General features: G+C 46.9%; 2 protein-coding genes and 1 pseudogene across 3 annotated transcripts; 1 reads left to right on the top strand and 2 right to left on the bottom strand.

Moving 5' to 3' along the window:
- Window positions 1-12,238: 12,238 nt before the first annotated feature.
- LOC308045455 (cis-aconitate decarboxylase-like) lies at window positions 12,239-16,674 on the top strand (annotated as a pseudogene). The gene is made up of 5 exons: window positions 12,239-12,401; window positions 14,047-14,234; window positions 14,408-14,500; window positions 14,795-15,000; window positions 15,756-16,674. The product of its transcript is annotated as a cis-aconitate decarboxylase-like (transcript).
- A 4,382-nt stretch (window positions 16,675-21,056) lies between these two features.
- Window positions 21,057-22,739, bottom strand: GLOD5 (glyoxalase domain containing 5; the record flags this gene model as incomplete). Its single annotated transcript, XM_080352740.1, is given in 4 exon segments — window positions 21,057-21,131; window positions 21,135-21,209; window positions 21,423-21,578; window positions 22,599-22,739. Coding segments are annotated over 4 exon segments (447 nt in total).
- A 4,906-nt stretch (window positions 22,740-27,645) lies between these two features.
- Window positions 27,646-56,930, bottom strand: LOC308045531 (exocyst complex component 1-like; the record flags this gene model as incomplete). The annotated part of the gene is made up of 18 exons (XM_080352849.1): window positions 27,646-27,801; window positions 27,917-28,111; window positions 29,038-29,237; window positions 30,420-30,603; window positions 31,427-31,667; window positions 32,244-32,314; window positions 32,639-32,749; window positions 34,000-34,112; window positions 40,714-40,807; window positions 41,449-41,598; window positions 42,712-42,821; window positions 43,693-43,825; window positions 44,989-45,216; window positions 49,457-49,650; window positions 50,139-50,298; window positions 53,567-53,698; window positions 55,298-55,425; window positions 56,807-56,930. 18 exons carry the CDS (start codon window positions 56,928-56,930, stop codon window positions 27,646-27,648), a joined length of 2,724 nt encoding a protein of 907 aa, XP_080208975.1.
- Window positions 56,931-71,375: the final 14,445 nt, after the last annotated feature.

Below are 71,375 nucleotides of genomic sequence, written 5' to 3'. Positions count from 1 at the left end.
ACAGGATAATGGAAGGAGAACCTAACACCCTGGAAACCAACATTTACATTACCACTTCTTCAGTTCTTCAGTGCTTTGAAATAAGCTTGCTGTAAAATGAACAGTGATATGGAGGGAAAATAAAAAGAATGCACAAAGCAGTGTCATTTCAGTCCTCAACTGACATCAGTTTCAGCAGGGCCAAATGACTAAGGATCTGGGCATGTATTTACATTCTGTTTATATTATCTCATCGACAGGGAAGGTTAGCATTGGCACCAAAGCAGGACAGAAAAGACTGCCTTTGTTGCTGATGTTCACGCTAAGTGCCAGCTGAGATAGTCTGTTATGCTTATTTCTCCAGGCTAGCCAGGAAATTGCCTCATGGAGAACAGATGAGACCAGGCTGCAAAAGTTGTATTGAAGGTGCAAACTTTGAGTCTGACTCCAGCCCTGAATGTCTCCAAAAGTCTGGGGAAATTTATACCTGGGATTCTGATTCAGCACTTCATAAGACCGAGGACAAATATGGATTTGGACCCACTTGCGACAAGTGTTGGGGCCATACCTGTTTGGGTTTGTGCTTTGCACCCCAGTGAAGCAGGATGGAGCCATCAAATTCCCAGTGCCCGATGCCCAGAGCAGAAGGTGCTCTACCACACATTGCCCAGCTCAGAAAGTGGTCCATGACATTTTGGTGTGGCTGCTTGTAAACTCTATCCATGGTCAAACCCTGAGGCTTAGGACAACTTGTAACAAGGGGTTCCCGTTCCTGCTTCGGTACATAGCTCATCTGTAGGACATACACAGGATCCAAGTAACAAGACAACAGCTTTGTGTTCACACCTTGATTCTGTAGACCTTCTCGATGGCTTGAGGGTGTTTGCAGGAGGCTGCCAAAGCATAAACAGTGTCTGTTGGGACGCCACACACTGCCCCTGTGTTCAGCAAGTCAGCGATGGTCCTCAGCCCACTCGTACAGTGAGACCTGGGGCAGACGCAGGGTGGAGGATCTTCAGTGTCCTTCTGAGATCTCTCAGCCTGGCAATAATCAGGAGGCAACAAATCAATTACAGTGTGAATAAGCAAACATAGGAAACACAGGGTAGGATTCAGACCGCCGAAAGGCACGTATCTCACTGTGCTGTGATAGTCAAAGGGCAGAGCCAGCACTTCTAGGGACACTTCACTTTGAGTGAATTACAAGGAAGAAGTGATTAGTTCTGTCCCAGTAATAAAGACAAAGAGACTAGCTCAGGTGCAGACATTGGAACTGCTGATGCATACAATTACAGTAGATTATTCCCACCCAGCACAGTGACCGCTTCCTGGAGAAATAACTATTCTCCAAAATGACCTAAGGAAGCTGCAAGGGAATCTTAAATCCAGAGGAACTTGAGAAAGATCAAGTTTCAAGTGTTTCCTCATGAGTCTCCAGGGTTAGAAATGCTGATTTAATGAAAATATTTCTCTGCAGCAGGAATTAGAGCTGTCAGATCAATCAGCACAGTTGGGTGGAACTGCCTTGGTCAGACATACAAGACGGTAGAAAAAGTTTAAAGTTAACAGGTACATTGATGTCTTGCTGTCCACTTTGGGAAGCTTTTAACTTCCCTGTCCCCAAGGTTATGGCCTTTAAAAGTTCAGTCTGTCAGCAGTTATTGTATTGGAGATGGCTAATTGCACAGGACCATGGAGATCGGCACCTTGGAGTGAGGTGGGAGCTTTGTAAATGTCCTTGCTCCTTCTCCAAGATTCCATAGATGTTATTCATCATGGAAGAGAGCTCGTTTTCTGCTTATAGCTCCCAACAGAAATGCTGTGATGGGGATTTCAAATTGCACTAAGGGGCTCAAAGGAAGGACGTTAGATGGAAATTTGTACTCCTCTAGGGAAGACTTAAGACCCCAGGATTTCCCCCCTGACCAGGAAAGCTACACCATCATATAAAAATCTCTTACTGTGAACAAAGGGGGTCCCATCATCATGAGATCCTTCCCAAACATGCTGTTTGCAAATGATGCTGTTGCTCCATAGAAGCAGATGATGCTAAAGATGCTTAGCATCACAACTGGAAAAAACAAACAAAAAACAGAGATTCAAAGGCAGAAAGGGTGATAACAAAGGAGCTTTTTTCTTGCATGTCTCATTACTTCTCAGTATTGCAAACTTACTTCAGTCTTTCCCACCATACAACATTTGCAATCCAGTATATTTGTGGGTCTGAAAATTCAAGGTATTTCCAGGTTTGCCTACCTGTGCATCATTTGCCATATGGCTTTTCTTTTTTTTTTTCATTTATTTTTCCCTGGTGGAAAAGCTTTTACAAACCACCTTACTAAAAACTCTATGCAATTACAAATAAAATTTTTACTTGCTGCAAAGCCAAAGCTTCAACAGAACTACAGCCATGCACACTGGTTGCACGTTTAATTCACCGCAAACCTTAGCTCGCTGAACAACTACTAGAAAGCAGGACTATACAGAACCTCAGGGCATTGTCTTGATCCAGCAGTATCTAGTCACATCTAAATGTTTATTAGAAAGCTCAAGGACCTGGGGATGGAAGAAAGAAAGGTTTCCTTCTCCAGTCATGGAGCTGAAAGGCCCAGCAACTGTAGCTCACACACACACCAGTCTTCTATGGAAAGGTGACACACTCATCTGTTTGCTTTTTCCCAGATACAGATTGTGCAGAACATTGCTCCCCAAACATGGACCCCCTCACTGTCTTCTATGGGTGAAGGTTTGAGGTCTGAGTTCACCTAAAACTCACTTTCAAACGGCAAAGGGAGGTTGTCCAGCGTAAAGAGCAGGAAACAAATGTTCAAGAGCTCCATTACAAGGGTCATGCAGAGAAGCACCACGTTAAAAGCGGAAGCTGTGAAAAGAAACGGAAAGAAGAGGGACTCACATCAGAGAACGGCCCATTAAAATGTATGTGAAACAGCAGAAGAATTCCTAAAACAACAATCTTATTTGATTAAACTGAGCAGTCCACGGTCTGACTTCCCTGTTGATGGAGGAACAGAGAGGTACGGCTATGGTTTGTTCAGCCCTCAGCTTTCAAGAGAGAAGCTGCCAAACCTTTAATCTGCCAGTACACTGTGCTCACATGGAAAACACTCCTTGAGCAGCCAAGAAGATTCTGATTTACAGCAGCTGGGCTGGAGGGTGACTGTGGATACATGCCAGTGTCCCAGTCAGTCTAACACTTTCACCTTATTTGAACCTTTTATTTTCTTTGAAATGTTCTTCCATCCCCTTATGACTGTTTCTTCTAAGCCCAGCTCAGCTTCTGTTACTGGCTGTGGGCAAAACATTTCAGTTCTTGCTTAATCTTGACAGAGCGAGCTGAGACAGCCTCACTTGTGCATCTCCACCACAGAGCGACCACAGATCCGATTAATAATCTGACCCCAAATACCCCTCAATAAACAATCATGAATGGTGCTGAGACTTACCGAGAATAATTAAAAAAGCATTGAGCACCAAAAAGGCAATAGAACCAGCAGTGAATCCTTCACTGTTCCCTGGAGCAATGTCTATCAAGTGGCCTGAAATAGAACCAGCAGATTTGGTTGTGAGCAAACCATTAAGTGCAGTGTAACAGAAGAATGAGACATCTGCGGTTGAAATGGCTATGATTCAAATTAATTGATGTTGGCCACTATAAAGAAAATCTACCACAATGAAACTCATTGCATCTGCAATGCAAAGTATTCGAAGCATTAGCTGAAGAACTAGTGATGGTTATCCAAAAAAAGCTGATGATTTTACCTCCAGCTTGTAATAAACAGGATCTGGCTGAAAACATTAATAGCTTCTTGCTGTTAAAGCAACAGCTTTAACTTCCCCCACAGGTGCTCATTTTAATAGGACCTGGCATGGAGGCTGTATGAGCATGCTGCCCACCTGGAGCTAAATAAGGCTTTTTAAAGCCCAGGCTCATCATTCTTGGATCTTCTTTCATGGCTATGACCGAGATGACTTGCTCTAGGCTTCTGAAGGATAAATCCAGAACCTGGAGTATTCCACTGCCTAAAAAGCATCTCCTGGACTGTTATTCTAAGGCAACAGCCCAGAGACAGCCTAAGTGCTGTCTCACAATAGTTTAGCAGAGAAATTTTGACCTCTGTTGGGACCAAAGACATGACTTAGACTCCTGTAGCCGTGAGAGTACCAAGTGACTGCAGCAGTGGCAATCAATTACACGAGTACAAAGCTGTTTGGCTATTATCTTTTTACAAGGAGGGATACTGGTAAACCTGGTATCATTGAATCTCCTGGGAGAGGGAATTATGTTGGAGAAAGCAATCTGAAATTTCCTATATCTATTTTTTTTTTTTTTGAGTAAGCAAAATAATAATCTTGACCTTACATTACCTGCAAACCGTAGCCAGGTCCATGCTCCCCAAAAGGCAGCATAGCAGAATGGAAGAATGCACCCAAACCTTTTCCCACCTTGGACCTGGATCCTGCAGATGTACAGCTGCATTATGGCTCCTGGGATGAGCACGGAGGGTATGGAGAGCTGTCTGCTGGGGTCACCGAGAGTCCCCTGGATGGCAGAGACTGCAGCCAGACCATTGCAGACGTAGAACAAGGCATCTGGCACTTCAGCCCTGGTGCCGCTTGGGAAATTCTTAGACCTCATGAGAAAGATTTTGGCAGCCATCAGGGTGGTTTGAAGAGCTGAGCTGGACATAGCCTGGACACCAACTGGAATTAAAACCTTCTCCCCAATGGAATTGATAAGGCTGGCAAAAGTGGCGTACATTGAGAGAGCAGTGCAAAGGCTGCAGGCAACCCCGAGGAACAGGTGAGCACCTGGCATGGGTATCTGATGGATGGAGGCGGTGGTGAGGATGATGAATGAGGCATTTTGCAGCATCTCCAGGGTATCTTTGTGGGTTGACATCAGAAAGAGCATACAGGCAATTCCCAGGAAGAACCACCCACCAAACATTTCCAGCCTACTTTCTTGAGCCATGGATGGCCCAAGGAAGGTGGTGAGTGTGAATTCTTCCCAAGACATCACCAGCCAGTAGAGGCTGTGGACACCAAACTTGGTAGTGTAGTAGACATCACTTCTCAGGTAGCTGTAGAAGCTGGACAGCAGCTGGCAGCTGGAGATGATCGATATCCACACTGCTCCAACACAGAAGTTCTTTATGTACCCAAAGAAGTAAAAGGCAAATAAAAAGGAAGAGACAGTATTGCAGATGTTGCCTAGGGCCATTGGCTCAGCATACTTTGTATTCTTCTTCTTTTCTTCCCCAAGAGCCTTGGAAGAGCTCTTCTGTGCTGACCCCAGTAGCAAGACATTGAAGAGAGGATGCCCAAAGCCTGGAAGGACGTACCGTTGTGTGATGCCCTTGAACAGGAGAGCCACTGCTCCATACAACCCGCACATGACAATGACAAGTTCAATGACACCTGACACTACCAGAGCCCACTGACCAAACAAGGCAACTGCTTCAAACACCAGGGCAAGTGCGATGGCCCCAAATATGAAGGGCATGATGTAGTTCACTGTGGCTGAGCAGAAGGAGAGGATAAAAGAAATGGAAATATAGGCCACCAGTCCAGCCACCGCACTTTGGCTGGCAGAGAGTTGGGCCATGCCAGTGGGCAGGAGGTGGCTGGCGTTCCCTGAGGTCAGGGTTACGTTCTGCCAGGAGGGGTAAGCGGCTGCAATGATGCGTGTAGCCCCGTAGCTACTCCACAGAGCAGAGAAGGTGAGAAAGGCTGCGCCTCCAAGGTGGTCATACTTCCGGAAGGCAAGAAATCCTGCCAGGAGCTGGACAAAGCCTCCAATCAGAATGAGGTGGACACCTGAGAGACACATGAAGACATCAGGTAGGAATGGTAACACAAAAGGGTTGCAGGAAGCAGTGCTGTGTCTCCAGGCTCTGGGCAACACCCCACCACAGGTCCCACAGCCTGCTTGTGGCCAACCCCACATCCTCTGTCTTTCCCTCTCTTGCCACTTGAATAAGAAATTTCTGTGCTGAGCCCTGGGGCATGGACATTGAGCCCTGTGGTATGTTCAGTGTGGTGGGCAGGTCCAGGAGCGGTTTGGATTTATGAAGGTGGCACATGGAATGGTTGAAGCAGATTCCTGGCAGAGTTGATGGGGAAAAAGGAGCAGCCATCTTATGGAGCACGCAGACCATTGGAGAAAGCCCACACCTGTCCCACCAGTTTTGCCCATTGGCCCGTGGGGATGACCCTCAAAGAGTTCATCCTGCCCAATGCTCTCAGGGGAAATTCACCTCCAACCAGTGTCCCCCATGAGCAGCATCACCCACCTGCGAGGATGTCCTCTGCTCCCTGTGGCCTGAGGCCGGTGTGCACCACAGTGAAGTTCTGCAGGCAAAGGAGGAAGGCGCTGACCACGTTCGCGAGGAGCCCCAGCACCGCTGGCTCGCTGTAGAAGACGGCGGCAAAACCCGCCGTGCTCGCCATGGCCCTTGCAGACAAAACAAGAGTGTCGGCGGTCACCCCCAAAACCTCACCGTCGTCGGTGTCTAGACCAGTGCTTCTTTGGGTTGGGCGCTCGGCCAGCCTTCAGAGCCGTGTCCCCGCTCCAAGGAGGGAGAAACTGGTGACAGGCTCAGGTGTTTCCATAGTGCCTCCCCGTTCGTTGCTCCAGACAAAGGCTCGATTCAAAGCAGAACTTTAGGTGCCTACTTTCCGGAGTCCTATCCAGAAAAAACACACACAACCTATTTAGGCTACAAAGATTTCTGGCAAAAACATGTTTAGGTGCCCCAAAGCGCTGCAGGTGGTGGTGATGGTTCCTGCCCCCTCTTCTCCAAGCTGCTGGAGATGGAGAGGAATGAATAGCTTAACACAAATGAACAAACATTCAGACGAAACCCACAAGGTATTTTGAGCCATTCCAGGACATTTCTTATCCACTGTTACAGACAAACAGGCAGGCACGACGCACACATACACAGTCTCCCTTCCAGATGGAATTTTCCAGCCCCATCCCTTTCTTTAAACTCTAATGACTAAATAGTCTATTTTCAAACCCTTCATATTTCTACCATTAACTCGTCTATTTGCAGGCAGCCCCCACATTTCCATTCCTCTGCACTCCTGGGTACCATGAGCTGGAGTTTGCTCTCTGGAGGTTTTTGTTAGGAAACAAAGATGAAAATAAAACAGCAATGTTCTTGTTATTTTGGTATTTTTAGAACATTTTATGACCTAAAGGAGCTGAAACAGGAGAAAGTGATGTATTCTGTTCTCAGCCATTCCAAAAAGCCTTTTGGAAAGAAAGGAAAGCATGTGGCACTACTATTGATAGGAGAGTGAAGGGAAAGGGAAGGAGCACCACCCATAGAAGAAATAGTTTTGGGAATACTAATGAACTTAAATCCCAGTGTCTATTCTTAAACACACAGTATTCCTGGGCAGACATATACATTTTACAAACATCAGTCGCCTACGGATTCTTTCATTGCATTGAAAACCTCATGTTTTCCTTCTCTCCATTTATTCTAAAGGATGTAATTTTCACACAAAAAAAACACAAAAAACAAAAAACAAAAAAAAAATCAAACCAAACCAAAACAAACCAAAAAAAACAACAACAAAGAAGGAAAGATAAGTTGACTCCAAACAGCTCTGAACTGATTCAGCAACTTAAACTCTCATGAAATGTGGAAAGGGCAAAAACTTTCAAGTGAACCTAGGGAGACAATGAATTAATTGAATTATTTGCTTGTGCTAAACATCAGATTTTTTTGGTTCAGAGAGATGCACCAAATCATAGTTCTGCAGGAAGAACACTCCTTTTTAACATCAAGCATCTGTATAAACTACTGAATTGAAGGAGGCCCTAGGAAAGGATGCACCCTTAGAAACAGCTCAGATATAAATAAGTGGCTTGGTTTAAATGGTTATACTTGGAGGCAGACCGCAACATTAAGTTCCTCCAGATGTTTTGCTCTGAAATAGCTCAGGCAGTGGCTTTCTAGGCATGCTGCAACAAGCACCTGTTTTGAGTCGGTCTCCGGAGGAGGATGAGATGGGTTTTTGGAGGAAGATGGTCTGGCCAGGTAACTACTTGGCTCACAGAAGTGGTTTTCAATTTGCCAAGGCTCACTTTGTTCGTGGTTCCTTCATAACTAACTGCGCTAGTGGTTTTAGAGTCTGCAACATACAGCTTGGTTTTGTGAAGGATTAAGATACACAATTAATAGGGATGTTTCTCTCTCCTTGTTGTGCAGTCCTTTGTAGGACACCTGAGGAGGGGCGAAAACAAATAGCAGAATATGCTATTTGGGCTATGGAGTTGTAAGGAGAAAGACATGGAAAAGGAGGAGGATGAAGGAGCTTGCCTTGGGAGGAGAAGGTTTTAGGGTTAGAAACAGCTGCAGACCTACCCACTGCTCACACCTATCCACAGCATCGCGTCACGCACTGCACACACAGACTCATGGTCCCCGTCCTAAGACCATTTCAGCATTTGTGCTTTGCCTACTGCCTCTTTTTCATGTGACACAAGGACACACAATCCTCTCCCGTTATTGTCTCAGGTGTAGCAGCACTAGTAATGCCCTGTGCTGCACCAAGACCTGCAGAAATGAAGGTCTGAGTGGAAACACTCAGGGATGTTTTCTGTTCAAAGTATGCCCAAGCCTTCTTTGTCCCAAGGATAAACCCACTCATGGCTGTTGTCACTATCTGTTTTGTACAGCTGTTGCCTCTGGCACTTTGTAGGGACTTATTTCTCTGCGTGCACTATGGAAAACTGATAACATGACACCTCTGCCCCCCACTCTGTGTAACACAGCAAGGAGGGGTCTCCTTCCAAGTCTTTCCTTTGCACTGAGTTGTGCAAGCTGGGCATCTTCAGCTGGGACTGATGCCAAGTAGCTTTTTCAGTAGAGATTCTGCAGGCAGTGCAGGGCCACTGTCCAGGAAACCGCGAGGATGGAGACATCCCCACAGTGAGGAGGCAGCTGGGGTGCTGCCAGGCCTTTCGGAGAGCTGGCTCTACCGAACAGGGCAGCCTGGGGTGATCTCTCCCTTGCACAAATCCCGCAGGCAGTGGGGGTAAAGCCAAAGCCACCCCCTCACACACCCAACATCCTGCGTCTTCTTTCCCTTTCCCCTTTGCCCCTGACATTCTTCAGCCTGGGGTTTGCAGCAATGGCTTGTGAGGTCCTCCCTCCAGCCTGGCTCTTCTCCCCTCAGCATGACCTCTGAGCCATGCACACGTGGCCAGCATGCCAGCCGGGCTGCACCCTCCGAAAACCCTTTCCTGTACATGTTGCCTTGTTCACAATAACTTCCCTTCACCCCTTCCAGAAAAGGTCTTTCCCCTCTGCATCCCCTTTCCATCTTGCTGTTATACCTGGGCTTTGCAGACCTCACTGTGCACATCAGCTTGGCACTGACACCTGCTGCCTGCACTTCTTTACCTTGACTATTATCAGTGGGAATATGCTGGTGCATGGACATTGTCTCCACAAGAGGGTGGAGTAAGGCTTAGCATGCCATAGGACACATATAAATACCAAAACATTAAACTTGCAGACACTTATTCCCCAGTGCCATTTTGTGATTATTTTTCCATCCCACCTTATTAATGATAACAAATGTTTATATCGTTCCGAGCAAATACTGTGTTTCTCAAGGTAAACACGTTAAGAGAATTAAATGCAATTCTTTTTGGATAAGCATACAGCAAGATTAACAGTGCACAACAACACTACACAGCTGGAATAAATATCACAACTCTGACTTTGGTGAAAAGCACCACAAAGTTGCCTGAGATGCATTGTCGTGTTCACAGTGATCAAGGGTCTGCCCAGTAGTTAGCAGAAAATTCAGTCTGGTTTTTAATGCAGGATGTATCACACCAGGCTGTTATTCTGTACAAAATAACATGCAGCATGTTAAATGTCCCCAGGTTTCACTATCGGACAAAGCAAAGAGCCATGGCATTCCCCCAGAGTCCAAACACTCATTTGGGAATGAAGGGTCCCAACATCTCTTGGAAGCCACAGAGTTCACATCTACACTAACATTTCAATGAACCGGCAGCACATGGCAGGCAGCATCGCAGAGCTGAATATTTAGAAGAAGGAGAGATATGAAAAGATCCAGCCAAATTACAAAACACTGAATGTATTCAAGATAAGCATCAAAGAAAGATGTCAATGCCAGACTTGTCCCTCTGCAGCTTGGATTACCTGGTTTGGTGACACTTCAGCTCAATGGGAAGATGCTCTTGTCCCTCTCATTTCCTGGTAAGTACCAGTTTTATAGTCGTCCTCTGTAGGAGGAGCCTAGGGCCAGTTGCTTCACACATTGGCACCTGTAGCATTTTGGAGACAGGAATTTCCTTGAACTTTGTCAGTTATTGTCCTAAATCTTTTTTTATTTCCTGAAACCAAGGGGGGGTTCCCTTCTGTTGAGCAGAGAAAAGCCACCCCTCCTCATCTATTCCCCCCACCCTCTCAGTCCCCGGAGGCTGATGTCATCGCACTTGAAATTCAGTTGCAAAAAAAACCAAAAAGCAAATTGCCTTTCAGAAGCATATATAAACCCTGACACCAAAGCACCTTTCAGACACCTCTTCCATCCCTCGAATCAAGCCGTGCAGAGCTGGGGATTAAGCAGAGGTAGCAGCCGCCAGCATGGTCTACTTAACCTTACAGGTAACTACTATTTCATGCACAAACCCTATCCATCTCTGATCTTTCCTTTTTCACTTTAAGGAGGTAATGTTGTTTGCCGGGCGGTTCCTCAACTGGTTCATAATTATCATGGCATTAAATGGGAACCTGCCCCAATACTAACAAAATCAGATGGTTTTCACAGACACCTTATTCATAGTTACTAACCTCTTCCTTCCATTCCTGCTCCTTTGATGTGTCCCAAACCTGTTTTGCACAGTGCCATGGCAGGGGGGTTGTTGTTGTTGGGATGTGCTGGGTGTTTTTTTTCCTCCTCGTGTCCACTCCGAGCTGGTCCTGCTCGCAGCCATAAGAGGATTTCATGGTAGGTCTGAAAAGGCTGCACTGCCCCTTCTCCTGCATTGCTTTACTTCCCTGGCTATTCTTGGCACCTCTGCTGGACTGAGCTTTGGAAAATAAGTTTTTTCTCTCCTTTAAATATGTAGTTAGTTTTATCCGCTTGTTTGATCTCTGAGTGCCTTACAATGCCATGTTATAGGCACAACCAGTAAAACTGCTCTGAAAAAGTTCAAGCAGCTTAGGTGACAAATGCTCTTTCTCTGTCTTTACTCTAGAAATACCAGAAGTTCTTGGCAAGCTCCCGGCAAGTTCACAAAACTGCTGCTCATGGTTTGTATCTCTCTGCAGAACAGCATTCCCTGTGCTTTTTTCAAAGAGCATCCCAAAATAATAATGTAATTACTTTAAAAAAAAAGTGCTGGGCATTGAGATAAACAGCTCAAATTCTTGGGAAACAAAGCAAGCTTGGGGGGTCTTGTGACGATTATTGCCCTCGGCTGCTAAAGAACAAGGAAAAACTAACAGGTGGTAAAAATGTTGACTGTTAGTCCTGCACTGATTTAGAACCAGCCTTTCCAAATTCTTACACTTTGACCATAAATGTAAGATATTTAAGTTGTAGTTGTCATCGGATTGCTCAGATTCTTAACTCCTCTGTTTGTCATTCTTTATTACATCTGATCTTGCTTGAAGGGATTCACGGATAACTCTCTATGTCTCACAGCCAGTGTGTTGTCTTCACCAGGGCTGCATGTCTACAGCTTCTCTGCTTCAGACAAATTAAGCAGAACTTTCGCTGTGCAGCCTCTTGGTCTATTATAAGTTTGTCTATTAACTGATTTTAGAATGTGTGATTAACACAATAAGTAAAATGGCTGTTACTTAATGAGTACTTGAGAACAAGAGAAATAATAATAATCCACACAGATTTATTTGCTCTTGGACAAGCTTATTAGACTGGGTATTTTTTTTTTTTTAATCAAGTTACGCAGCACAGCTGCCGTACCAGGACAAAAACACCGATGTGATAAATGTCTTTAAATAAAGGGTTTAAAAAAAATTACTTTCTACTGAAGTGACAAAGAGCGTTTGATAACGGGAAGGAAGCAATCAAAACTTTATGGCTGTAATGTGATTCGAGCAGATTTTCCTCCAGACTCTCCGGTCTTGTTTGGCTTCACTGTTTCCTTCTCCTTGAGGGCGTTGCTGCTTTCGTTTGTCATAGACTGAAGATGCTCTCAGAGAACACAGGGAGGATGTGGATTTTTGTCAGTAGAAGGTTTCTGCTGAGTGTTACAGATTCCTATAGCAATATATTTCACAGAGCCGCTGCAAGGGGTGAATTTTGTTTCAGTGAGTCACAGCAGTGATGACATTCTCAGCTGTTTTTACAAGTGGTTTTAGACTCCTAGGCTCTAGGTGAGCCCAAATACATTTGCAAGCAAACTGTGAGTCAGTAGGCATGACATTTAAGAATGAATACAAGCTAGTGAAATTAGGGAACGGTCGTTTTTTTTAATTGGGATATTTCCTGTTTAAAAAATGAAGTGTCATATGTACCCGCTGATTTTGATGATGTTTCCTGTAAGCCTGAAGCAAAATACTTTTATTTTCTTGCTTCACTCATCTTGACTTTTTCATGTGATTAGTTTCCTTTAGACATTAATTCCATCTTTTACCTGTGTGGTTGTGCATATGTACGCCTCACATACACATGTAAGAGTATACATATATATATATATGGATTCACTATCATGCAGATGTTAGCTATGTGGCATTTGATAGTTTTTCTACTTTCACGTGCACTCTCAAAATTATATCATAAATTATAAGGGGGTCATAATAATTATAATTAAATGAATTATACATCAATCAAAACAAAGCAATTTGTCACTAAAAAGTACAATGGCCTCAAATTGGACATTTCCCACAGAATTTTGACAACTCAAAGATTTGGAAATGGTGACTTCCACAACCAAAAGCACCACTAGTTTGTGCTATCTGCTCAGCTCTATCTTACAGTTCATAAATACAGGCATGGATTTTGCCTTGGGAAGCTCCATGTCTTTCAGAGACAGGAAAAATTTTCCTTCAAACATCAAGCTCAGGAGATCTTCTGGTTTAATCCTCTTCTGAAATGTAGACTGGATCCTTTGAAATCCTGAGCTCAACTATGAAAGAACACACAAAGGCGGGATTTTTTTGGTTTCGTTTTGGTTTGGTTTGGTTTTTTTTTGAGTGCAAAGGGCTTAAGAGCTTTGCTGGTTGAATCAAGACACCTCAGTGCCTTTTAGGACCAGACTTCTGGATAAACCCAGACTTTGCGTCTAGTCCTGCTTGCTGAAAAATAATAGAAGCTATAAGAAGTTTGTTTTTTATGCGATCCACTCCCAACAGGGCAACACTGGTAACGTAGCAGGACATCCACTCTGCCCTTTCTCCAAATAAAGGGACATAATTTGTATCAACACCCCAAAAGATGGTTGCTTGAAGCCCAGGGTGAGAGGACATGCTAAGCCCTGAAACTGCTTTACTTTAACCTTCTTGAAGCCACCCCAGAGGCGCACAGAGCAGTCCTTGCAGGGCAGGAGACTGGGTGTGTTGTGGACCCTTGAAAACCCATGGAAAGGGACAGGATTCACACCAGCCTGCTCAACTTGTGCTCCTTGTGCTGGTGATGAAGGTGAAATGACACCTTTCCTCAGAGAAGATGCCAGTCCCCTCGCTAGGAGCATCTCTCCACTGTCTATAGAGGGAGCCTGGAGCAATGGTGCTCCTCTCTTAGACTTGGCCAAGTGCCTGAAGCCACAGCAGGTGACTCTGGGCCCAAATGTCATTCTCAGGGAAGGGCTCAAAGCCTGGGACAGCACAGGGAGGCTGTATATCACCTCCCAAATCTGTAGGGCTGGATGTAGCCACAAGGGACATGCTGGGCGTATCTTGCACTCTCCAGCTGCCTTTGTCCTTCAATAAATTCAGTGAGACCAGAAAGTGAAGACTTGTGAGATGTCAGCACATGGCCCACATGTGTCTTTACCCCCTCCCCTCTCTCTTGGTGCTGCAGTGGTCGCCAGGAGCGCTCCGGAGGAGACCGTGACCAGCAGCTTTGCCTCCTTCATCCATGCAGTTCGGCCCGAGCACTTGTCCAAGACTGTCCGTCACAGGAGCAAGAGGATGATCCTTGACAGCATTGGGGTTGGCCTCGTGGGCAGCACGACGCATGTGTTTGATATTGCTCTGCAGTACTGCCGGGTAGGAACAGCCCCGTATTTCATGTAGTTATGTGGTCTCCACCCTGACACCACCACCAAGCTCTTATTTTATGGCTGACGCAGGACTTTTGCCTCGCAGTACAGGGGTGTTGTGGCACCACACAGTCCCTGCTTCACTCGGCATCCTCACCTGGGTTTCCCTCCCTTTCGCAGGAGCTGTATTCTTCAGTTGCCGTGAGCTCTGTCTATGGCAAGCCAGGTGTAAAGCTCTCTCCAACACTGGCTGCATTCGCCAATGGAGTTGCGGTAAGGCAAGCTCTTCCAGGAGAAGCTCTGCTTTGTAATGCCTTCTAAGATACTAGTTAGTATTACAGGAAGCAGACTGGTGCCTGGGAGGGGTAATGAGGGACAAGAAGTCATGGGCTCCTCTGCAGCCTTGCACATTGCTTTTAGAGGGACCAAACGGCCACCATGGGGACCACTGGGTGACTGGGTGGATGTTATTACAGAGGCAGCCTCAGCAATATCAGCAAGGACCCCCAGCCCTCTCAGCTCCCAGCCCCCCACATCCGCATGTCTTTATCTCCATTTCCCCATCAGACTCACTCCATGGACTTTGATGATACCTGGCATCCTGCTACTCACCCATCAGGGGCTGTCCTGCCAGCCCTTCTGGCAACTTCCCAGATGCTACCTCCAAGTACCAAACCCAATGGCATGGATTTTCTGCTGGCATTTAATGTGGGCCTGGAAGTACAAGGAAGGCTCATGCATTTCTCCACCGAGACTCACAACATTCCCAAAAGGTAAACCTCCTTTTCTTCACTGAATAGGAAGAGGGGCAGTCTGTTAACAGGCTTACTCAGGGTTTCAAAATGTTGGTTTAACTTTGGCTGAACTCAGAATCAGGGTAAAACCCTGCTGAGAGACAAAGGCCAGTTCTGCCAAGGCTGATGAGGTACCACTTAACTGTTTTGCATTTGGTGACCTTCAGTGATCTTGCCTCAAAAATAACCATCAAGAGGACTACCACTGAGTCTACAGTTTTGCCATCTAAAATAAACAGGGCAGGGGCATAGAACGGGCAGTGATCCACAGCCATACAGACAGCTGAAGTGTGGGCATAGTAGCCAGCACAACTTCTGCCTGCGCCAACTGCTGTTCACCAGGCAGTGCCCTGGTCTGGTCCAGGAGATGGCATCAACCGGAAACTGTTACCCTTGGATGTGTTGTGTGAGGCCACCTTATTTGTCTGGGGGCAGAAAATTTGGCTTTATGGAAACAAGTCTTGCTGCCTACTCTTAGAGAAAAAATAGAATTGATTTCTGGACTTGTTGAGCTCACTCTGTTTTCTCAAATTAAGTTTCAAAGAGACACTTAGTTTTTAGATGGCTAAATTTTGAGTTAGATGAATCCCACCTGCACCAGAGCCGTGAGGGATTTCCCCTGGCTGACTTGGCAGTTCATTTCCAGGCTCACTGGCAGGTCTGATAGGTGAGGTGCATGGGTGCTCCCTTTCCCAAGCAGACAGGGATGCTCATATCTGCAATTTTCCCTTCAGGTTCCACCCTCCCTCAGTGGTTGGCACCATGGGCAGTGCTGCGGCCACTGCAAAACTGCTCTCTCTCAGCATGGCCCAGTGCACACATGCTTTGGGCATTGCTGCATCGCTTGCAGGGGCACCTATGGCAAACGCTGCCACCCAAGCCAAGCCATTGCATATTGGAAATGCCACCCGCCTGGGCCTCGAAGCAGCACTGCTGGCTGCCCGAGGGATGGAGGCTAACCCCTTAATTCTGGATGACATCCCTGGTTGCTCTGGATTCAGTGCTTTCTATGGTGTCTATCAGCCCACACCACTGTCCACACCAAACGACCACCATGAGTTCCTCTTGGAGAAGCAGGATATTGCCTTCAAGCGCTTCCCAGCCCACCTGGGAATGCACTGGGTGGTGGATGCCGCCTTGTCTGTCCGGAACCTCTTCATCAACTATGCAGGGTCCTTCTCTCCTTCTTTGATCCGCACCATTGTGCTGAAGATCCCAGTGTCAAAGTACATCAACCGGCCTTTCCCCAGCTCTGAACACCAGGCCAGACATTCCTTCCAGTTTAATGCCTGTACAGCCCTGTTGGATGGTGAAGTGGGTCTCAGCTCCTTCTCAGAGAGCAGCATTCACCGGCAGGAGCTGAGGGAGCTGCTGGACAAAGTGGTGGTGGAGCACCCTGAAGATAATGTGGCCAACTTTGACAAGATGTACGGGGAGGTGGCACTGCTCCTGCACAGTGGGGATGTCCTGACAGGCAAATGTGACACTTTCTATGGGCACTGGAGGAAGCCTCTGAGTAAAGAATCGCTCCTGAAGAAGTTTCGATCCAATGCTTCTCATGTGCTTCCAGAAGAAAAAATAGAAACCATCATCACTATGGTGGACAACCTGGAGAAACTGTCAGATAGTTCCCAGCTGGCCAGCAGCCTGTGAGGGAACAGCAAGTTGTTTTTTGATAAGGGACTTGTCCCAGTGAAACTCTGATTTCTTTCTTCATTGGTGCTTTAACTATTGATTTCCAGTGCGAAGAAACTTTCCACCCCTTGAAGTCAAAGTAGACGCCTTAATATCAAAAGAGCCCACGAGGCAGGAGGTGCGTCTGTGTCAGTAATTAGCACACAGATACACAAAATACACAGATACACAAAATACACAAATACAAAAAAAATGCCATGGAAATCTGTGAGAATCCTGGGGTACCACCTGGAAGCCAGTTCCCCAGAAGGTACTGGGTTTGGATATTTTTCAAAGCTGCATTTGAAGTTATTTCTGTACAGAATGCCTGACTGCTGAGTCTGGGATGAAGAGGAAGTTCAGCTGCAAAATGTGTGCTTTTCTTACTGCTCTTCTGGGCACTTTTCAGATCACGGTTAGTTAGTCATGCTGGCCAGATGAAAAATCTATCAGTTACTGTAAACAACCCTGCCTGCAAGACTCTCAGGCAGAGGTGTTTGTTTTGTTTTGGTTTGGGTTGGGTTGGGTTTTTTTTCCAGTAAAAGCCTCCCATTTCACTTGGGAAGTGTTGGTCACTTCTCCGTGTACAAGGGATGGTTCAAGCACCCTTAAAACCTGTATAGCTTTTCTAATGAAAGGCAATTGATAGGTGAGGAACCCCACAGGAGTCCTACACCTACACCCTGTGCCTCCTTCGAGGTGAACCCTGCCCATCCCAGGGCTGTGCCACATCATCCCTCCTGGCTTTGCGCAGGTCACCCAGGCACCTCTTCAGAGCTGGCTCAACGGAGGTGTTCTCTATAGTCCATGTGGAGACAGGCACCTCTGGATGGTGACTTGGGCACTTACATGCTGTGACTCACATCAATTCCTATTTCTTTCCCCTGAGAGGAGGGAAAGCTTACCGAGACTCAATTCTTAACTCATCTTTCCAACTGGCATGAAATCGGTACTTTTGCTCCTGAGTAGCCATTCACTGAAAGGCTTTCTTACCTTGAGTCTGTTCTGAAAAATGAGATGGAGAACTATGCAATATTCCTTTGCACATTATACAAATGCTGTGATTGCTGATCCAAATGATTGTTTCCAATAGGATCATGATATAGGTATAGAATCTATTGCAGAAGTCAGGGGTGGCTTCTGCAAGGGGGACCAAGGTGGTACTAGACAGGCGAGAAGGAATGTGGGCTGGTTCCTTTTTAGCTTGCTGGTAGTGGTCTATGCAGAGAACTTCCCAGCCAGAGCAAAGCCGTTTGCCCACCTGTTAATCCACTTGCTCCTACTGTCTAGTGTATTCACACTGAATCTTTCTCAATAAAGAACTGAAATAAATTCATTTTCTGCATAAAGATTTAATGCTACATTATGTAGACCTTCAGGTTTTGAGTTTTAATCTGAACATATGCAATACAGAGGCTCTTCCAATAGATGGGGAACCCTGCAGTGGCTAGTACAGGGCCAGCTAGGAGGTTGGCCTGTGGCCAGTGATTTCTCTGGGATAATATATTTACATTGAGCTCTGCAGTTTGTTTGTCATGGTGAGAACATTTTGTCCCTGAGATCTGGAAATCCTCATTCATGTCTTGGTTGTCCCATCAGTTGCAATCTTGATGCCTTTCAGCAGATGACATGTAAAATTAAGAAGGGAAAGCACAGGAAGGCTGGTAGGGTCCAACTTTTATTTGGCCCCTTATCAGTTGAAGCAGTAAGTGGCTTTTCCAGAACATCTAAGAGCTGAAGGCATACCTGAGATTTTTTTCATTCATGGCATTTCCTCTAAAAGCCTAGGACCCTGAAAATACCTCCAGTATCCCAGCCCAGGAAAATGTCTTAACAGTTATTTCCAGTTTCAAACAGCAAATGTTTCATATCCTTAAGTAATTAGGAGGCCCAAACCACTGGCAAGGGAAACAAGGCCTTACAAGACCCAAGGAAAAAAATGGCCTGTGAAAACTGTCGATCAGCTTGTGTGACACTGAGGGTATTCAGCGACTAATATGGTGCCACCGAAGTCCCTAATTTCTGCTCTCAGGCTGAGTAAGAAAAGAGCCACTGTCCTTCTTTCTACAGCTGTTCCAAGATAAATGACACTTAAAATTAAGAAAAGGAAAGCTTTCTCCACAAACATATTTACAGTAGCAAGCCCAGTGACTGAATGCACACTTGCAGTGAAGAGGCAAGCAGGATCTATGTCAGCAATCCATCAACAACTACAACCCACGCCAGAAATTAATAGGGCTCCGCTGGAACCAGCTCCTGGCCAGGGAGAAGCCGTGGGCAGCAGAGAGCGGGAAAAGCTGAGGCAGGGCTGGCAGGAGCAGGAGGCTGCCGTCAGCCTTCTAAACTCCTGGGCATTGACCCTCTCCCGTGGGCAGGACCCACCCGTGGTGCTCTGTAGTGGGTCTGGATGGAACCGCGGGCCCTCAGCACCATGGAGAGCAGCCGCGGCCGGGCCGGGGGTCCCTGCCAGGGGTTCCTTTCCTGGGGGTCCCTCGCGAGGGAGTTCTCCCAGGGAGTCCTTTCCTGGTTTTCCTTCCCTGGGGGCCCTTCCTGGGGGTCCTTCTTCGGAGTTCCCTCCCTGGGGGTCCCTTCTGGGGGTTCCTTTCCTGGGGTTCTCTCCCTGGAGGTCCTTCCCTGGGGTCCCTCACGGGGGACCCTCCCTGGGGTTCCTTCCCTGGGGTTCCTTTCTTGGGCGTCCCTCCATGGAGGTCCCTTCAGGGGGTTCATTCCCTAGAGTCCCTCCTGGGGTTCCCTCCCTGGGGTTCCTTCACAGGTGGTTCCTTCCCTGGAGTTCTCTTCCTGGGGTTCCCTCCCTGGAGCTCCTTCCCCGGAGTCCCTCTCGAGGGTTCCTTTCCTCGGGGTCCCCCCTGAGGGGGCTCTCCTCGGGGATCCTTTCCTGGGGTTCCTTCCCTGGGGTCCCTCCTGGGGGTTCCTTCCCTGGGGTTACTTTCCTGGGGTCCCTCCCTGGGGGTCCTGTCTGGGGTTCCTTCCCGGGGCGTCCTGTCCAGGGTTCCTTCCCTGGGGTCCCTCCCTGGAGGTCCCTTCTTGGTGTTCCTTTCCTGGAGGTCCTTCTCTGAGGTCCCTCCCTGGATGTCCTTCCCTTGGGTTCCCTCCCTGGGCATCCCCTCCCTGGGGTCTGTTCACAAGACAAAGGCTATGAAGTTCTGTGACTGTGTCCCATGGCAGCTCTTGTCTTTAAGTTCCAACAATTGGTTCAACTCAAGCTGAAAGGAGGTTTCACCCCTCAGCCACCCCAGGCACAAGCTTTTATTATAGTCTGAAGTGGTGAATTTTTTAGGGCTTCGCATTTTTCCACAACACAGAAAATTTTGGATTTTCCACGAAACAGCAGCAGAAAAAAAAAGATAGCACAATTTACAGATTATTTCAATTTTAGAGAGGATTTTTACTGTAGAGGTCAGAAAAGTCCTCTCTGCCATCCAGCGCTATTTCCGTCGTGATGACGTTGCTACCTCAGTGTGGCCAGCTGGGGAACTGCTCTCCTTAAAATACCCAAGTCCTTCTTTATTGTTTTATGCTTTTTAAATAACTGAAGGGTTGCTTTTTAAGCTATTAAAGCAAGAAGAAAACTTAGGAGCATCTCACAAGTAACTGGGTGCAATCGGTTGGAGTCAGAGTGGACTCTGCTGCTGTAGATGCCCACTCCTCCAGGTGGGGATGAGTCCTGCCTCCCTCCATGCCATGCAGGACATCTCTGCTTTTTCCCATCCCGGTTGACAGGAACCTTATAACTATTTATGCAGAGCTGAGCATGAGGCACAGAGCTCCAGCCTCAGGAGCACTTTTTTTGTCAGACACTGAGGCCAAGTTTCCAGGTGGGAACTGAATTTCAACAGTCACAGCTGGATTTAAACCGCTGGCTTGGTGTGAGAGCCACTGGTGCCGGCCATCCTGACTCAGGCCAAGCAGCCAGACAGAGAATGGAGACAGAAATTTTCAGGTGTGTAAAAGTGACTTTTAAGAAAAGAGGAATGACAAGTTCTTTGTGTTCATGGAGGACAATGTAAAAATGAGAGGCTTCAACTGCAGCAAAAGGGGTGGCAGACATTAGGAAAAATGTCCCCAAAAAAAAGAGTAGTGGAGCAGCAGCAGGACAGATTTTCCAAGAAGGTCATGAAGTCTCCATTGATGGTGATTTATAAAAGTAGGATTCACATCCAGGGATGAGAGCTGAGCAGGCTGCCTTGGGAAAGCTCTCAGGGTTCATGCAGCCCTACTTTTATGGCTGGGATTTAAGACTTGTCCTAGGTTTGCAAAATAAAAGCTTGAACCTGAAATGGGCCATTGAAAGCCTGACTTCTGCATCCTTTATCCTGTGGGAACATGGAGTATGGTTGTGGTTAGGGTTCCCCTCTGTCGACTGCAGTCACGTCTGTGCTGTACCTAGAAACCTCGATCAGATTCTCATTGGGATCTCAGAAGCAGATTGACATTATTGGACACATGGCATCACTTCTGGCCATGGGACCTTCTTCAATGATCACCCCACAGGCCTGGGAAGACACATAAGGGCAGGGTTTTAATGCTTGTGGTAGACTTATCAGAGCGTTGTGCACTCTTCCCCATCAGGCTTGAGAACATGAGCTGTTGGATTAGAAAATTCTGACATTCCCCAAGACACAGACTCTAAAAGTGTCACTTGGGAGGCTCTGGCTTCATGCCTTCTCAGGTCACACTGCCCTGTGCACACTCTACACCTTCCACACCTTCAGATGATTCAACAGCTTGTCCAGGGGCACCTGTGTGATAGGGCAGATGTCTGCAGAGCCAGGGACTGAGCACCAAGCCTTGGTTTCAAACTCCTTCCCAGCCTCACGTAGGTTAAACTTCTGATTGCCAAAATGTAAAGCTTTGCAATTTCCCTGTCCCCAAAGAAAAGAACCAAAGTGCAATGAGACTTAAAGGGTTGAAAGTCTTCAGCACCCACTCACCTGTGTAGTCCTAAAAGTCCTGGGGACCTGCCTGTAGTCCTGCAAACTCTGGGCTCTTGCTGTGGCAACCCAAAGACAAGAACTGGCCACTCCAAGTGTCCCATGACATCCCTGGGAATGTGGAATGACCCAAGAAAGTCCTACAACCACATGCAGCGATTTCCAAACCATAATGGATATAAGTTTTTAGTTTGGGGCATTCTCCATCCTGCCTGTAGGGCAGCCACACAAATAATGCAGAGGGTGACACTGCAGTGGGAACAAATATGAGGCGATGGGAAGAGGGTGAGGAAGGAGGTTTTGGCATCTCTTTTCTTTGCAGACTCTCAAGGAGATTTCTACAGGTTCGTATGGCAGCTGAGACCCCATGGATATGCAGGACACTCATTTGCCATCCGTGCCTGTCTGAAGAACAAACTGAGGCTCACTGTAGCCTTGGGATATGAGTGCAACTGCTTTTAAGAGACTTGATGTGGCAGGAGAGAAGGACATAAGCTTGGAAGATAAAAAGGTGCCGTGTGTACACCCAGAACAGGACAAGTGGCCTGAAGCTTAGGCTGGAAATGAGTTTGGACTGTTCTGAAAATATTAACCACCTCTTCCTCTATTTGCCAACAGAAATATCAAAACAAGAGCCTGCCAGACATCTTTAGGGGATGTGTAGGTTCGAGGGTTCTCCTCCTTCAGTCCTAGAAATTGTTTTCCACAGAACTTTTCCCTTTTCTTTGGTTACTTTGACTTCTTCTGAAACATGGTTTGGATTTTCCTCTGGCTCAGCTTGATTCTGTTGAAAGTCAAAGCCTGATGGCCTGCAGCTTGTGCTGGTCCTACCATCCCTACCCCAAGGAGGTGCCCCAGATATCCTAGCAGAGAACCACAAGGATCAGTCACTAGCCAGAGCTGCAGTTCCAGCTCCCCTAGACCCAAGTTTAGCCTGTCCTCCAATGTTACCTTGAAAGTCACCACTTCTGTGCCCAGGACTTTGGAATAAAAGGCCACAGTGTCCTCAATGCTCTTCACAATCAACACAAGGTGGTCCAGATGCTGGATGAAACATGGGGGTGGATTCATACACTCCTCATTCCAGGACATCTTATGGCTGGGAGCTAGTGTGGAAAACCACAGAACGTGAAGTTTAGGAGTGTCCAGCTGCCCAGAGAAATGGTCCAGGCAGCTGTGAACTGAACCGTGAATGGAGATTATACAAGTTTTCTTTTGGCCTGCAGGTGGCACAAGTACAGAAGCAATAAATTCTCCTCCCTGGAAGAGTCCCCTGCTTTGCTCTGGTGGGACTTGAGCATGACAGAACCCCTGGATTGGGCCCGATCTGGAGGTCCAGCTAGGTGACCTTGCTGAGGGCTGATGTCACCAAGATGCTGAGCTCCCAGTGCACAAAAACCTGCGTGCACCAAGGATGGACCATATGTGTGATCCTTCCCTCCAACTCCCTCTGGTGTCCTCCCAACTTTCTTCATGCCCAGGTGTGGACACTCATGCAGATGAAGCAAAGACAGAGTGTGAAGATGAGCTGTGCCCTGGCAGTGCAGTAGGAAATGTCTCTGGAGAATGTTCCTGGAAGAAGAAGGCAACAGTACACCCATGGAAAGGCACTGTGTCATTATCTTGCAGGAAGGGGACAAAAATCCTTTCTGGTGCCTATATAATGCAGATATAAAACAAGGATCATGGACCATAAGAAAGAGACTGTGGCCCTGACCAGCACCAAGAGGATGAGAACTTGCCACCAACATGGGACTGAGCTGAGGGGCACATGGCCAATGTGACATGGTGGCTTGGCAGGGGAAGATCAGTTTTAGGCAAATTAAAAGTGCTGCAGATATCCTGGTGACCTACTTGTCATGTCTCCACTTCACTTCAGCCCCATCCACACCAGAGCAGGATCCCTGATGGTCCTGCTCCAGTGACTGCAATGGCCCTCTGATGATCCCCAGACCCCTGATCATCACACACATGTAAAGCAGGCTCAGGCTGAACTCCATGGCAGCAGATCTTCTGGTGTTCCTCAGAGCCTGGGAGCACCTTTGCACTCACCTGTGAAAAGAAAATGGATCTGGCCCTGGTGGTCTTAAGGATATTTTTGGGAGGCTGTGAAGTTTTTGTTTCATTTGGGGTTTGTTGGATTTTACATTCAGAAAACCTGGATGCTGAAACTAGGAGAGTTGTGATAAGTGCATCAATGATAAATGGATTCAAGTTTCCTTCAAATCAGTAACAGCTCACTACTTAGATACATTTACTTCTTGCTCATAAAAAGCACCAAATCCTGATGCAAATGACAATTCACACTTCTGAGACCCTTGGCAGGTGACATGCAAGGGAAGCCTAACACTCCTGCTGCCTCTTGGGAAAAGAAGTGGAAAATAAACCACCTCAACAATAATGCAGCAGAAAATGGCACAAATCAGAAAAATAGCTCACAACACCAGCCCCCTTTGGCCTTGTCATTTGCCTTCAAAGTGCTGGAAGTCGTCACAGGCCAGAGGGTGAGGCTGATGCCAGAGGTTCAAGGAGATGCAGCATGAGGGTACGGGGGACTCAGTAGCCTGGGTTTACAGTGAGCCTTTGTGTTTTCTCTCATGCTGGGTTCATATCCTCTGGCATTGCCCTTCTGCAGCGTGGGAACGGCTGGCAAGGAGAGGTTTCAAAGCCCTGCTGACACAGGAGTGAGGTCAGCATGAAACCAGACAGTTCGCTCATTGCTCAGTGCAGCCAGAGGAGCTTGCTTGGAGCAGGACCCCATTGTCCCCAAGCCCGAGCTGGGACTCCAGTGTGCCCGGTGACTGCACCAGTTATGGGGGAAGCTGTGAAGAGGGGCAGCAGAAAGTCACTGCTCCTCCTTGCTGCAGGTGGCGTTTGTGTTTAACAACCTCACCTCCGAGCAAGCCGGACTCCATCCCTTTGCAAAGTCCTTTCCACCTGGGGAGATTTCCACGTTCCCGAGTTGCAGAGTCCTCATGTCACAGCCTGCGGCTGCAGCTCCAGGCTAGCAAACCTTGCCAATAGAGCCCTCCCGTCTCACGTGAGAAAACAACCACAAGGGAATCAGACGGCAAAAATTGTTTGAGTATCTGCAGGATAGGACTAACAGCTGTGCAAGCTGGTGCCTGACAGTTCCCCGATGACTGTCCTTCTCCTGCTGCCTGGAGCCGAGCTGTGCGAGCAGCAGCTTTATGGGAGCATGGGGGGAAGGATCAACAAGATTAGAAACAGGAGCTCTGGGCACTGCTCCCCGCAGAGGTTGTACCTTGACTCAAAGGACCCGAAAGTGCAAATACACAGTGTTGCTTGAAAAAGCCCGGAAAAAAAGAGTCTGGATATTTTAGCCACATATGTCTCCCTTTGCAAGGGGCAGCTGTGTTAATGTGTTTTATTATAATACACAGTTGTGCTTGGTGCTCAGACTGGGGTGACTTACAGTTAAGAAGTGTATCCCTGGAGCAGAGGAGCTGGAGAAGCAGCTGCAACAGACTCCCTGGCAGTGGGCAATGCGCTCATTCACCTCTTTGCCTCCAAGTTTATTTTCTATCATGCAAATTGTTGATGTCTTATTGCCCTGTGAGGCACTTGCTGTCTCTGGGAGCACTGCAGCCTCCCGCTAACTGGTAAGAGATGGATGAGCTGTAAGTGACAAGCTAACAGGCAACGTGTAGCAAGGAGCAATAGCAAAGGAGGCTCAGGGTGATGTGCACAGTTTTGGGCACATTTTTGGACACCTCTTCCTGTAGATGTGTCCAAGGGAATTGTCTGTGGCCCAAGGCAGAGTTTGAGATTTGCTTTTTCTTCCTCTACAAAAACCAAATCTGTTGAAAACAAAATGGAGTTTTGAAAGGTCTAAATCTCTCTGCACAGTTAGTTACAAAGCATTAAGTATTTCAGGCTGTGGAAAAGCTGCCAGGCAAGTGGTTAAAGGCACAGGACATTCTGTGTTAAAATCATTCTCCGTAGACCTTTTCCACCCAAACTGCCCACATTTCACTGTGTACAGCAAAACACCAAACAAAACCAGAATTTCTGGTATGTGGCAAGAGCTGAAAATGTTTGTGTTTTTTTTGCCTCAAATGTAGAGAAAGGACATCTGTGGGTTGCTGTGGGAGAGAGTAGTCAAACTCCCTGTACCCTTTATGTACATACTTTTTGGACTTTTCTTCCCTGATTGTACAAGTTGGCCCACAGAATTTCCCCCAAAGCTACTTCATTGGTTACCATCTACTATCAGCTAGAAAGTAGGTTAGACAGGCTAATCCCGGGACATCCAACACCACCCTTGTGCCTTCTTTGTCTTGAAGGTCACTGTAAGTTCATTCACGCTGGAGAAGGCAGAGCTGGGTTGGAAATCCCACAGCAGGAGCTCAGCAAAAGGCTGTTCCTCCCCAGCATGGCGGGTGTCCCTTAAGAGTCATCCAGTGAGGGAACTGCCACTGGTCTCAACACAAAACAACAGAAAATAAGAGTACGCCAAGGCTCTGAATGGGGAAAGAGGCTCATAAGTCTGCCCTGAGGGCAATTATAGAAAACAGACCACATTTATTCTTGAAACACAGTTTTCAGCCCGCTCCTGTGGGCTCTGCAGCAGCTTCATGCCAGCTGGTCCAGAGTGGGGCAAGAAGGACTGAGAGGTGCTCAGCTCGTGCTGCAGCCTCACTTGAAGGAGACTGTCAGCGTTTGTCTGTCTGTCTGCCCCGATTTCACAAGACATGCAGGAGCTGACTGGCATGGTGATTCTTGCTGTCCTCTCCAGGTCAAGAGGCTCAGTATCTACACAGTGGGGCTGGCAGGCAGAGGGACAAGCAGCAAGTGAACCTCCCAAACCTTGGTTTCTAGGGAAGAATCCTAGTGTATTTTGTTTACTAAGACTCACAAAGTTGGTCCCACAGGCATTGGTAAGAGGATCATTACCACTGATGCCTAACAGGGCTTTGAGGGCACTAATTGGCCTTTAATAGCCTTGATGAGCCTCACCTGGAGGCTTCCACCAACCTCCATGGAACATATTTAAGCTCTTCTCAGGGCTTTCACTTCATGCCTGAGTTTTGGTGTACGGGTGCTGGTCTCTAGCCTAGTCCCAGATGTGCTTCTACCTGGCTGACAATACTGCTGATCTGGTCTTCAGCTTATAGATTGATATCCTGGTCCTGGACCCTGTGTCATCACTATAGGCCTGATAGTTATTTTGTACTGAATCAAAGAGTTCAGAATCTTCAGGGGCTTTTTTGAGAGAAGTTTATAATGGACAGTATGTTAGCCTCATGATTATCATCAAAAAATACACAGGCCATATGTTCAACAATAAAAATGTATTGGTGAATTGTAAGTTGCTATAGGACGTTCATAAGAAAATGAAATAAGAACAGGAATATCCCCAAGAGACCAGTTTGGATATCTATAACTGTAGCATTTGCTCCACTCCAGCTTACATGTAAGTAAATCCTTTCTGAGCTAAAACCACTAAAACCTTTTATACTAATAACTCTGAACTCTCATCTGTCTCTGTGGGTGAGCTGGTGGTGCATGTTCTGATACCTGGCTATAGTAACACTACACACATCTGGGTGCCTCGATGTGTTATAAGCCTTTTGTTTTAGCACAGGTTCACTGTGAAATCTAAGAGCAGATGAAAAGGAGTCAATTCCTGGAGAGATGATGGCTTTCACTGTTCAGTTGCACTGGGAAGCGGTCTGCTAGAAAGGTACAGCAACAGCACTCAATTTGATAGAAATTTGGGGTTTGGGAAGTTTTTTTTACTGGCTGCATAATGGTTTATTGGAGTGGAGAAGCCGTGGTTTGGGTTTGAGAACTCCACTTCTCCAAGGGAGACCTAGCTCAAGACTGACAAATTAGAGGCACTTCAGCATTAAGTTCAGGATGGAAGCCCCATATGTCAGACTTCAGCTTGGGAAGGGTTTTGAGTGTAGCTCCTTAAAGGTGTAGCTGCAGCCAAGGGTTCCGAGCTGCTCTCATCTTCCAGAGAGGGTTGCCTCTACATATTGGACAGAGTGATAGAGTTGAAGTAGCTCAGCAAGTCCTCCATGGTGAATTCCATGGCAATCCCTGACCCCGTGTAACAGCGCTGGATCAGATCCTCAAACTCCTGGTACTGACGTATGAACTCCTGCTCCATAGCATGCCACACCACCTGCGGAAAAGCAGATCATCAGCTCCCTTCATTAGCCCTTGACATCTATACATACTTTGCAGTCCTGAACCCTGAAAAGCCTCGTAGTACTACACCTAGATCACACTCCAATTACCGGTAAAAGATTTTCCTCTGGGGAGAGATACTTGTGGATTTTCCTGTAGAGGTTTTCAAGGGCTCTTTTTACTTCCTTGCCTGGGTATTTTTCAATGACCTTCCTCAGCTCTTGCTTGCTGTAGGCCAGCTGAAAGCTGACCTCTTCTTCTTTCACCCCTTGAGCCACACGGGCCTTCACCCCTTCAAAGAAGTGCTGGAAAGGCAAGGAGACATTCACTGATGAGCTGCCCTATGGTGGATGCCTGTGTCAGGGCTGAAACCTAAATGTATAAGTTGTTTTCAGAGACAGAAATGGGCTCCTACATTACTTAGGCCCCTTGGCAACCTCTCTTGATGTTAATGAAATTTGCTCGGATCTGAAGGGCTATGTGGTCTGCTAGAGGAGGCCATGTCAGGATTCTCAAAATCCCTGAGCAAAATGCAATCCAAGTATCCTCACAGGTTACTTGCTTTGCTTTGTTGTGAGCAAAGAAATTATACTTTCCCTCACAGAGGAAGGATTTGAAGCCATTAACACAGCTGGTCTTCCAGTCAAACCTACAAGATGTTTGACAGCAAAGACTGGAAACAGATTGAAAGTAACAGGCCCTATAAATAATTTAATCTGATCTCAATCTGTGAGGCATTTTAGGCCAGTGAGAAGAGAGAAGGAGCAGAGCGAGGAGAGGTCTCGGGAGCAGCCACCGTCTCTGGGAGATGAGGGAGGCCAGTTTAAGGTAGCAAAGCTGGATGCTCTTAGCTCAGTTAACGAAGCAGCCGCTTGGGAAAAGTGAAGCTGTGTTAGACTTATTAGTCCAGGCAGCCGTGCAAAAAGAAACCAGCATCTGCCAGACTCAGGCACGCAATCCAGAGCAGGGTCTGAACAGGCCCTCATGACACTGCAGGGAGCTGCAGAACTGGTACCAGCATCTGATGCTACTGAGCCCGGGTCTTGTTGGGGCTGTGCTCCATGTGGTCAGAGAACGTGTGAGAACATTGGGGGTGTGACAACACACTAACATAATCCCAGACTGGATTGGGGTGGGGGTGGTTTGGATTTGAACACCGGCTAATTAATAATTTTGGGAAGTGTTGTTGCCCTTTGAGACCCAGGTGAGGGTCAGTTTAACCCATACTCACGTTGAGCTTCTCCAGTGGCTGGCCCAGGTACTTGATGACATATTTCTCCATGTGCTCACTATACCTTTGCTTGGCTTCTATCTTCTTAGCCTCCAAGCAGTGGATCTTCTTTTGGCATAGGAAGCAGTGAATATGGTAGAAATTTTCCATCATGACCATATCTGTGTTCACCTTCAGGTTTGCTGAGGACAGACTGTTGACTTAAAAGAAATGAACAAATCAGGTGTGGGGAGAAGACCCTGCAGGGTGAGTCAGAAGGGATATGAGATACAGTTTGGTCACCAGTTGAGAGTTTAACCAAGAGCTCAGATGAGCATCATCACCAGTTGTTGTGCTTTTCAACCACCTTTCCTTGCAGAGCTTTGGAGTCATGACATTTAATAACTGTTTAACCAAACATCCATGTCCAGACCTGTTTCTGAGCTGGGTGCTGGAGCAGCACGTCCGCATGGCACACACTTGGCCTGCCAAACAGAGCCATGGGTCACCACGCTGCCAGCCACTTGCCAGCTGGTCTGGAGAGGGCGAGAGCTTGAGTAGCTCATTGTGCTTGCACAACAGAGAGGCCCCTTCTAGCTCATGGTGGTGAACATGTCATTAGGCTGTCTCATTTGAACCGTCTGACTTCTTCCATTACCAGAGGGAGAAACTATCTGCAACACAAATACTGATCCCTGTTCGTTAGATTGATTTGCTATCTCACCTGCTTTGCTGTAAACATTGCTGGAGCCTGGAAGGGGCTGTTAAGAGCTGCTATTCAGTGGGTCACTCCAGGCCCATCCACGGGTGGGAGCTGCCTCTCTACACCACCTCATGATCTGTGGTTTGAGGGCTTGGACTTGTTCCTTCTGCAGCCCCTCATGTCCTCTCCAGGCTGGGAATCAGGATATCTCCACTGACAGAGAGCTGTAGGCACCAGCTGGGACAACACAAGGATCTACTGAAGGCTGTAATACCTGCCTTGCTCTCCCAACCCCTCTCTCCCTACCAATGTACCTTGGTGCTTTGGGGGAAAGTTGCTCTTTGGCTGCTACTGCTCCCAAGACCTCTGAGCTTGGGAATCTGATCTGTAGTGAGGAGCTATTCCCTCCATAGTGGAAAAGGACAGATTGACATTAGATTCAAAGCTAAGCACATGTCTCAGCCATGTCACAACCAGGACCATGCTGGTGTGGCAGACACCATGCACCTGGCATGCCAGGCTCTCTGAATTTGTCTGGGAGTCCCAGGCACAGTGAAGGCAGTTTCAGCCCCAGGCAGTGCCCAGGGGGCAGGTAACCTACACATCCCCTCTCTGGTGGGTCGGCTGTTTGACAGTAACTCCTGAAGCTGCAGCTATGCCTTTATCTGAGTGATGCATCCAGTTGCCACTTTGTACTCACTGCTGCTGAAGACGCTGCTGGCCAGCCTGAGATGTGCTTTGTCCAGCTCCCCTCTCCGCCGAACTGTCCTGAACACCTCCTCCGAGAAGTTCACAAACTCCTCAAAGTGGATCACAGCGGTCAGGATCCCACCTTTCATCTTGCTGGGCACCTTTGCCTCCTCAATCTCTTTGCACAAGCTCCCCTGGCAACAACACAAAAGAGACGGCACTCTCAGATCTGACATGATGCCAGTCTCATTTTACAGTGGACTAAGGCACAGGCCATAAAACAAGCAAAGTAATCAGTTATGTGTACCACTTTCTCCATTTACAATATCTTCCATGGGAAGACACATGAGTTTCTTTGTTTGAGGCTGGATATGAAGCTGTGCTCGATGCTCTCCTGGAGCTGATGTACCTGGTCTCTCAGGCTGTGTGGTTCTTTGCTGCAATTTCCCCACACAGACACTTACAGCTCCTGGAGCAGGGGTGTTCACCACTGCCACTTCTTGCACTTCTCATGCTGGTTTATGAGCAGATTTGCTGCTTCAGGTCTTGGCACAAACATGGTTATTGTCAACATGTGGCTTCCCTTGACCTCAGTGGGCACAGGACCAGGTTTTTTGACCAATTCTGATGGGTTCTCAACCGCCCCACACTCCCCTCCCTGCTGCTTGGTCCTGGAGCATGTCCTGCTGTGACAGCAGGAGAATAGGAGAGCTTGGCTCCAGCCATCTGACGTGGTGCCATGACACATACAACCTCCCAGTACCGTATATGGGGCAAAAACCTTTGGTTTGACCATCCTGGTAAGAGGAGACACAGGTGACACTTACCCCACCTCCCTCACATAGACAGAGTCATTGATGTAGTGAGGGTCTAGTCCTCCCAAAACCAAAAAGCCAGATCCCTGCCTTATATAAACTTCTACTGCCTTCAATGAAGATCATGTTAGAAGCCTAGAAGATTCTGGAGGGAGTCAGAGATCACTCAGGTCTACTTGTTCTTACTCTTGCTGACACTCACAATGTATTTGTTGAAGCTGCTCTTGGCCAGGAGCAGCATGTTGCCCAGGACAGTGTTGAGGAAGGATGAGGGCAGAGCTGAGGAAGAGCCCCACAGCTCAAAGATGGAATCATTCAAGGCAACCAGGACCTGCAGACAGCCGAATGGGTGGACCTTATTGCAGACATCTACGAATCCTCTCAGCTCTGGTTCCAGGCAACTAAAGATCTCACTAAGTAGATGGGTCGTAGGTTCTTCTAGTCTTGGGGAAAAAAAAAGTAAGTAATTAAATGGAGAAGGGCACTGGCCACTGGCCCTGTGGCTGCAGAGGCCAGGGCAAAGCTAAAGAAATAACCAAAGCCTTCTGTATCACAGTATACTTGCTTCATCCTTCAACTCTTCACTGTCTCAGCTTGTGGAAAGATATTGAAATGTCCTGTTTTGCCAGCCAAATGAAAAATTTCAGTGTTTTTATGCTGATATTTTTTATAAGATTATTGTTTCATAGTATATCTTTATTACATTGCTAACAAGGAAACAAAACTGATCAAAAGATAGGCTTTTCTGTGAAACGTAAACCTCACCTTCTGGCCCACCCTGAAGCAGAACCACTGTGCTGGGGAGAGACAGAACCAGCAGGCTCTGCTCAGCCTCTCTGCACACCCAGCTGCAATGCCTCCTGTTTCTGTGATCCAGGATGCAAACAGATCACTGAGCTGACACCAGGGTGGCCAAGAGTGGAAAAAAATTCCATCTACCATTTCCTCAGGCAGTTTCTGTAGGACACTCCAGACCATGCCCCCTCAGAGCAGCCAGCTCTACCTCACCACCCACGTACTGGCTTCGAGGCTTGGCGCAAGGAGGGTCCTCTGGAGATGCCGTGCTCTCTGCTTCCTTAGAGGCAGATGCCTGAAAGAAAGAATGGGATGGAAATTATTTCTGCCCTCCCTCAGAGAGGAAAACTTGAGACCTGGGTTTCATTTCTTCTGCCTCATATTGGAGTCCTGTGTTTAATGCTCCTGTTGGAGCTATCAGTTAAGTGCAATTCAATTCTCTATCATCACGTCTTAAGCTCCCCCACTACCAACACCACTGACAGTTGCTAGAGGACAAGAGCCCAGGACACCTCAGGTATCTGATAGAGGTGAGTAGCCACCTCACTGTGTCTGTTGGGGCTTTTATCAAGCTGGAGGGGGGACGTGTTAATAGGACTGGAGTGGACATAGTCCTCACGCTTACCTGCAGGTCTGCAGCATCCCGGCTTAGCTGGAAGAATTCCTCAATGAACTGCTGCTCCGCGGTGCAAAGGGGTTGTAGCTCTCTCAGCACCTGTTCTAACATCTGCTTAAAGACCATCAGGCATGTTAGAGGCCCCTTCTAGCACACATTGAAGACAGCAGAGTAGATGTCCATGTCCACCTGAAGTGACATCTAAGCCAGGTCAGCAGTACAGAGCATCTCTGCTCCTGCCCCAGGTACACAGCATAGATCACAGGTGTCAAACGCAGGGCCCGTGGGCTGGATCCAGCCCCCTCTTTGTTTTATCTGTCCTGGCACTTTGTTTCCACCCGGCGGCAGTGTCAAATTCCTTGTCCCCAGGCTCCTGCCAGCGCTGGTCACTGTGCAGCGTGTGACATGCGTGGTGCTGCAGGAGGACGGTGTTCGAATGAGTTTGACACCCCTGCATTGCAGGATTGTCATTGCAATAACGTTATGGTTAGAGAAAACACCTTTTGGGATTTCTCTGTGCACAGAACAAATGGACTTTGGAGAAGAGGCCACAGCACAGTTTTTGAAATAACGTTGTTCTCTTTATTTGTTTTTCTCTGAGATATGTATAATTTTATATTGCATTATTTATATATTATATTTATATTTATATATTTATATTGCATTATTACGTGATGCCAGGGTCTCCCTCTTCTGCTCGTGCTAACAGGAATATTTCCAGTTGCTCAAGTGAAGTGTGGAGGAGTAGCATGCTGTAATTTCTACGGTGTTTCTGATTAGAAGTTGTGTTCATGTGTAACAGTTTGGAGGATGAGGAAAGAAGTATCAAAAAAAGCTAAAGGTTGCAAAAGAGCACCTGAATGTTTTATTCCTTTTTAGTTAATATGTAACTGCAGTTATTGAGTGGAAACTGTTGAGTTTCCACTAATGTTGTTGAAAATGGTGAAACGTGCTGTTGAGTTGCCACGGAGTGGAAAGAAGCCACGCACCATTTCTGATTCTGTTCTGAAAGCCTTTTACTTTCCCATTGCTCTCAAAACCAGTTTCACATTTAGTAGATAATTACATGTATTTGCTTTTGTTAACTAAAACCAAATCTAGCATTCAAAAATGCAAGACTTAAATCTGTTTGATTTCGGTTATATTGACCTTTTAAAACAGAACTGAATAAATGTAATTTTAGGACTGTATAAATAGTCCTGGAATCACATTCGGCTCTTTGAAGGCAACCACAAGGCTGATGTGGCCTCCGGCGAAAATGAGTTTGACACCCGTGGCACAGTGAAAGGACCTTGGGGTGGGTTGCAGCATCGGAACAGCCCCCACGGGACATGGAAACCCTTTGGAAAACCTCAGCTCCTTACCCTGACGATGTTGCCTTTGTCCGGTGTGTCCTGCAGGCCTTCCCGGCTCCCAGGGAGGCTCCATCGACACCGCTGCCTGCTCCCCATCGGCTTCTCTGCGCTTTCCTGAAGACCTGCACGGTGTGTTGGTAGGTGGTTAGACATCTCCATCCCTCCTGGCCTCTCCAGCTCCTTTGGTCATTTTAACAGACTTAAATGTCCTGTTTTATGTCTGATATTATGGATGAATTCACCTTTTTCTGTTGGATTCAGATATATGGGGGATGCAGTTTTTGGTCTCGTTTTTGTATTTGCCTTCCCATCTCTTTCTCTCTCTTTTTCATAGCTTTTTATTTCACTGTCTGTGATGCTTGCCCCTTTGCTATTTAGGGCTTAATACTAACTCTTGAGGACTGAGTAGTGGAAAATCATAAATGATAGGAGCATAAATGGGCAGAAAAGCCTGCAAGAGTTTCAGGAAAAATGTTGGTTGCTAAGTTTTGATGGTAAATTGCCATAAAACAATATCCAGGCAGGGTGGAGAATTGGCTTTTTTCCAGAAGCTAGCCTTTAAAAATTATAAACATTCACCTGGAAGTTAATATACTTTTCAAACATGATCAGTTTTTACCATACCGTTTTCACTGGGTGCCTGGCTTAAGTGGAAAAATTTATTTGAAATGGGCATTAAAAAAATCCTATTATACTCACTGAAAGAAATCAGTGGGGAAACATCCCTATTATTTTCTAATTAATTGTAAAAACTGGTCTCATTTCACTAACCCCAGAGGTCCCAGGTGAGTCAGGCCAGCTCTCCATTTCTCATAACATCCAAAATATCCTTATTCGAGCTACTACCTGTAGGGTTTTTACCTTTGGAAAGGATTTGTTAGATGCCTGACAGACTGAGCAGGGATGAGAGATGGCAGCCAGCGCTGCTCGGCCTTGCTAAAACCATGGAGAAAATTAACGAGCTGCTTCATCATCTTTTTCCCACACTTATGCGATGGGTGATAATAATTTCACCTGCTGCGAAAAGGGCAAAACCAGGAAAAAAATATCTCCCCACAGCAATCGGGGAAGAGTTTTATGAGACTGTAAATTTGAGTGTGGAAAAGGGAATGTGAAAATGAGGAGAAAAGATTTAATTATTGGCTCACAATTAATTATAAATAGCTTGGGATTTGCCTTCTAAACTCTCCCATAATACTGAAACAAGGCAATAAATCATCAGGTGGTATATTTAGAAGTGACCAACATAAATAATCCTTTATGAGGGCAGGGAATCAATCCTAAAAATTCAGTGCCACAGTAATCAGTAGAAAGAAAGAGACATAGAGAGCTCAAGCAAGCCTGGGATATTTTAAAGCAGGGATGAGGGACATTATCAAGCAAGCGTCCTTGCAGCCTGGGCTTTCATCCATACAGCCGCTCACCCCAAGAAGCAGCTGAAACATCAGGAAAGACCTTGGATGAGGTTCCCGCAGAACTTCATCAAAGCCAAACCTCCCCTGCAAAACAGCCTGACATCAACCAGTTTTGCAGAAAATATTTCAGCAGGAGTCTCTGGAGGTCCCTGGGAGCTGGGACAGACTGTGCTCGCTGTCAGTGCCCATTGCTGCCAAGCTCCTGCAGCAGAAGGACATGTCCATGCACTACCAGGTGCTGCTGACCCTACAGTAATGTGGCTGGAGTGTCAATGTGCTGCTCACATTAATGGTGGGCTGAGCATCCCTAGCCAAGCCTGACGTGTCCTCACCTGTCCCAGGCCTCACTCCATGATGCCAGCACACCCAAGCACTGGCAAAGCTCATCGCATCTCATCCTGGCCACGGGGGCAACACCTTTGGGTGATTTATCACGGTGCAGTAACAGGCTTGCAGCCATCAAGGTGTCCCGCTAGTGCTGCAAAGGGTTTCGCAGACACTATATTTTCTCCTGGGATTTTGATTACTCGCATTTTATGGGACTCGCATAGGCATTAAAGATAGACAAAGTACTGAGGGGAAATCACTGGTTTAACATTTACCAAAAGAGAATGAGGCAGACTGTCTGCAACATGTGCCGTACCCTGTTTGTTTCTTTTTTTTTTCTAATTTAATGTGTCTGTTTTCATAAAGGGCCTCTTTAATAGCAATCTCTGTCCCTGCAATGTCCCTCATTTTAATGGCTTTCTGAGCAGACCCAGCTCTGTGCTTTGGGAGGAGACAAACTTGGTTTTTTTTGTCTTCTATCACCCAGCAAAATTCAAGTCCCTCACTCAGAGCCCGTCAATCACTTTTCAAATAGGAACCAGGGCCTCTTTATCCTACACGCAATCTTTCTTATTTCCTTCTGTTTAAACAAAAGTAATCACCCCTCTTCACGAAATGGTGCTTGATCACATTATCTTATAAACCATGGACCGGAGTTTGCTTCCCCACTGCTAATTCGCCAGGTCTGCCTGCCACCAGTGTTTTCATCACCTCTTATCAGGAACTCCTGTTTTCAAGAGAGAAAGAGCATGTTTCTGCATGAAACGCTGTGTCCTGGCATGGAGGAGAGGAGCATTATATTTTTGTAACTATTTGTTTTGCCCAGTGTGGTAGTTGAGACAAACCATACACCCCTCTCTGCTGGGCTGGGTGCAGGAGCTGCATGGTGAGCTGGTCCCAGTATGAGTGAGGCAGAAAACAGCTGGAAGTAAACTTGCCCTAATTAGAATATCTCATTAGAACAACTGCTTTGTGGTGCACACACCCCTTCTTCCAAGCAGGGTGGGCAGTGCTGGACATCTGTAAGGGCAAGACCCAGCATTGGCTTGCAAAAGCATGTGAGCACTAGAGACCCATGTGAAATGGACATGTCCTGTCCCAATACGTTATTGCCAGCTCTGACAGCCACCCCAGGGAAAGAATCACAGAATGTCCTGGGTTGGAAGGGACCACAAGCATCATTGGTTCTAACTCCTGTCCCTGCACAGGACACCCCACAGGTCACCCCGTGTGTCTGAGGACATTGTCCAGTCTCTTCTTGAACACTGTCAGGTTGGGCCATGACACCTCCCTGGGGAGCCTGTTCAGTGTCCAGCACCTCTGGGTGAAGAATCTTTTCCTCATGTCCCACTGACCCCCCCAGCACATCTTCTGCCATTCCCTGGGCTCTGTCACTGTCACAGAGAAGAGCTCAGCCCTGCCCCTTCTGTTCCTGCTGAGGAACCTGCAGCCCATGAGCTCTGCCCTCAGTCTCCTCCAGACCGAACAAACTCAGTGACTTCAGCTGCTTCTCATACACTTCCCCTCCAAACCCTTCACTGACTTCATAGCCTCTTCTGGACGGCTTTATATCCTTTTCATACTGTGATGCCCAGAACTGTACACAGCGCTCCAGGTGAGGCTGCACCACAGATTCATAGAATCATTTCAGTTGGAAGAGACCCTCAGGATCCTTGAGTACAACCATAACCTAACCCAACTCTACCACTAAACCATGTGCCTAAGAACCTCATCTAAACACCTTTCAAACCCCTCCAGGGATGGTGACTCCACCACTGCCCCGGGCAGCCTGTTCCAATGCCTGACAGCCCTTTCCAGAAAGACTTTTTTCTTAATATCCAATCTAAACCTCCCCTGGTGCAACTTGAGGCCATTTCCTCTTGTCCTATCGCTTGTTACTTGGGAGAAGAGGCTAACACCCTCCATGCTACAAGCTCCTTTCAGGCAGTTGTAGACAGTGATAAGGTCTCCTCTCAGCTCCTGTTCTCCAGGCTGAACCCCCCAGGTCCCTCACATGCTCACAGTGCTGAGTAGAGCGGGACAATCACCTCCCTCGCCCAGCTGGAGATTTCCACAGACAAGGCATTTCTGATGAGCCAGAAAGTAAGCACAGGAATGGTGCTCTGTTCTTGACCTGGGTCAATACATCCTCACGATGGATCATCACCAGCCCACCACTGTCAGCTTGAATTCAGGTGTCCTCCCTGGTGTCCAGGTTGCAGCAGCGGGAACTGCCGAAGCATTGGAAGGGTGGGGATCCCAGATCCAACCAGCAATGCACCGAGGACTCCAGAACTGCTGTGTCCCTGGCACCTCCAAGAAGGGAGGAGGACATTCAGGGTGACAACGTGTATTGTAACAGCCCCGTGGGAAAAGTGTCTTCCTTCACAGTTCTTATGAAATACTTTCCTTTTTCAGAAAGTCCATTTCTCAGTATTATCCTGAGATGATGATTACCGCCACATTTTATTTTCTTGTTATCTGCTTGCTATAGGCTTTCCTGAGTCCTCTGGCATCAGTAACAGCTTGTAGCAACAAGTACAGCAGGTTAATGGCATTACACACAAATAATTTCTTATTACCACTCTTCATCATATCCCTTTCATTTAATTGCCTGTTACCTTGTTTTTAAATTACAAGGAGAGTAATAATGTCCTGTTGACTTTTCCTACACAACTTACTTTTTGACCCTTTTTATCGTGTCACTGCTTTTCTGCCAGAACTAGGAGAGAGATTTTGATTCCTGTTTTTCCCTCTCTTGGTTCCATAGTTTGCAAATCATTCTGGTATGGAAAAATAGGTTTCTGCTGACTGTAAAAATATTTCTACAAGAGGCTTGCTTTCTCCATTTCTAGCAAATTTTCAAAAGGAACATTTTAATTAAGGATTAGTATCTGAGTTTCTGCTTTCTATTTCTGCCTTTGAAGTGGATAAATTTTTGAAAATGACAAGTACTGGGGAGCAAAAGCCCAAGTGTTTTCCCTGTTCTCTTTTTTCTAGTGACAAAAGACTATTTAGGTGAAGCTTGCTAGCTTGCTTTCCTTCTTTCCTTCCTTCTTTCCTTCCTCTTCTTTCTTTCTTTCCTTCTTTCTTTCTTCTTCTTTCCTTCATTCCTTCTTTCTTTCTTCTTTTCTTCATTCCTTCTTTCTTTCCTTCCTCTTTCTTCCTCTTTCCTTCTTTCTTCCTCTTCCTTCCTTCCTTCTCAGGATTTGTGTGCTCCATTGCAGGTACATGTACACTCCCAGCACTGCCCATCCTGGTTTGGTCCCGTGGTCCTCTGTTTTCCTGCTACATGTGGCTGAGTGTCTTTCCTGGGGGAACTGGCAGTGAGCAGTGAGGAGCTGGAAGAGGAGATGGGTATATTGGGATATGGCTGTGGTGCACACCTGAAAACAGGAGTTGAGAGGCGCTCCGGTGTCCCTCTCTTCAGTCACAGCCTCCAGCATCTCAGGGTTGCAAACTGTTGCTGTTGGCCGACTGGGGCAGTACTGGGATCAGCAAGAGGGTGAGCAGACCCAGCACTCAGGTCCACTTCTTGGTGCTGTGCCACTTCACCTCTGTGAGGTGGGAGCTGCTGCAGCTGCCCTGATGTAGAACAAAGCAATGCGCAGTGCTCCCCCCCGCAGGGATGCAGGCCAGTCGACAGCTGCAAAATTTGGAATGCAGAGGAAGCTTCTTCTGTCACCCCAGCATGGGAAAAGCTGACAGAAGAACTGTCCTGTCCCTGCTCATGTGCAGGCTGCTGCTAGCACAGGCTCCCTCTGTTCCACCTTGGGACTCACCAGGTTCTGCATCCACAGAGCAGGGAGATTACAGCAAAACACCCAGGTATTCATTCTGTCCTTAATGGGCAATTCTGAAACAGAACAAAAGGGCCCTGGAGAGCCACAGGAGTGGGAACCACATGCAATGGTCTGATCCTGCACCCTGGTGAGCTCCAGGGTAGCTCCCTCCAGCTGCCCGTGGCTCAGACTCTATAACCATCCCTTGTACCCCACAAGAATGACATGGGCTTCACCCCAGAAGATGAGAGGTGGGAAGATATCAGGGCTGTGGTCTCAGATGGCCAGGGGCTGTTGGTATGATCACTGCTGTGGGTCCAGTTCAGCAAGTACAGCAAGGCTGAGCCCTTGGCTGGGATTCTTCAGCCACCAGCCCCATTTCCTTCCCAAGGCTTCATTCTCTGGCTCTGGGGTCTGGACATGAATTGATGAAGTAGGTGCGAGGCTGGAAGAAGCTGTGCTAACACTCTGATAGACTAAACACACCATGAGAAGTGGTTTTTGACATTCAAGTGTGGCCAAGCTGGCATGGAACTTTCCATTACAGAGCTTGGTTTTGCTGAAGGAAAATGTGACTTCTGTGCAATCAAAAACTTCCAGAGGAGACAGATCAGTTTCTCTTTTTATCTTCAGAAACACCTGACTGGAATATTTTGAGTCAGATGCAGTGATTTCTGTTGAAATGATCACCTTGGGACAACACAGCCCCACAGTCAGCTCACTGTGCAATCATTCAGCTCTCACAAATATTGCTATGAACACACTCATGTCTTCAGGGACAGGCTTGGTGCCATCTCCTTACAGGGAAAAGAGTGTCTGAGGAGTCTGTGACCAGCTCTTCTTGCATGAAATATGGACCAAGAATTTGCCAGGCGGTCTCATGTCCCCCTCAGGACACCAGCTCGGCCACCTGTGCATCACTTGTGAGTCCTGCAAAGGGAAGGTGCACAAAGCTCTGCAAAGCAGCTAAACAAAACTGGGTAACATGCAGTGCCACAGCTCACACAGACAACGCCTGGTGTAAAGCAGAGGCAGTTTTGTCATGTGTTGCCAGCTGCAGATCTGGTCCATGGAGAGAAAGTAAATTCATGGCACAAAATTTGGGGAAGACACCCGTGGTAGAGCGTGATTGCCATGTTCCCTAAGTGTAAATAAATCACTGCTCAGCAGCACAGAAGTCATATATGTAAAGCACTCACTTCCTTTTCTTCTTCCTAACAAGAAGGTTTTGGCTTGTTCAAAAAAGGCTTTGATTTCCCGGTCATAGAGTCTGCTGAGGTTCTGGGCATAGATCTGGAAAAACAAGACAGACACAAAAATTCCTGGTGTATCTCATCTCTACATGAACAGTGATGACTTCATAGCTTTTTCTTCAGCTGCGGACTTAAAAATGAAAGTCAGTAGATGGCAACTGAAAGAGACCTTTTAGTTTTGGTGTGAGACCTTCGGAAAAGCAAAAACCAGCAAAAAAGATAGAAACCAAGCCACAGTGATATAAAATGAACAACTCAGTTACTTAACAATGTCCTTATTAATAGAAGAGGCCAAGGACTTTAAGATGTCCCTTCCCCAGGACCCTTTAAATATAGAGGTGTTGAATAAAATACAAGATTAACCACATTCTTTTAACACTTATTACTCTCTTTCAATAGCGAAATGGCCAGATGAAAGCAAAAAACACCCAAACTTTAGCATTTCAGACCTTTTCCTTCAATACAATGTCTGCCACCAAGTTCCAGACTGCTTTCTGTCAAGCACAGAGCTCCAACAACATGTGGTCAAGTTGGCCAGACACTGTCCTAGAAGGGCCAGATGCTGGAAGCTTGTGAGTGGTGTGAGTTTGGTGAAACCAGGCTCTCACCACAAATTAACCAGTTTGACTAATCTGTTCCTGGTGGATGGTTTGCAATATTTGTTCAGGATTTCAGCCGTACCTTGGGGAGATCACAGAACAGAACTGGGTTGGTACTCTTCAGCCAGGCCATGAGCGGGGTGTAGGGCACAAGTTCCTCATGGTGGAGACCGTGGCTTGGTGCAGACAGCTTGTCAATGGGCTGACCAAGAGCAGGGACCTGAACATTACCCTAAAGCAGGAGAAATGGCAGAAAGAGTCAAATAAAACATAACCTTTGAAAAGCTCTGGAAAATAATTGCATAATCACCCTTGAATGTTCACTTCTGACTTTGCTTGAGAAGTGAATTTAAAAGGTAAAATGGAGCATGTATGATCACTTCCAACTCTAGTTTTAATCCCATATTGTGAGAACAATTCCAAGCCTAGAGGAATGAGCTAGTAAGTAATACATGGGATACTCCCACTAAGCACAGTGGTCAGGAGAAAACACAGGAGAAAAGCTCATTTTTCAGGAGCGTGTTGGAAACTGTCCCTCCAAGCACTGGGAGGTGGGGATGCCTGGAGGGGATGCAGTGGAGAGGAAGGATGCTGCACAGCTGGTGCAGCACATCTGCCAGGGCCACCGCAGACTCGGAGTCGTGTAGGTGGGGTGGGAGCCTGGCAGGTTCAGAACTGGTCCAGGTGGAGCAGCTTGCTCAGGGATGTGTCCAGTCTGAGCCTGAGATCTCCAACAATGGAGATCCCACAGTTCTCTCCCAGCTCCCTGCCAGTCACATCCCTTCTCAGAGTCAACACTTGAAAGTAAATGCTGAAATTTTAAGGAAACAACAATCAAGATTTGGGAGTCACTCCTTTTCCCTTCATGAAGTGAAATCTAGAAGAACATTTTCCTTTCAGATTTCTGCCCACAGAGATATTGTCCACCCTGTCTTTCACATCACCAGACAAGCACTTGAAAACATTGATCAAAGGATCAAGGGATTGACTGTTATCCTGGGATTTTATGCTACAAACAGACCACCACAACCACCCCCGAAGTAAAACAAGAAAATCTAAAGCAAGAATCTTCACAACTAAGCAATTTTTAACATGGCCAGAGGATTAATGACTGTCACGGGAGGGAATGTGGTAACCTGACACAGAATTTTGCTGGATTTCTTCCTAATACCAATAAAACTAACCAGAGGACTGTGGGCAAAGGGCAGGGGGAAGGCATGTGAAAAGACCTCTTTGGGGAGACACTTTGGGAGAATCTTCTTACAGTGGCAGCCTCTGTACTGCTGGTACCAGAATATTCAACTCTCCCAGGATTTTGAGCTGCCACATGAAGAGCAAAACCCACCTGCAGCTCGAAGATGTTCGTAATGTGACCGATGAATGAGTTTTCAAAGTTCTGCTTGAGCGTTTCAAACATAATCAGCTGCTCAGCCACAGCCTGCAGTTTCCGGTAACCTCGAGGGGAAAAAAGAAATGGTATCATGGTATGGAGCAGCACAAGCTGTCATGTCTGCAGACCAACGCCACTCAGCACACTGGCCAATAAAACAGGTCTTCAAGGAGTAAGTTCCAGGCTAAATACTACCACCCAAAAGCCAACCAAGGGAAAAAAGGTGGTCTGTGGTACCACCAGTTCCTTTCCAAACTGTAAGAGGTGTTGTACACAGATGGCAGACACCAATGCTTTATGTCCAGGTATTTAGAGGAATTGTATAGATGCTTGCCATGAGTTTGCCTCAACTTTAACGTAAACTGGATCAGTCGATGGCTGAGCCCAGAGGGAGGTGCCGGCAGACCTGCTGTGGTGTGTGGATGCCCCAGCTCACCATCTGCAGCATGGACTGGATTTCTCTAGGAATGGAGACAATCCTCCCCCAGCTACTTTTCTCCAAGAATGTTCACCAGCAATGTTATGTTGGCTTTTCCAACCCTGCTTGTTTGTACTTCTAGGTGAAGCTGCTGAAGACTATGAAAGCTTCAGTGATATCTCCAGAAGAAAGCTGACCCTGCCAGCCTGTTTCCCCAGCTTGCAGCTCTGGGTGCATTGCAGGAAAATAGTCTCTGTAGCTTTGCACTGTATACCCTGGGTACCCCAAAGTCAGTGCTGCTGCTTAGCTTCCCAAATACATGCCTGCCTTCAATTTCTTTTTTACTATGCCCCAGACAGGCTGCCCAGCGAGCATGTGAGCTAGTTCCTGGGAACAAGCCCTCTTGCTTCACAAGTTCAAGGGCACCTGCAGAGGCTGGGTAGCACAGGATGGTGCTGGGAGGTAGATGAGCCGGTGGCTTTGCTGTCTGCAGACATAAATCTCTGCTTGCAACTCACCGGGCTGTATCAGGATGTTCATGCAGGCAGACAAAGCCTCTGCTGCAGCAATGCAGGCTTTCACTCTGCTGGGGCTGGAAAGATCTGGCTGGCTCAAAGCATCACAGTGGTCCTTGCTGAGGTCGAGGTGGGTCTATAAAAGGAAAGCCACAAAAGAACAAGTACAAGCACATCCAGCTTCTCATCTCTTCTCGATCCACCCGAAGTCTGCTGGCTTGAAATAGCCAAGTGCCACCTTCAGCTGCCAGGCTGCATGTGTCTCTCAAGAAGACCATGCTGCCCTATCCCCACTAAAACCAAAGGTCTGCACATTAACTGCAGCAGTCCCAGAGGAAGCCCTGGGAAACCTCAACACAAGTTTACAAAGGGTCAGCACCTCTGGGATCATTACTGGCAGCAAAGTGATAGGGAGGAGAAAGAAAAAGTAAAGGAAACTGAAGCTTCAGTTACTCAAAAATGAAAAGGTCAATGACAGGTCACCATAAGCAATGGAAGTGAGGATTAGGAGCCCAGTTCTTGCATTTGTGGTATGTTATGTATGTAAATCATTTGCTTTCCCATACTCCCAGAGGTGATCAAGAGTCATTCCTCTGGCTGTTCTGTCCTCTGTGCTGGTGTCTCTGTGGCTTGAGGTACTGCAGAGAAAAGCTTCTTACTCCACAATGGATGCTTGTGTATTCCTGGATAATGATTATTGGCTATTGAAATTACTATGATCTACTAGTGAGAGCAGTTTTCCCTAGTGCAAATGTATACACTGAGTGCCACCAAGTGCAGGGAGGAAGAAAGCAACTACTCTCAGTGACAATTGCTTCCCTCAAGGAACTCCACGATCCAGGCATAGGGATGCCCAGAATTTGAAGGCATGAGTTTGGGAGGATCTCAGTGCTTTGGACTGCCCCAGCAGCCTCTGATCGTGTAAGAAGTTCCAAAGCTGATAGTGAAAGGCAGAGTGCAGCATCCCAAGTGAAAGGCTGCAGAGCTGTGTTTGGAAGGTCCTTGGCTAATCACTTGAGGTTAATCTTTCCCATGAGGAGGACTTTAAGGGACCTCTCTTACAAACCTGGACCACAATGAGGGTACTGCACATCATGTCTACTGCTGGTCTGCCTGTAGTCCACCCCAGCTGTGTAGCCATCCCTATATTATCGTTTCAACAAAGTCCCAGATGTCTAAGCCAGCACAGCTCTGTAGCCTTTGCAGACAGATAATAGGTCTCAGAGTGTTTGAGGCTCACTGCAAGTTTTTCCTAATAAATTCAAGAGGCTGAAGATTTGTCTTTGCAAATCCACATACTGTGAGGAAGAGAATCTCATCCATCAGCCTTGTCTTGTTTGAAACTACGTGATGTAGCAAGGAGTTTTCACGGTGGATGTGGTCCATCTGCTGCTTCACGCTTCCCAGTAACTCATCGTAGATCTGCAAGGTCTCTTCCACTCTGTCCACCTCTACCAGGGCTTCATCAATAGAGCACATCAGCTGTGTCACCTGCTTCTCAGAAGAGATGATGGCTCTAAGGTTGGCCTGTGAAATGGAGAAACAGAGGGCTTCAGCAGTATAGCAAGGACTGGTCACCACCATCTCAGAGTCAAATATCCTGATTTTCATCCTCCAAGAAGAAACCCTGTCATTACAACATGCTGTTATAATTGCAGCTGTCCTGCATCACTACCTGCAGAAGGTCAATGTCTTATCTTTGCACTTGGCTAAACTCTCCATCAGCAACCATCTGCAAGTGCCAAGTACCAGGGCAAAACAAAACCCTCCCCTGAGCAAGGTGTAAGCTCAGAGGACTTTCATCTGCCACAGCAAAAAGGTTGCTGCAGAGTCTCTGGGCAAATCCAACCACAAGCAGAACACAGTCTTTGTAGGTCTGGAGAGGGTACCAAGCCCTGCTGGTTTCTGCACCCCACTTTTCCCTCTGTGCACTGGGGAAGTCTCAACTGGACACTGCATAGAGTCTCCAAACCTCTATCCCCACAACTTCCCTGAGGACCTAGGTGTCCATCCCACAATACTTGTAAGAAAACATGCCAGCTTTGAGGCACTGGCCATTTCTGACTGGTTTTAATGCATTTATGCAGACCATGGCCCTGCCAAGTGCCTGTCACACCACATTTAACACAGCTCCAGGCATTGCCACTGCTGCCAGGGTGTTACCCAGCTGAGCTGCTCTGGTAGTGGAATTAATAAACAGTTAAATCATGAATGAGACGTGCACATATATATGTCTCTAATATGGCAACTGAAGGCACAATTTGCCTCAGGATTTCTCAGGCGTTTGTTTTGATGGGTGGTAGAGATGTAACAGCGTGTTAATTGCTGCTGACAAGCTCTGCTAGAAATTAAGTGCTTCCAAATGTTAATTGTATCATTTTCAGGGCCTATGTACCATGCAGGATACCAAGGAAAACAATCAATAGACACAGGCCTAGGGGGCATTAGGCTTCCAGACTGCTATTTTTCTCTCCATTAATAAAGCTTTTGAAGAAGTTTGTCTTTTCTGATTTTCGTTTACCTGACATATTTTTCATTAAGTGAAGAAGAACAACGGAAACATCTGCATCCCCAGTACGTCCCGTCCCTGGCTCTCCGGTGGGAAATGACAGGAGGCAGGGAAGCAAACTCTTGTAAACCCAAGTCAGGTTACTGGGGCTTGGCCCTACCCTGCGCCCCAAATTATGAATGTGTCTGAAAGCCCAATAGATGCTGGACATCTACCATCTCCATGTTAAGGACTTTCTCTTCTTTGAGTTCCACCTGCATTGCTGTCGGGATAAAGATGAGCTGGCATCTCCAGCTCTAAAGGTGCTACATGCAGGACAAGATGCTGGACCAGCACGGAGATGCTCCTGAAACATGTAAGAGCCACTCTGCAACACACACCTGGACTGCGCGGCTTCGATCTCACCGGCAAAGCATGGATTGCGCTCTCCTGTGACAAATGTAGTGCCCTTCCAGGAAAGCATGGGAGAAAGGACTATAGGGGGGTGGCTTCGTATGTTGGCGGTTTTACAAAGGATCTAGAAAGGTTGGAGGAATTCTGTAGAGAAGAAAAACTCGATATTATAGCAAACACAGCAAAGCATCTTTCTCAAAGTCTAGGATGCAACTACCCCATTGCAGAGTGATGCAGCTGTCCCAGGGGAGCCTGATGGCAGCAGGGCAAGCAGAGGTTTCACTTGCCAGCCGAGTTTGAAGCAGGGATCGCTGATGCACATAGATCCTGCAAAAGCACCAACAACACCGAGCGAACGCTCTTTATTGCCCAGAGCCCAACGAGCCTACACGGGCCAGCACATGGGACCTGGGCAGGAACAAACAGCCCCCTCCCCAGACTGCTGCTTCCCAACCGCACACCAGGGACCCCGGCACAGCCACGGGCTCTGCCTGCAGCTTCACTTGTTATTAAATGTTCCTAAATTACAGCCATAAACTTCCCACAAGCCTGTCACTGTCACGCCTTCAGATTGTCTTATTAGGGCTTAACAGACCCACGGGGGTTTGCCTGAAGCAAAGCATCACCAGTGACATTGGCGGGACAACCGCGGGCTCAAAGGGCTCTCCAGAGAATCACCGCTTGCATCAGGGTAATAACTCTCCCGCTGGAGATGGCACAGAGCTGCCGGGAGCTGCCTGCATTTCAGCAGGCGCTGGGATCCTGCAAGGACATCGGAATACCAATGTAAAAATCAGAGCTGGCAGCCTCCCAGCTGTCCTGGCTGTGCTTTCTTTCCCTCCCGAGCAGATAAGCACTTCCTTGCTGCTGGTGCAGTGTTTCACAATCCCCAGAAGAGATGGGTTAGCAGACAGTGGTTCGTATTGTAGGCAGAGGACAAGGTGTTGTCACCAGCATGTGGGGAAAAAAACGTTTAAATATATGCATGTGCTAGTCTAACTTGTTGATGTTAATAACACTTAATAGCATAGATTAAACCTTAGAATTAGAAACATCTAATTAATTAATTTGTATTAGCAATAAGTGGCATTTATTCATTAGAGGGCATTAAAATTATGTATTCAACAGCACCTTTAGTCTCAAAGAACTTAATAGAGATTTATTAGTTGCTCTCATAGGGTAGTTTACAGCTGGGAAACAGTCACAAAGTGCCTGCATGACAAGAGCAAGGAGGAGCAGACCTCGGGAGTCTGATCTTCCAGATTAACTCTCAAGTTTCCTAGTGTAATAAGTCATATATAAATACAAATTGGGACTACAGCAAATACTGGAGCTAAAGGAGGTTGGATTTAGAGTTTGTGGTTTCTCATATGTTTTAGGATATTTCCTTTGGCTTTTTTTTCGCTCCCTTTATTCTTCGGTTACCTACCCATAAAATCCTAGCACCAGATATATTAGCATAAGATAAATGCTCAAAGCAGGTATCTTATTATTTTGCTTCAGCACTCAAAGAAACAAGTTATCCTCTGCAGAAATGCAATAAAATACAGAAACTGATAAAGTAAATAAAGCTCACTAGTCTGAAAATAATGTGTGCCTTCTTCATTGGCCCTTTCTACTACTGTTTATCTTTTGCTTTTTATCTCCTTCCAGCTCAGTTTCATTTTTTCCTTTACTCTTTCTTCCTAGCTGCTGCTTTTCCTTCTGCAGGGATCATTGTTGGTCTTTTCCTTGTCTTCCAGGCATCCTGCCTGTCAGACCACCCTTTCTACTCTTCATCACCCTCCACTTTTTGCATGCACACTCATCCCTGACTCAACAGTCTTTTACACTTCCTACCCAGCTTTTCTCTGTTCTTCCCTTCTAGAGGTAACCAATGTGCTCATGCATGTTTGGTGGGTTTTGTTTGGTTTTTTTTTTTTGTTGTTTTAAAAAAGAGAATTAACAGGAATTTTTGAGGTATCTGTGACAGACCTCATGGCAACGTGACAGGACACATCCCCGTCGCTTCTGCATGTCCTGGGTGCAGATAGCCATGTTGGACGAGGTTCTCCATGGGCTCCAGACCTGGCTGTGGATTTGTCAGGAGCCTTGGGAGCTCTCGATGCCCTGAGGTGTCTGTCAAGCTAAACCTCCCCATGGGACATCTGGCCCCATGCAGACAGGGAGGGGAAGACACGTGGACATTGTCATCGCGTTTTCCCCTCGGGACAGTTCCTTTAAATCTTTTCCGGATGTGGTTAAGGCTGTGGGGTTGCTCAACATTGCTGCTGACCACTGACCTGGCTGGGGGCACAGCTTGTAGACTCAGCAGTAAGACAAATTTCTTCTGTGCTGTTGACTGCAGAAATTATGGTCCTAATGCACACTGCATGGGACACAGAGACCTTCTGCACAACACAAAGGAGCTCCTGGAGCTCCCCAGGCTCATTCACCTCCTCAGCCAGCCACACAACACCCCACTTAATTTTTCCCCACAGTTAAACCCTTATCCACCCCTGCACTGCCTCTAGAAGTTGTAATCTCTCACAGCCGCATGTCCATGTGCAGCTGTGCTCCGTGTCCTCCTCTGTGGCTGAGGCTGTGCCACTATTTTGTTTTATTCCTTTCCAGAACTGACAATGGGCTTCATGTGTCCTGAGTTGGTCAGTCACCATGTTCATCAGAGGGACACCACCTCAAGCCAATATCTAAGGGTGGTTAAGCACGTTAAATGCCTTTAATAGCACAACACCAAGATTACTTGCTCTCAGATCATGTGCTCCCAGTAAATTAAAGAGTTGCCAATGCTCAGACATTCAGTCCAGTGCCCCTGCATGCCTAGCACCTTCTTTTCAGGTGAGTCACAGCCCTTGGCCCCCTTACCTCATCCAGCACTTGGAGATCATTGCTCAACTGTTCTGCAAAGGCCACAGAGTTGTTCACAAGGGGCTCGTACTCCTCCATCAGCTTCAACACATCGGCAGCTTCCTTTGGTGTCATCTCCTGGTACACACCGAGCTCCTCCTGGCTCTCCATTTCTGCAGTGTCCTTCCTGTCTTCTTGGGACTTTTGTCTCCCTGCATGGACAGGAGGAGACAGAGATGACTAAAGCTTTCTAGCTATGTCATTTTAGATTTTTATATCTATCTATCTAGATAGATAGATAGATAGATATATCTCTGTATTTATTGATAAACTACTGGGAAACCTTACCAGGCAAGCGGCCAGTCTCCCCCTAGGCTGACGTTACCAACACTTTACTGCTCATCTTGCCCAGCTCAGAGTGCAGATAACATCTCTGAAGACAGGATAAACTGTCCATATATTTTTCTTCCCAGCCTAGTGCTGTGTCTTCGTGACAAGGGTTCGTGGATAAATCAGGTAGCTGTGCCCCCAGATACACAACACATGGATCCTCTTGCTTCCCTCTCACTGGTACCCACCTCCACCACTCCTATCATCCAGATTCACTTAAATTTATTCACCTTCTATTCCTAAAGTGATGATAGTGATGATGCAAAAAACCCAAACCACTGTAAGTGTGACAAGGAAACTGATTGATTACCTTCTGCTGCACAGGAGGGGACATTCACAAATGTGATAGAGCTGGCAAGGAATCGGTGGTTCAGCTTCCACAAGCACCTGATAAAGGTTTTCTTCTCATCAAAGCTGCTAGTGGTCCACTTGTAAACCTTATCGAACTGCAGATCAAAATCCAGGCTTGCCTAGATGCCAACAGTTAATTACCACATCAATTAGACATCACTCGGCACACCACATACACTCAGCACATGTTTGCAGCACATTTTAATTGCAGACACTGAACATTGTGAAAATAACTTGTGCACTGGTAAGAAAAACACCTTCTTCTTGCATGTCTATGCTGCAGTTCCAAGCTTTGGGGTTTTCAGGGGCCCCAGGAATCCACATTACGAGTGGAGACTAGCACGGGGCTTAGATGTTAGAGGAGAGAGCTCTGTTTGCACTGGCAGCTCGGTCCCTTCAACCAGGGGGGTGATGCTGAAGCTCCCTGAGACCACCTAGCAAAAATCCCAACTGGCACATACTGGGAAGGTGACCCCAGTGCTACTGGCCACATCATGCCAGCGACTAGACTGATTTTGGTGGGGCTACACAGGTATAATTAGACTCAGATCTGATCAAGGGCTAAAAGGGGCTTTTGCTCCCAGCCTTCCCACAACACCTGATGTGATGGTCACAGACTCTACCATGCCCAAGGTAACTGTTGTAACAAGTTTGATGTGAAGTCTTTCAGTCAATTAATTCCCTGACAAGCTCTGTATTTCCACGCTGACAGCAGGCAGCTCCTCTGGTTAACAGCAAATACTTCTTCATGTTTCCTTCCTGCAGATACAGACATCTCTCCCTGAACTTATGCTGCTATCCCAAAGCAACTGGGTAGGATTTGAGAGGTACATCCACAGGACCTGGCAAATAATTGTAGGCATGATAAAAACACTGGAAATAAAGGATGTACAGCAATTCTGACACTAGAAATGGACTTCAGGACATCCATAGTGGGTCAGACCAAGCAATCAACCAGTCCCAGTGTCCCGATAAAGCAAGCTGATTTCTTGTCAGATTATATAAATCCCTCACCTTTTACTGCAAATTTTGGGGGATGAACACTGATGAATTTTGACAGTGACCAGTGGTAGATGCTTGAGAGAAAAATCATTCAAAGGCAAGTCCAGAGTTATATTGCCTTCAGGTTTCCCTGCCAGCCTCCAGCAGCTTGCTGAGCCAGGGGTTGTATCCACAGCGCTGTGTTTAACAGCCCTTGAAGGACCTACAGTCCCTGATTTCCTCTAATGGTTTTTTGAACTTATTCATAGTGTTGGCATCTACAGCATCCTGTGGCAATAATCTCTGCAGCGTCATGACGTGCTGAATGAGAAAGCTCCAATCAACTGGAGTTAAGTATTTGGGCTAAGACCAGCTCCAACCCTGCCTCCCACTGCAGATATTCCCCTCTGCAGTCCTCATCCAACCTGAAACCTCAAACCTCTCTTCACTTAAAACTGGGAACACCCAGAAAAAAGTGCCCCCACATTTCCCCATGTGGTGTTCATCCATATAAGTGTCAAGACCTCTACATCTATCTACACTGAAAGGATGTATTCTCATGGAGGGGGAACTCCAGCCACAGAAGACTTAGTTTTTGCGACTAAGTGGTATATAGGTGGAGAGACTAAGGGAGGTTGCTGAACTAGAAACATCCCACAGAAACAAACTCCTTCCCGCACATCTCATTAGCTCTGCAGCACAGCCTGATTTCATCTTTTGAAGAACTTAGAAGCTGCACTTATAATTATTGATACTAATCATCATCACAGACATAGAGTTTATGAAGATTGATGCAGCCCTGCAACACTTTAAAGGTTGCTTTCTGAACACCTTGAAGCAATACATCACACCCCCGCAGTGCTTTGCAGGCTCGGTAGCAGCCTCTGCAACGGCGCAGAGCAGCGATGTCTGAGGGAGGAATTTACAGCATGCGAGGTTTATAGCATGCCTTATGAGGAGCTATTAAAGCAGGGAGGCGTGTGCTAATCGCTTCATAAATATTAACTTTGTTTTGGTCAAGGGAGCTGTAGCTTTAAGTACTGCTGGACTTGCAGCATCAATACTTTGCTGGTGCTGGGGAACAGAGGGCTTCCCAGTGCCCGAGCAAGCCCTTGCTGTGTGTGCTGAATGTTGACTCAATAGCTGGGGTTTGGCTGTAGGTGACGCTATCATAGAATCACAGACTAACAGAATCATTTTGGTTAGAAGAGACCCTCAAGATCATCAAGTCCAACCATAACCTAAATCTAAAACTAAACCATGTCCATAAGAACTTCATCTATGTATCTTTTAAACCCCTCCAGGGATGGTGACTCCAGCACTGCCCTGGGCAGCCTGTTCCAATGCCCCACAGCCCTTTGGGGAAGAAATTGTTCCCCACATTCAACCTCAACCTCCCCTGGTGCAACTTGAGGCCGTTTCCTCTGGTCCTGGCGCTTGTTCCTGGGGAGCAGAGCCCGACCCCCCTGGCTCCAATCTCCTTCCAGGCAGTTCAGAGATCAGAAGGTCTCCCCTCAGCTCCTGTTCTCCAGCTGAACCCCCAGGTCTCTCAGCCGCTCTCATCACACTTGTGCTCCAGCCCCTCACCAGCTCCATTCCCTTCTCTCAACTCACTCCAGCACCTCTTGTTTTGATTGCCATGGACCTGTAAAGCCATGCAACAGGGAGGGACTGTGCTGAGCTGAGCACTGGACTGAACTGCAGAGCTTGCCTTGTGCTGGGGTCTCCATGGTGAGACCCTGAGAGATGTCACCATGTCCTGGCAGCAGCCTGCTGCTTCAGCCTCTCCTCTGCCTGGGGATCTTGTACAGCAGCTTCAGCTGGTAAGTAGATCCCATTTTAGGAATGATATGGACAATTCTGGCTACTCGTGCATTCAAGAAAGATGAGTTCAGCCTGGAAGAGGCAAGGAACGGGGCTCCAGGCCTGACAAAGAGAGAGGTTGTAAGACTAATTCTGCTTAGCCTGCCAGAAGGAAAGTTAATAGGGGAGTTGACTGCAACCTAAAAATATATCTGCAAAGGAGAAGAGCTGTCTAACCTAAAGGACAATTATGGGGACAGGTTGGGAGTTGTAAGAAGGCTTTAGCCATTAGGACAACCAAGTTCTCCATTTGCATCCCAGTAGGAGGGGGTTGAAAAATACACTAATACTCCAAGAGAGAGTATGATCGGTTTATCTCATTGGGATGGCAAATGAGGGGGAAAGGACTGAAAATCCTGGAGGTATCTTCTAATCCTAAATCCTCAGGAAACAAAGCAGTTTAGAACACTTGGTGGTGCCAGCCTCATCTTCTGAAGGAAAGCTCAGGCAGGATGAAAGCGTGTATTTCCTTGTCTACAGGAAAATGTAAGACAATGAGAAATCAGTTCAGTTCTACTCATAGGATCGAGATGCCCTACAAAACTGCAATTGTGATTTTCCTTTCAGACATGCTGTGCGGATGTACTTTATTTGTCCTGCATGCAGAACTGGAAAGCTGTTCTTTTTCTCATTTATTTCTATGCTAGTGAAAACCCAGGCACCTTGCCAAAGCCCCTGGAACATTCACATTAATAAAAAACCTAATTGTAACAACTTTAACGATGCTCTGCAAGCCCCAGCAGCAGAAAGAGAATACTTTGTCCATGCTTGCTTTACCAAAAACCTTAATGTCACCCTAAAAGCACAGACTCACGCTGACTCCAGCTCCCTGTAATCCTTCTTTCAGCAAATGCCTCCATTTAATCTTTAAATACCCTATGCAAATGTCTGTCAAGAAGCTTTGTCAACATGGATCAACAGATGGGCCTGTCAATGTGTTCTGCCAATGCTGGAGACCTGACAAGAGTGATGCTTTGCAGCCCATCTCTCCAGCCTCTGCGGGTTGCTGCAAAGAGCTTGGAGGGGTCCTCTACCTGAGGAATACAGAGAGTTTGACCACTGATTCTGATGGAAGTGGTGTCTGTGCAGTGGTTGCCCACTCACTGCTCACCCTGGTCAGGGATTTGGCCAGCCTGACATTTCCTAAATTAGAGAGGGATGACTCGGGAGGGAGGAAATCACCCCATCCTCAGCATCCTGGGCACAGGCATCTCCCTGGAAGAGATGAGGGAAACCAGAAGTCCAAAAGCACTGATGTAGGATGGAAGAACCATCTAGGGAGGGACCTCAGTTCACCACACCCTAGGAAACAGCTCTGAGGGAAGGCAGAGGACTTCCCTCATGGGTCATGGTCATAGTTTTCTCCAGGTTAGCATCATTCAGGCTGGTTCAGTCCTGCATTAGAAATCACACACACCCTCCACCCACTGCTCTTCTCACCATCTAAACATATGGGCTGAGCTCCAGAGCACCCAAATTCCCCTGTGGATCTTTGTTTGTCTCTCTAACTCCATACATATCTTTCCACCATGATCAGTTCTGCCCTTTGCCACTGTCCTGGTTTAACCCGAGCTGGCAGTACAACCACACAGCCACTCGTTCACTCCACCCCTTAACAGGGAAGATAATCAAAAGGGGAGAAACTTGGATTGAGATAAACACAGTTTAATAAAATAACAAAATACTAATACATTACTAGTAAATATATATATAAAATAGAAATAAAAGATACTTAATGCAATTCCTCACGAACATGCTGAACAGCCTGTCCTAGGAAACAGCCTGGTTCCAGCAGCTGATCCCAAAGAGAGAGAAGAGAGGGAAAAGGCAGAAAAGCCCAGAGGCCTCTGTAGGATGGCAAAAAACGTCCCAACCAAGCTTCCCGGCTACCCCCAGAGAGAGAGGGAGAGAGAGAGTGGAAGAGCAGTGCAAAAAAGGGCAAGAAACTGGAAAACCCCACTCTTAAATCCAAAGCATGACCCCAATGGGATGGAATACTTTCATTGATCAGTCTGGATGTCAGTCAAGCTCTGCCCCATTTCTGTCCCCCTTCCTCAATGCAGAAGGCAGAGCCCTCAGTGTGTTCTTGGCTCTCAGACCAGAGCAATTAAAAACATTAACTTTGTGCTGGGGTGTTATCTGTTTGTTATCAAACTAAGTCCAAATAATGAGCATGCTAACTATGGAAAATAAAGTTTTCTAACTGCATGAAGAAAATTAACCCATTTGGAGTCAAACCAGCACAACCACAGAAGGAAAAAAAATCAGTCCTACCTGATTGAGAGTCTTGCCATCTACCAACTTCAGGTCTGCTAAAGGCCACTTGTAGGCTATCTTGTATTGCTCTCCTCGGTCTACCTTGACCTTCACCAGAAATGGCTGCATTGGCCTAAAGGCATCCACTGAGGGGGAGAGACAGGGGAGGGTTAAAAATACACACACAAAAAACCAGACAAACAAAAACAAAAAACCAAACAACAACAAAACAACCCACTGTATTATTGTTAGCCCAGTACATAACAGTTCAGTGTGAGCAGGCAGCTACAGACAGACAGACAGAGATTTTGCATTGTGGCTGTATGGAGAGATGCCACAGGGTTTCTACTGACTTTTCTCTTTGTTGAGGAAATGTGGAAAGTGGATCATATGGAAAGTGATCTCTGGGGTCTAATCCAGAGTACTTTGAAGCCTATGGAGAGATTCCCAATATTTTCAGTGAGTTTTAAACAAAGCCATTGTGCTTTACACAAGGTACAAGAAACATTTCAACAATATCCAAATGCAACAGGGCAGCCTTAGTGCAATAAGATTTATGATAGTCACATCCCATATTGCTGGCCCTACAAGAAGATCCAAAAGTACTGCATCATTTGACTAATATTCATACTAACAGATTCCATCAAAAATCAGTTCCAATGCCAATTATCTTACAGTCAGCTCTTGTTTCATCTGGGAGGTGCTCGCTGTACATCATTCTGGTTCTTCTAATTTTGATGAGCTAGATACCTCCAAAAAGGAGGCGTGGACCAGGGGGTGGTAACTCATGTATTTTAAATTCTACTGATAGGGTAGATCCTTGGAGATATTCCTCTTGTCTCCCTTGACTACAGAAGGAATTGAAGCACAACATTTAGGTCAAACACTGTGGCCTGGGCTATCAGAGAATAATCTTGTAACAGGTGACTATGCTGGCTAGAAACTCATTGACAGGAAAGCCTCTCCTCTATAAGTTTGTCAAAAAAAAAAAAAAAAATCTATGTTAACAGCTTCTTAGGAGATGGAAAATTCCCAAAGCACTTGCGCCTTTAGATCCTCATCAAATAGCTACATAATCCTGAAATGTCTGGGTACTGTTAAAAATCTCACCAAAACTACGGAGAGACAGAATGAGGCTGTAATGCTGTGTCACGTAAGAACGGTTTGTTGCTGACCTCTAATGACAGTTTTGATGCAAACGATAAAAAAAAAACAAAACAAAACCAAAACCATCTTGCATTGGTGAAGGGGGCAATCCTGCAGACCCCAGCTCTCTCTAGCCAGCTGAAGATCATCCAACGTTCAAGAGGGAACTTGTGCTCTTGTTGCCAGTTCTTGACATAACTATATGGACATGGCACATCTCCTGTCTTTAGATTAACATTTCCTTCATCTAATCTTAAAATACAGCATTCGAAGTAGCAGTCCTGTCTCTTCTCCCAGTTAGAAAAAGACCCATCAGAGGCCAAAATCTCTGACTAGAGGGTTTGCAACTCCACCTGTCTCCCACACCCCCATGCTTCTCACCCACAACACAGAGAATGGACATTTTCTTCTTCTTCCCCGTCTTCCAGACACGAATGGTTTCCAGCAGCCTCTTTTTCTGTGGGTTGAACACATCTTTTTCCAGCGAGCTCCAAAGAGAAGCCATCGTGGTACCCAAACACCAAATGGTCCTGCCTGTGCCTCTGCTGATGGTCACAGTCCCATGGGCGGCATGGCAGCTCCTGAAAAACACAAACGGACTGGAGAGACGATACACACGCAAGCTCCTGGCACACCAATAAAATTCCTTCTCCCCACATTGATTTCATTTCTGTTGTCTTGCAGACAGCATGAGTGTTAAGGAATTGTTGTAGACTCAAGGTCAGAAGGGCCCTTTACAATCAGCTGGTCTAAATTCCTGCCTAGTGCAAGCAGGACACACTAGTGAATCCAGCCTAATAAGGCCACAGTAAAACTTTCCTAATTGTTTTAAAAAAAACCCATCCTTTTGGTTCCAACTCAGCATAGTGTCTTGAGCAACAAGACCATGTTGATGGGCAGGCAAAACAGGTTAGCAGCTACAAGTAAACCATTGCGTGATGATTTTTGTTGGCCCACATTTTTTCAACACTTACAGCTCAAGAAATCACTTTCCTGGGTCACACACTTCTACCTGTTCTTCCTCAGCTAACAGCTCTGGGATTCCCCACTTCCTCCTTGGTCTCCCAAATACTCATTTCTGGATAAATATCAGAGGGAGAGGGGCTCAGGTCACCACTGCTTCCCCCTCCTCTTCTCTCCCCAGTTCCCCTCCCATGGATCCCACTCTGGTCCCCTGCAGCTGTGCAGACCAGGGCAGATGCTTCCCCAAAACAGCTGCCCCAGGTTCCCCAGGGCTCAGACCCATGAGCAGCGCAAAGAAAACACCCTATGCAAAGTGTGAAAGTGCTCACAGGTTTCATATGTTTGCCGACTCATTAGCAAATTGATATTAAGAGCCAGCAGATGCTAAACTCTCAAGGAGACACTCACCCTCCCACTCTTTTGATCTTCCCTGGCTCCAAGCTAATCAGCTAATTAACCTGAAAGGAGAAGGGGTAGCACAGAGGGGATGGGAAGTCCAGGTGCAGTGTCAGTCACAGGGGCTGAGCTTCCTGCTGAACTATCAGTTTGTATTTGCTGGCTACGTGCTGCGAGTGAGCACTCTGTGGAAAAGTCTGTGCAACCCATGTCTGAGATCTCCAGCTGACTGAACAAGTGCAAATTTTTTGGTTTTATAGTCTAACAGGAAGCAAACCCCAACTTTTTCTCCCCCTCGTTTTGCTTCTGTAACTGAACGTGCTTCTCCACAGCCAAGAATGGCTGCCACGTGCATGGACAAAAGTCATCTAAGGTAATCGCAGCATCCAGCTTTAAACCTTGGCAGCATCTCATGATGTTTTGCAAGAGTAACATGACCACTACTTTACAGATGAGGAGGATGCAGTAAGAAAGCAACCCAATCAAGAGGATATCTCCTGGCTGCCTCCTTAAAAAGCAATGCTCAGACACAGGTGCCACAGGAGAGTCCTGCTTCCGAGACCACCAACCACAACCACTTGAAAACTCAGGCAAGCTCAGCTCAGTGCCAGGCTCAAACCAGATTACTTGATTCAGTTTGAGGTATTGAAACACACTGATTCAGGTCAACCCAGTGCAAGAAGGAAAGGGTTTGCTTAAACTATCTTAACAGAAGCAGTGTTTTTAGCAAAAATGTGTTGCTTGTTCACAAACTGGTTTTGTGTTTGGTTTTTTGTTTGTTTAATTTTTTAATCCACACTATTCCTAATGGAAAGTTCTCACACATCTTCCTGGTCAGATCTAAGACTCATGGAGGTAGATTTCCTCTGTAAGTCAAACCAAATTACGGCAGTTCACGTCCTGTATAAACACTCAGAAACAACCTGCAGTTATATTACAGCCTTTGATCTAAGTGGTGAGGGGATAAGCAAAGTGGCTACAGCTAAAAGGTGGCATTTAATGCAAATGTTTGAGTAAGAATCAGGTATAAATAAAAATATAGACTGTAGAATAATAATATTTAGAACACTCCAAATGTTTTGTAAGAGAAATTCATTGTTATTGAAATTTACTCGTTGCTCTGCAATGAACTGAAACAAACGAAACCTTCAACATCTCCTTTCCCATAGTGATGGGGCTTTCAACCCAGTCACATAGTTAACAAGCTTGAAATCAAATCCACAACTATTTAAACTTATTCTACCCTGGCTGTGACAAAAGAAAAATAAAAAAAAATAAAAAAAATTACTGCTAAAACGATTCTTTCATCATAACATCTCTCACCAGGTTATCTTGGTTTCTCCATCCCTGTCAGCTTGTCAGTCTCTAATGGCATCCACCTCCAGAGGCGGGCAGGACGGCAGCCCGGAGACCCAACCTTTTATTCCCTCTATTGATTTCCAACTCGCTAAAACATTTATAATAGCACTTGAGCAACAGCTACAGCAAAATGATTGAAAGCCCAAGTAATAGAGGGCTCACTGCTCCCTGATAAGTTAATGCAGAAAGCACAGTTCTTTCCACAAATGTAATTGAAAAGCTGTCTCTGGCAGAGCGAGTTAACCCCCCCATTTTCTGTAAGACTTAAAGATCTCAGTGAAACCTTCCTGAAAATTTCACAGAGGTGGACATCACCCATGCAGACAGCTGGCAGCAAGGAAGAGCGTGTTAGTGAAAGGAAGAGCGGTCAAAGACTTTACCAGCCACGTCTCGCTGAGGATAAGTTGCGGGATTTCAGTCGCAAGAAGCCTTAGAACAGGAAACAGTTTGCTGGTGAAATGAAAGCTTTAAGAGAAAAACAGGAAGCCTGAAGAACCTGAGAGAAGCCTGTGAGCCATCAGCTTGAGGTCAGGGCAGGAAATCCCCAGTGCAAATGCTGCAGAGACAGGTGCAGCCGAGAGCAAACACCATGTCAGGGCAGCTGGGGGTGAAGCAGGTTTTGACTAAAAACAAAGTACAATTGCCCACCATTTCCACCTCCTCTTTAAGGAGAGTCAAAGTGCTGAATGGAGAGCAACTGCAGTTCGACCTCCAGTCAATGCTGTCTCCTTGATCATCCTCCTTTATAAAAAGCATCTCAGAAACCTACTACACTAAATCAGAGATTTAGTGGTTGAACAGGATGCTAATGGCACACTACCTACCCTCACTAAGCAAGATATATAATTGTGATAAGCAATTTAGTGTAAAGGATGCCTTGTGCTGTTTCCTTGTAACACCTTGTGATACAACTTAGTATTAACCAAAAGCTGGGTCCGGTTGAAGCCAAAGGACCATAGGGGACAGGCATTGATGCCAGTGCTGTCCCACAAATAACTGAGGTCCGTGCTGGAGCCAAAAACAATAACCCAGAGAGGAGCCAGAGTCAGGAGCTGGGAAAAAGGATTTGAAGAGCAGCATGGAGAAGCAGTCTCAAGGTTCAGCTGTGGGGCAGCAGGTCAGTAGTTGTGAATGTTGCCTTTAGGATCACTCTGATGGCCCAGGTGGAATAGTTGGTTCTTCCGTTCTTCCATCCATCCTTTGTGGTCCTCACCTGGGGAGGTAGCCCGATATATTATTTTGGGGGAAGTATTTTAGGGGAGATGAGAGCTCTGTGTTTGCCTAATCCCTGCAAGTTTCATGGCCATAACCCAAGGAGGGAATGCTCTGATCCCAGCTCACTTGAGCTTCAGCCTTGGCTTCAGGAACTGTGCTGGCGAGAAGTCTCAGCCTTGAATGTATCTGGGTCTTGAACCATTCACACCTTTGAAGGGCAACAAAGGTAACCTGGCTTTCAGCTGATGCCAAGGACTGCCTGAGAGCCATGTACCTGGAGCTGAATTGCACAGGGTGGCCATAGGCAGTAAGAAGCCAGACAGACCCACCACTGGTGCAGCCTGCATATTTCCTTCATATTTAGCTTCAGAATCAAGTTTTGCAGCCCTGAATGCACCCTTTTCCCATTGAGCAACCCAAATCATTCACTGAGAAGCTCTATCCCAAATCTCTGCACCAGCTTATGTGTTTTGATGTGGTTGACATTCATTGATGCCATACTTCTCTACCCCAGTATGAACCTAAACTGTCAGAACAAGGGCTTAAAAAGCAACAGTCACTGCGAGGTGGCAATGGTTTAACTGAACTATTCATTTACCAGATGCTGATGGGTACAGGGGACACTGCAAGTCACAGCCCCCAGTGATATACGGTCATTTCTCCTTCTCCTGCACGTTGCAGCGGGGACATGTGAGGTTGTGTAGGCTCCTTGGCCAAACATGGCCAAGTAACGCTATGTCTACATGCCTGCTGTGTTTGGGAGCCTTGGAAAAACAACTTGTTTAATTTGCAAGCTTCTGGGACATTATGTGCACACTGGAGGGTAAATTAGACGGGGCAAACATTGTGTAAGAGAGAAAAATATGATCGCAGCTCACAGCAGGACTGCATTATCACAGTATCATTTACTGCAAGATAGTAAAGACGCTATACCAGGGCTTCCATTCATTATTTCATATTATTTCCATAAACTGGGTGGTCTTCAACTCTTCTTGCTGGCCGAGTGGATTTTCTTCCAGCCAGCTGTGCACACCGTCATTGTCACTCCTGGGCATCACAGGGAGTGCAAGGGGGGAAACGCTCCCTTGCACAAACGCAGTTGAGGAGAGTAACTCATCCAGAACCAGCCTGGCACACAAGACCCATTCCACCAGGAGCAAGGAGCATCTTTTTAAGACCATCCTAATCAGCTAAAATAAAAACTCAGGAATAAAACAGGGAAGAAGGAGTTACTACAGGATTTCTGGCTTTACTCCGGCAGAAAGCTGCTCTGTAGCACTGCAGTCTCAGGCACCAGCGCCCAGATGGATCATTCCCTTGGATTATTTCCCTTGAGTGTCATGGCCAGTGTAGACACTGAGGAATCAAAGCTTTTGCTTTAAGGGATGTGTCTCACCTTCTGAAGGCTAGAGAAGGAAAAAGCCCAAACAAACCTTGGAAAAGCCAGTCACTGCTGGCAGGCATTTCTCTGCCCGCATCTGCAAACAGGATGAAGCATCTGAAAGAGTGATGCAAACAACCAATTAATCTCAATTTCTGCAAGCTCATAAACCCAATGAATTACTGTTAAAAATACAGGAGTGTTTCTGACAGTTTTCCTGCAAAGAGAAATTAGGAAATCACATATACAAATGAGCTAATAAAGAAAAGGGAAATAATAAAAGTGTGGAAGTACAGTGTGCCTTGCATTATTTTTTCCATCCAATTCCAAATGCAATAATAACTTGATTATTTTAGCATTCAGGCTGAAGGAGTCAAAACCGTATGCAATTCGTAGTGTCTGATTGCCATTCCCTGACTGCGACTCGCAATCTGCAGTAGTTTGCTTTCCTCTTCCTTCCCAAAACAGGGAACAGAAAGCTGTTTCTACTGCAGGGCACAGCAGAGAATTTAAGCTATTTAATTTTCTGCTGTGGGGACTTTTAGTTGTCATTTGATGTCAAACCTTACTTTTGGTGCTTAAACAGCCTGCATTCCCAGAACACCCAACCATTCCAGCGTTTAATGGACTGCTTCTGCCATTGCCTCTAAAACAGAGGTGGCAACCAGGGCTTCTCGGGAAGGACTTGCTCTGGGCCATGACATCACAGAATCCCAGAATGTCAGGGGTTGGAAGGGCCCTGGAAAGCTCATCCAGTGCAATCCCCCCATGGAGCAGGAACACCCAGATGAGGTTACACAGGAAGGTGTCCAGGCGGGTTGGAATGTCTGCACAGAAGGAGACTCCACAACCTCCCTGGGCAGCCTGGGCCAGGCTCTGCCACCCTCACCCTGAACAAGTTTCTTCTCAAATTTAAATGGAACCTCCTGTGTTCCAGTTTGCACCCATTGCCCCTTGTCCTGTCACTGGTTGTCACCCAGAAGAGCCTGGCTGCATCCTCCTGACACTCACCCTTTATATACCTGTAAACATTAATGAGGTCACCCCTCAGTGTCCTCTTGTCCAGCTCCAGAGCCCCAGCTCCCTCAGCCTTTCCTCATAAGGGAGATGCTCCACTCCTTTCAGCATCTTTGTTGCCCTAATTGTAAGATATGCATGGGCAGTGCTGCTCCAAAAATGAACAGAGGGTCCCAGGCCTTCTCCTTGCTCCTACTGTGGATTTTCTTCAGCCTCCTTGCTGTACATGCCTTGCACCAGCAACAGCGTGGGATATGTCCACTCAGCACATTGCTGCTGCCCTGTGCCACAGAAGAACAGGGAATGGCATATGGGACAACTGGGAATTTTCCCAGTAAGTCCAGACTGAGTTAACAGCGATGGATTAGGGCCAGGCTGTGTGCGAGCCAAAGAGGGAGAGATGGGAAAAAATACCGTGGCTTAGAGCATCCCAAAGGCTGCTGCAAAGTATGTGAGCAGTAGAAATCCCACAGCTCTGTGCACGCTGAAGGCGGAATCTTTAACCACCCTCCCCTCGCCCCCAGCTTTCCCGCCTTAACTTCTGGCTGATCCTTTTTCTGCTTTTTAAACAGAGACACTGGGCAGGAGGAGACCTCCACCTGGGCTCATTCCATTTTCTTTGTCAGATGAGAACCCCAGCTGCTCTCCCCTTTCACACTGCCCAGCAGCTTTGCAATGAGGATGTGCAGCAAAGCAGATGGAGCCTGGTGCTTACGGAATGATTTGTCAAAAGCTTTACAAAATGTGTCTAGACTTTTTGGTATGGATTTTCCTTTTCAATTCTTTCTCTGACCTCTTAAAGGAGATTAGGATGGACTGGACAGGTATGGTTTACTTCTGGTTAAAGTCTCCTGGCTTCCTCTTCTCAAGCATTTCTCTTTGTCCTGTCCATGCTGGTGCATGTAAAGTCCCTGCTCTCTGGGACCAAAATTACCCCTGTTGCAGCAGAATATCTGCTTCATGCCTTCTTCATATCAAGTCAGACAGCAGTGGGCTCAGCAACCCGCTGAAAGCACCTTTGATGATAAGAAAGGTGGCCCCATGCTGCCACGCGCTCGGATGTGGATGCTGTCAAGAGTGGCAACCACTTCCTGAAGATGAACAAGATGGGCACGAGGCCAAGCTCATCTCCCTCCTACCTATGTCTCACATCTCCTGATCTGCTTTTGCTGCCACCTCTTAAACTCAGTGACAAATGAGGAAATATGGTGCAGTGATCTGGTCCAAAAATGTATATCTGCTCCTTCTCAGTTCTCTTAATATTATGGGCATATTTTCATTTTCCAGAGTTACTGCTGCAGCTTTGGAAGCCAGTTGTGCCCAGTCCTCCAGAGAACGGTCCCATTTTTAGGATTATATGACTGGTATAATACTAGAATAAGCCATGCAGCATACACCTGGTGGCTGGTCACTAACAGGGTGGATTACCTGTGCCAAGCAACAACTCCACTGAAGCTCACCTTTCCGCTGAGGTCTGTGTGGTGATATCATCTGTTGCCTTGTGATGTTGCCAGCACAGGCAGATTCTTTCCTTGACCTCCTGAGGGGACGTTCATGAGTCTTTATGGAGCTTCCCAACTAGTCTCATTTCCCCATCAGCCCTTCTGCCTCAGTTTTCCAAAGTTCTTCAGCAACAGGACTTCTCCCTCTCCTGCACTTTGCCCTCACTCTTGCACTAGTATTGCTCAGCAGTTTGGGAACCCAGTAGGAATCTCAAGAATTTCACCCGCCCTAGGGTTCAATCTCGACTAGTTTGGCCCATCTTCCTCCTTCCCCAGGAAAGCAATTGGAAGCACAATGTGCTACAACATGATCTTTGATGTTATGACGAAGGATGAGAGCTGACTTATGATATAGAGGGAAGATAAGAGCTGAAAAACCAATTTACTTGATGACTTCCCCTTTTTTTCCTTTAGTCTCCCCAGGACTAAGCCATACGCATTTCAAGAGATTCACATCCTCAATTTCTTCAGTAAGTCTTTTGCAGCTGCAGATGATCAGCAGTGTAACGCTGCTCCTGCCTCTGATCAGTGCTCGAGAGCATGGTGAATGTGCCTCAGGCCATGTCTGGCTGAGGCTTGGCCAGGTACCAGATGTCAATGGTAAAGCACTGAATAAAGATTTTCTCAAAGCCTCTGTCAAAAGACATACAGGGGGTAGGAGGAATTAAAATTGTAGAGGCAGCTGCAGAGCTGGACTTTCTTAGCTTTGCAGTGCTCTGCTTTGTTAATTCAGTAGCTGTCTTGCCACTCTATAGATTTAGAAGTGGGAGGGAGAAAATGGGAGGAACAAATGAGCTTAAGGGTCCCCTGCAAGAGCACGATGCCTCAGGATCCCTGTCACTGAGCCAGGAGGGACCTGCCCTGCTACACAGGAGGGTGAACTTTGAATCTTAATGTGTCCTGGACCTCCCAAGTGTATTTGGACAAGAATTTTCATTTCTTCCTTGTGCCATGAAGCTGCAAGCTGGTGCATGCACGTGTGTGTGCGTGCAGTTTTTGGGTATATGGACAAGACCCAGCACATGGTAATCTCCATGGCCTGAGACAAAGTGTTTGTCACCTGCCTGCTGACCTTCACTCCTGACCTGCCCAACGGCGGCCACTTCAGTGACTACATCAAACAGACCAGCATGCATGTGTCTATCCATTTTCTTAGCAAGTCAATGTTATTTAAACATAAAATAGTATGATTAATAAAACATAATGCCCTGTTTTCCCCCACTGTTTTCACCTCCTATGCTCTCTTCTCACATTTTTGCTGGGCTGATGGTTTTCTTACATGCCCTAGATAACTCATTGAGCTTCATCTTCACTGCTCTTTCCACCCGCCTGCTCTTCTTCCATTTTTTATGAAGACTCTTTCTTGCTCTGCTAACATGCCCTTAATCTCACTGGTAAATCAAGGTGGCTGTTTGTCTTTAGCTCGCTATTTGCTTTCCTGAACACAAAGGTAAATCCAGGCTCTGTGCTGGAACTAGACCAACAAGCAAGCTGATTTCTTCCCTCTTGCCTCCCCATTCACAGTGGTGCACAGCTGTCAATAAGCTGCATTTGGGCTCTAAGAATACTTCCTCTCCATTTTCTGTTGTGAAACTGGTATAAAAAATAGAAATACTGAGAAATCACCTCTGCCAGGCTCTTCTGAGTGAAACCACACTGCAGAAAGCTCTAACTCCCAAACTGGGGTTGGTGGAAAGGCTCCCATTAACTTCACTTGCTGTTCTCAGTTTTACAAACTCTGTAGCTTTCCCACATCTTTCTGCTGATCTCTCCAGCAACTGGACTGGCACCAGGATTGCATAGAAGCCCACACTCCTGATGATTCCCTTGCAGACTGCAACATGCAGTGGAGTAATAGCCTGCAGCCTGCTAGAAATAGGAAACCAGGTCATGAACCAGCTCTCTTCTCAGTCCAGCATCAGAAGAGATGAGGAATGAGGCATGGCTGTGCCTCCTTCTTATTCTGTCTCTGCTCCTTGAGACACTGGACTTGGCTACAGGTAGCAGTGTCCGAGTGGGATATGGGTGTCCAGACCCAGAAAAGCAGGTCCCTGTGCAGCCAGGGCTGCCACTGCGAACATGCTGGATGTCTGGTGAAGCTTTGCCCTGTCATCTTTCTCACAGAGGAATTACATGTAGGGTTAAAGGAAAAACAAACAAACAAACAACAAAAATACCCCACAGCATTTTTATCTGGGTTCAGAGCAGTTTCATATGTCTGGAAAGGATACAGCAGCGTAATCAGGATTTATGAGAGAAAGAAAAGATTTTAGGAGAGGCCATTTGTTCTGTTCTATATCCCATAAAATCGACAGAAGTTATTTGTCGGCCACTCAGCACTGCAGCTTGGGAACAATAGGCCACTCTGCAAACAAAGAGGCAAAGCATTAAAAGACACAAAGCAACATCTTTTAAGGCCACATATAATTGCTCTGGGGAGCTCACTGACTCAGGATCCAAGTCAGACAATTGGTTCCACAATTTACAAAATCCGATCTGAGTGTACCTGAAGATCACCCTGGAGGGCTGGAATCAGTGGCCATGGTCCAGGCATGGGCAGCCTCTTCTCTGGAAGATCACATCGTTGTACATACTGGTCTAGTGCAGGAAAACACCGTGGTGGTAGTACAGCACCCAGCATTCGCTGCCAATGGAGAAAATAAATCAGACCAAGAGAGGCACTGGTTTGTTATGGGGAGGAGTGGGAGTGTATTTTGCCCCATGTTCTTTAATGGTAAATTCCTATGGGATGATTTTCAGTTCCTCTGGGTTTCTTGAATTGCAACCAGAAAGGAAACACATGTGCAGATGTGGGGAAGCTGCAGAATTTGGGACTCCCACCCTGGAGGCAATGTAGCTAATCCCCTGCTCTGCCCAGAGGTTTAGCCCTGGCCCCATTCCAGATGGCTGGGGGGCTCTTGCAAGCCCGGAGCAGTCCCAGGGTGCTCTGCTCTGGTCTCTGGCTCCATTTGCCATCCCAGGGAGCACAGAGGCAGAGGAGGGCTGAGGGACTCAGCTGGGGCAGTATGGGGAACTTACTTTTGCTGTGTGATTCACAGACCCGCCCATCTGGCATCTCCACCCTTATTCCTCATCGCTCCAGACAAGGTGCTGATGCTAAAGGGACCTTTCTGGGTGAGCAGAACCTTGATGAGTTCTTGAGTGGATCCTCAAATCACTAGTAGGGGAAAGGGCTGCACACCCTCATCTTCCCTCTGCGTGTGTTTCTAGGGGATGCTTGTGGAGAGCCGTCCACAGCAGAGATCCCACTAGAGGGTGCTGCCCAACTCTGCTGGGAAACACCAAAGGCTCAGCCTGCTCCTGGGCCTCCAAACATCCCTATTAACTCTTGGTGCCTTATTTCCCTTGCAAGCCCTCGCTGTCTTCCCTTCCATCCTGATTTATCTCCAGCACGGTAAGCACTGCTTCATTGCTATAGACTGTCACTGGCAGCAGGACAAGTAAGCCCATCTTGAGTTTATGAACCCATTTTTTTTTTTCTTTTCCCTTCAGTGAACACAAACAATAAAACAAGTGAGTCCAAGCAAGGAATGGAGATTACAAGGTAGCCCCATGCTCAACTCACTTTGCATTCAGCAAAATGAGAGCCTGTCACACAGCTGGCAGTGGAAGGCTTCTTTCCCACCTCAGTGACCTCTAACAGTACCAAACAGCAACAGGGAGGTATTTACTCATCTCTGGACCATCTTAGAAGACAGATTCGTAGATCCCAAATGTCTCCCATGACCTACAAGACCTACATGCATGTCCTCAGGGGAGCTGGGGGAAATCTGTCTTGTGTTGGCCTTCCTCCCAACCCGCAGCTCTTCCCTGAGGCAGCACCGGGCACCCTTGGTGGCAGATGATGCCCTGAACGGGTTCCTGATGCTCGGCCGGCCAGAGACCAGGGCTGCACACAGACTGGGATGCTGACATCCTGCTTGCGCAATATCTCTTTGGAAGATAAACTGCGCATCAGCACTGAATTCTCATCTGCAAAACCTACAGCAACAGAGAGTGAAACATATATACCAGTCCTCTGACAGGAGCGCCCTTTCAAAGTGCTGCTACAAACAAGATGGATTTAAAGCTGAACTTTCTTTTCCTCCAGGCAGCTTCTGCCTTGAGGACACTTTCGTCAGTCATCCGCGAGCACACGTCATCTTACCCACACAGCGGCAGCTGTCTGCCACAGGAAAAAACAGCCAGTCCTTAACCTGTCACTAAAGCAACACTAATGGAGCCAAATACACTCGCGAGAGGCAGTGCAAGCAATGTGGGTGTGTAACTGCTCCCTTCCCCAACTTTTCTGGAAGGTGGTGCCCCTTACAGCTAAGACATTGGCTGCCTGGGTGTTCGGTGCCTGTTCAGACCCAGAGTATTTTATTCAGCCCTGAACCAAATTGGAAGAGCAGTGAGGACACATGTATCAGACTACTGCTGGAACCAGAGCTGATACACTGCACCACTGGTGTTTAAACTGAAGTCAGAACAGCTCAGGGATGTCAGTCTCATCATCCCAGCCCAGGGGACCCTCTTTATCTCAAAAGGCAGAGACCTCAGCTCTGAAGGAGTCTCAAAATATCAAACCCAGTGTCTCCAGCACTGGCCAGGCTACTTGCCTCATAAAAGGCAAAAGAACAAGGTAAGTATGTAGTGACTTCACTGTCCACCCAAAGAAAATCACTGGTAGGCTCTGCTTTAAGGATTTCCTAAGCAGGTGACAGCCTCTTGTGTCATAGCTGCGATGGATCCTTCTCCCATGAGACCTTCGTGTCACTCTCTGAAACCAAATATACTGTCAGCCTCCGCCCCACCCTCTAGCAAGGGTCCTGCAGTTTGAAGACACACTCTCAGTATTTAGCTTTTGTTTGGCTTGAAGCTGCCACCTGCCATGTTTTCTCTAGAAAATGAGCTTTTATCCTTGCCCTTGCTCTGAAGTGTCAGACATGGTGGGGACCACACACTCAGGCTTCTCCAGGGCTTTCAGAGACAGCACATTGCTGTCCTCTTCCCAGTAGCTGTCACTGAAATAAACACCCAGCCCAGCTGTTGGCCAGTGGCAGGTTTTAATCAGGTGCTTGTGGAGTGTATGAGGTATGTCCTGTGCACTCAGCTGCCGAGGAACCCAGGAGTGATGCCACGCTGAGGGCTGCCTGCTCCAACCTGGTGTCACATTAATGACAACAGCACAGGGATGAGTCCTGGGATCCAGGGCATGCTCTGGACCTGCAGACATACATGCCCTAACCCCTGGCCTTCACTGCTGGTTCTTTTTTGCAACCCCCCACTTCATATTCCTGCTGCATTTTAGAGATGGCTGTTTGTCTTCTTCAATAGCAAGATGAGAGCAAGGATGTGCAGGGGCTGATGCAAATACTCCAGCCATGACCCAGTGTGTTTCCCAGCTAAGCAATCACTTCTTTTGCACAGCAGCTGCACTAAAAGATAACTTCTACCTTAAAACTACTTAATGGGAAAATGAGTTTCATTGCTTGCCATTTACGTGAAATATTCAACGCTTCATTCATGGAGTTTTTCTTCTGCTTATTAAGCCAGCGTTAAGCTTTGACAGGAGCTGTTTTGCCATGTGCTGACAGTAGGTCTGTGCGATGCCAGAGGGCAATAAACAGTGTCACTCTGCAGCAGGATGGCCCCTCTGTCATTGCTTTCTAAATCCAGTTGCTGCCATCGGCATTGCCATGGGTCAGATGCGATGACAAGCCGTTATTAGCAGCAAGGGACAACCTTTGCGAGAGAAGAGGTAATGAAAGGTAAAGGGTGAGAGGGGAGGAGGAGAGTCCTCTGGCTCAGGTGGTGGCCCTGGTCCATTTTCTGAGGTTGCTGGGAGTTTTCCAAGAAAATGGAAATACTGAATTGCAGACACCAAAAGTTTGAGTTTTGAGGGACATCTCCCTGGTGAAGCTGTCTTGAGCCCCAAGTGGAAGAACTGCTTAAAAGCAGCACCTGCCACTCTTCCATAGCTGGTGTCTTGGCAGCTTGGATGTGGCAAAGACTCACGTACCTGCAGAAAAGCCAGGCCCTGGTTCTTACCTGGCCTGATTCACATCAAGGATGGAAACACGCAGGCTTTTGTGCATGGAAAAACTCTAAAACATCTTGACTTCTGCTCAGTGCTGAACTGCAACATTTCTGAATCCTCGTTTATGGCCTTTGCTCTGGTCTGCACTGGTGCAGCCTCACCTGGAGCACTGTGTGCAGGTCTGGGCACCACAATATAAAAAGGATATAAAGCTATTAGAGAGTGTCCAGAAGAGACTATGAAGTCAGCAAAGGGTTTGGAGGAGAAGTTGTATGAGGAGCTGCTAAAGTCACTGGGTTTGTTCAGCTGGAGCAGAGCAGCCTGAGGGCAGAGCTCATGGGCTGCAGGTTCCTCAGCAGGAGCAGGAGGGGCAGGGTGAGCTCTGCTCTGTGACAGTGACAGAGCCCAGGGAATGACAGAAGATGTGCTGGGGGGGTCAGTGGGACATGAGGAAAAGGTTCTTCACCCAGAGGTGCTGGACACTGAACAGGTTCCCCAGGGAGGTGTCACAGACCCAACCTGACAGTGTTCAAGAAGAGACTGGACAATGTGCTCAGATACACGGGGTGACCTGTGGGGTGTTCTGTGCAGGGACAGGAGCTGGACTCCATGATCCTGTGGGTCCTTCCAACTGAGGACATTCTATGATTTCCTTCCTCATCACTGCCACTCCTTGTGTGACCGCGGGGAAACCGCTCACCTGCTTGTGACCTGGGTCCTCATTTTTAGGATGAGGACCGTGATCCCGATTGTCCATTTAGGTTGTAGTCACTCCCTATCAGAGATTAATGTTTGTGAGGAAGGCGAGCATTGCTTTGAGATGGGAGAGAGGAGACAAGACTTCACAGAATGGGGACAGAGCAAGGGTAAGTCAGGAGTGAGAACACTAGTAAAATGCTGATGGAGGGTAAAGCTGTATGTTACACCCAGATGTGTTGCAGGGTAATTACAGCGATCTTCTTTAAATTCCTGCCTCCGATTTTATGACCATTCAGCATTTTTTCATGCTTCCTTAGCCACACTTTTGTGGCCTTAACAGCTGTTGTGCTTTTGGCCCAGTGCCTGATGCATTCC

The sequence above is a fragment of the Nesoenas mayeri genome, assembly GCF_963082525.1.
Source record: "Nesoenas mayeri genome assembly, chromosome: 13".
Classification (NCBI taxonomy): domain Eukaryota; kingdom Metazoa; phylum Chordata; class Aves; order Columbiformes; family Columbidae; genus Nesoenas; species Nesoenas mayeri.
The sequence above is the reverse complement of the archived record's forward strand: the minus strand, read 5'-3'. Positions and strand labels throughout refer to the sequence as shown.